Consider the following 60,948-nt stretch of genomic DNA (forward strand, 5'->3'; position numbering starts at 1 on the left):
ATGTCAAGATGAATTTCAAATTCATACACCCAAATGATTTTAAAATAACTCAAGACTTGAGTATTTGGGTTGTCTACATTACAATTAGTGCGTGATGAAAATACCCCCCGAAGAGGATTTCCCATCTACTAAATTCTTTTATCACCATTCAAATGCACTCATAGCTCTATGAAAATTATATGTATACTTTGTGAAAAATACATATATAGAGCCAATAATTGAGGATCAATTCATATATTGATACTTTGATTATCCAACTTGAAAATTTTTCGGCATTAGAGGGAGATATATGTGAATGATGAATTATACAATACCGTAAATTTCTTGTTGGATTAATTATGTTAGATTCACGCATTAATGAACCAAAAGTTCAATAAATTATTATTGACTGCCAAAGGAGAGAAATTTCATATACATGTTATATTGCACCACAAATAATTGAAATCCTAGATGGACGAATTTAATTCAATGCTCATGGACGCCATGAGCGTGAACAACTTATTGGTGCCCAAGATAAAATATCCGCGGATTACAAAATCAAATAAAGAAATCAAATCATTCCAAAAACCTCATGAAGAGGATCGTCCTGAAGACGATAATCCCAATACATTTTGCACGTGCACTAAATTATCGTAATATTGGGATTACGAAACAACTAGACCAAATATTATGGGAAATTGTGAAAATTTAGTTTTTATAAAGTTGCCATGAACTTTGGGAATACATGAGAATCGTATAAAAGAAAAATGATAGTTGTCGACAACACTTTTTGCCTCAACAAATTGTTAGTTCAATTTGAAGATTATTTGGATCCAAAACAAATTATATTAGAGTGCCAGAAGCACTGAAAAATATAGAAATAAACAATGAGGCAGAGCCGAACTCGCTAAATGAAAATAATAAGATGTTAAGCGAGATTAGTAGCTCAAGGGTTTGAGAAATCCAAAATCAATCAAATATATTCTCATGTTATACGTGGCATTATGTTTCGTTATTTATATAACATTTATGGCAGTAATCATTGACATAGATATCAAATTTATGGACGTTATGGTTATATTATTATATAGGCCATTAAACATGGATATATATGTGAAAGTCCATAACCGATTAAATGAATTCTTTCCGAAGAAAGAACATTTGTGAATACTCAAAACTTGAGGAAGTTAACTCATGTCTAAATATGAGTTTTGAAAAACTTAGTTAAACTAAATATCATCTCGACCCGAAGATCGAGAATCTCCCAGATAGAGTATTTCAAACCAATTGACTATATTTATATGTATTAGTCGACCTACCCAAAGAAGATTTTGAATAATAGCACATCCTTTTAGCTATCAAACGATTATTCTATCACTTGAAGTTGATAAAGACACACCTAAACCAAAAGAAAATAACGAAGTTATTTAGGACCCGAAGTTCCTTACTTGTGTGCTATTGAAGCACTGCTTTTATCATGCATGATATACAATTCGAAGTTGACTTGCTAGCAAGATTTAATGTTTCTTCAAGAAGGAGAATTTTAAATGATATTAACCATCTTATTGGTTATATTCAAAGCAAATTACAATTGGTCTATGTTATGAAAGAAATCGAAATTCAAAATTGATGGATGATGTTGATTATTTATTTAATTTCGAAAACTATAGTGAACACATTCAAGATTGTTATCTTGAGGGGGAGCATGATCTTTTAAATAATTTCGAAAATTAGACTTTGAAGGTCAATGGCCCTGAAGGCCAAATGGTTGTACTCTTTTTCCCTTACTAAGTTTTTTCCTACAAGGTTTTCTTAGTTAAGGTTTTTAACGAGGCAACTAGTGTAATATATGAGTAAATATACGTCTTGTACTTTTTTCCTCTACCGAATTTTTCCCATAGGGTTTTTACGGAGAGATTTTTAACAAGGCGTGAACATCTAGCTAGACTCTAACATCAAATGAGGAGTTTCTTTGAAGTCATATTGCACACAACTCAAAGGATACATGAAGTTCGATCAAGCGATAAATTGGTGGACTTATTCACAAAGGCATTACCAACATCAACTTTCAGAAAGCTAGTACACAAGATCGACATGCATCGACTCAAAGATATACAATGATCATTTTCAGGGGGAGCAGCTCTACTCTTTTTCCTTAGACTAGGTTTTTGTTCCATTGAATTTTTCCTAGCAAGGTTTTAATGAGATAACATATTTTTAGGGTTAGTCATTTAAGGGGGAGTGTTGTAAATATATATAAAATATATATTTCCCTATTAAATGACTTAACTCTAAACCCTAACCCTAGCTTTGTATCTCCTATAAATAGAGGCATTTAGTCCTCATAATAATAAGCTCCTGCAGATTTGTTCTCTTTACTCTCTCTACGTTATTCTCTCTTCTTCTCCTTTTCTCTCTAGTTTATAACACAAAAGATTTTTTTATATATAAAATATGTATATTTTTTCCGAAACACTATAAAATTGAAGTTCGCTAAAATATAAGACGGATTTATACACAAAGCAAAGCTTTAAATTATTCTGTTCAATCAAAAGCCCAAATTACTGAAAGCCCATTTGAAAAATCTTTCAACTATAGCGCCTCTGCTCCCGCCACAGCCCAAACCCTAATCTTCTTCTTCCTCCACCGTGGCTCGAACACTACCGCCGTCGATTTTCTATTTCCTTGCTTGCCGTAGGTGCTGAAGCGACTGACTTAGACTCTCTCAAGAACTAGGAAGGGAACTCACCGGCGCAATTGATCAATCACTTGGATTATACTCTGCATAAAAGAGCTCGAGAAATCTAGACTGCCGCCTTCCTATTTGCTCGCCACGGCGGAGGTAATCTAATTTTAAGCCTTTTTGTTAGTGACGATTCTGCTAGAGAGTTACTTTCGTGGTAATAAGTGCAAGTTTAATTTTTTGGGAGAATGTTTTTCTGATATCATGATTATGGCAGCGAATTACTTTGTTGGTTACTAGATGGTGTATTACTTTGTCGAAGAAATTATTTTGTTGTAGCGTCTCTAGAATATATAGATAATCAATTCAAAGTTACTTGTGTAAGCTTTGCGGAGTGGTTTTTATGCTTTTGTTTTTGTATGTTTATATCATTGATTAGTTTTACTATTTGATTTGGTTTGAGCAGTTTGTGGCCTGAGAAAATGAGCTTAATTTCTCAAAATGCCCTACCTAAGGAGGCAGGGAAGAAGAAAAAGAGGGTGATGGAGAAAGCTAAGATTGAACTTGCTGAAGAAAGGGAAGAAGAGGTTGAAGACGGAGACAAGATTATCGTAGATCCTACAAAGAATAAGAAGAGAAAGAAAGGGCGGAAGGGGGACGACGACGACAAGCAATTGGAAATTGAGGAGGGGAAGCAGAGAAAGAAGCTCGAGAACTTTTTGTTTAGCTCCTTGTACTCACCGGTTGGGTTTGGGAAGGATGATGAAGAAGAAGAAGAAGCTAGAGAGGAGGTGGACAACAGCTCTGCGTTGTTCTTCACTGATAGGTCAGCAGATAGTACATTGTCTGTGTACGAGGAGGACATCGAGTCTGGAGAAGAGAATGCTGATGAACAGGAGAACAATGAAAGAAAACCTGTGTGGGTCGATGATGAAGAGAAAAAGACTAGTATAAACATAGCTAACGTTAACAAACTGCGGAAGCTGAGGAAGGGAGAGGATGAAAGTATAATTTCTGGTGAAGCGTATGAGTCAAGATTGAGAGCTCAACATATGAAGATGAACCGTGGTACTGATTGGGCACGTCTTAATGCTCAGCCAGTGTATAGCTCTGAAGATGATGATTCTGACAAAGAAAATGGAGTGGTTATAGCAAGTGGTTACGAGCGTCCTGAATATGCTGATGATATCCTCAGGACAAATGAAGATCTTGTTCTAAAGAGGAGTGTGAAATTATTGCCAGGGCTTCTTGAATACTCGAGATTGTCTGATGCTAATATGAAGGACCCTTCCCAAGGTCCCATTAATTCTGTTCAGTTCCACAAGAATGCACAGTTGCTCCTTGTTGGTGGGTTGGATAGAACATTGAAGTTCTTTCAAGTAGATGGGAAGAAAAATGAGATGATACAGAGCATTTTTCTTGAGGACTGTCCTATTCGAAAGGCTGCTTTCTTACCTGATGGATCACAGGCCATTATATCAGGAAGGAGGAAGTTTGCTTATAGCTTTGATTTAGTCAAAGCTCACGTAGATAAGATAGGCCCTCTTGCAGGAAGGGATGAGAAGAGCTTGGAATCTTTTGAGGTTAGCCCTGATTCTAAGACCATCGCCTTTCTTGGAAACGAAGGGTATATTCTGTTAGTGTCATCAAAGACGAAAGAACTGATTGGAACACTGAAGATGAACGGAAGTGTTAGATCCATAGCGTTCACTAATGATGGACAGCAGTTGTTGAGTTCTGGTGGGGATGGGCAAATTTATCACTGGGATCTAAGAACAAGGTCGTGCTTCCACAAAGGCGTGGATGAAGGTTGTCTGACTGGCACAGCTTTGTCTGTTCCACCCGTTGGAAATTTATTTGCAGCTGGTTCAGACAGTGGGATTGTGAACATCTACAACAGAGATGAGTTCATAGGTGGGAAGAGAAAACCTATAAAAGTTATTGAGAACTTGACTACTAAGGTGGATTTTATGAAATTTAACCCGGATGCACAAATTCTGGCCATCAGTTCTCGCATGAAGAAGAATAGCATGAAGCTGATTCATGTCCCGTCTTTAACTGTTTTTTCAAACTGGCCGCCTCCTAATAAGGCTGTGCACTATCCGAGCTGTATGGATTTCAGCCCTCACGGAGGTTTCATGGCAGTGGGAAATGCTGCTGGAAAAGTCTTGTTATACAAGTTGCATCACTATAGTCGGGCTTAGTAAGTTTCTTAGCCAAATTAGATGCCAACTTTGTTGTTATGTTTGCTGATTGAGGCGCGTTCACGTGATCTTTTTTGTGGAATTCACAATGGTTATATTTCTTCTCACAGAGATGAAAGTTTGATTTTCATCACCCCTGGCATTGAAAGTTTTTTCTTTGAGCCATCTTGCACACAAATTTTTGAAGGGGGTGATATAGTAAGCCGATTGTACCTGTCTGAAGAATTTATAGTTTCAGGTTGTAGGGTTTTCTTTTTTGGGCCATATTCTTCTTTTGTATCGTTATATGCAATTAGCTTGTTACGCTTTTTGAACTGCATTTGTGCGATCTCATTTAGTTTCTTTAATCATGTAGTATTATTTTGTCAGAGGAAATTGGCTGTGGCAACATGATATATTGCATCTTTCATCAAATTTGAAGAGGGACAGAGATTTCTATTAGCATGGAGTATTACTTTTAGGCTATGTTTTGCTTTTTATTCCTCTAGATAGAAGAATAATATAATGAGGTATTAATTTATAACTTAAAGTGATGATCACATATTTTATACTATCTTTTTTGTTTTGAATGTAAATATATTTATTTCATTCCTTATAAGTTGGTGTAATATTATAACCCCTTCCTGTAGGTATAAAATTATATCTTGTCGTCCCCAAGGGGATACCAAGCGGTGCGACCTCCTGTGTGTGAACAGTGAGGTCTCGGGTTCAAATCCCACTGCTCTCCCTCCCCAATTCCCCCAAGTCAAAAAAAAAGAAATTATATCTTGTCCAAGGAAAAATGTATTGCGAAAATTTATACGTTATGCTTCAAAAAAAAGGGCGTAAGAGTTGTACTACTTGCGTTCTTACTTGTACATACGATATATTTAAAATCTTACTATTTCATTTTGGGGGCAATTTTAGGTATAAAAGATGATGAAAATACCAAAATGCCCTTAACATAGAAAACAATAATTCAATGATTGTTTATTCGTAATTATTCTAAAAAAATGATTGTTAGAAAAAGATATGGTTTGTTGAATCAAATTGTTAGCAACGATGTGGAACTTGTATAAGGAATTTTTATTTTTCATTTTAAATTATTGAATGTGAAATTATCGAATATACTCTTGATTTTTCTCAAAATCTCAATGTGTCCCAGTGACCCCATCTAGGGCTGGTAAACCGGTCGGTTCGGTTAAAACCGAACCGATTTACCGGTTAACTGGAACCGGTTAAGGGTCATTTCCCTAACCGGTAACCGAACCGATTATTGGACCGGTTAATCGGTTAACCGGTCCGGTTGACCAAACCGATTAATCCACGATTTCTCAATTTGTCCGAATTTAACTGGTTAATTCGGTTAATCGGTTAACCGAATTAACCGGTTTTATTTAAAAAAATTCAAATTTGTAGAATGTGTGCAATAAGATTTGAACTTGTGACATTTGAAAGAAAGAATAAGGTCTTATCCACTGCACCAATTCATAACTTATGATAATTTAGAACCAAAAAAAATTATAGATACTTGAAATATTAATGTATTATTTAAATTAAAATATTAAAATATAAATTAATTAATTTAATAAAATAAACCGGTTAATCGGTTTAACCGGTTAACCGACCGGTTAAACCGATTAACCGATTAGTGATGAGCACACTAACCGATAACCGAACCGAACCGGTAAAAACTGGTTATCGGTTAACCGAAAACCGGTTTTTCCGGTTCGGTTACGGTTAAAACCGATTAACCGGAACCGTTTTACCACCCCTAACCCATCTTCTCCTCAATCTTCTAGTCTTCTTTTTTGAATTTCTGAGTATGTGTATTAAGTCAGTATTTCTTTTTTGAGTTACTATAAAGGAGATAATAAATACTTGCCTTTTGAATTTAGGGGAAGGCGACAATATTAGAAAATTGAACTTTAGATTTATTTATTAATATAAAAGATTTTCATTATTTGGAAATCTCCGAGTGAACAAGGAATAAATTCTAAATTATAAGATTTGGATCCGTCATTATTGATAAAATAAGTTTAATATATGTACATATATTGGTTGAGTATTTGTAGTATTTGAACATATTCATTTTCCTATGTTCAATGTCGCAAGCTCTCCACCTTATCATTTCAAATTTGAAACCTAAACATGGCAAAACAAGGGACCACGCATGCATAATAACTTTAGTCGATTCCACACACAACTAGTATTTGTTTAGAAATTAAGTTTCTCCATTTTTTTAGTTTAAAATTGATATTAATTGTGCCAAATCAATTATAGATTTTCTACCTATAGTATAATCAAGAGAGTACTTGATGTAATTCGAATGAGATTCAATGTACCACAATTAATGTCTCACTTTGCGTCTCATTTTTAATTTTATTTATTTTCTTATATTTTTTCTTCAATTTCAACTTTATATGCTTTAGTTTAATTTTGTTTATTTTCTTATATCTTTTCTTATATATTCCATCACTGACACCCTTCAAAATATTCATTTTATAACGAATTGTGCTCATAAAGTACCAAAATAATTGTGGACAAAACTATTCTGAAATTATAATTACACCAATACGTATTTAAGAAAATGTTATGCTTCGGAGATCTCTAAAAATAAATTCTTACACATTACATTTTCTAGGACGAAGTCGAAAGGGGGTCCAACTACATTTTCGGAGCATGATATGTCACACTACCCAACTTGAATTTTTGTAATTAAATGTAACAAAACTTATTATAGTAATCAAGAACCAACAAGTCCCTTATGCCGAGCATAAGAGATCATCCATAGAAAAAGGAATCCACAAACAACCAGAGTAACCATCACCACCTGCATAACACATACATTTTACAAAAATTAACAAAAATATTCCAACTTTGGTCAGTAAGAAAAATATATAATTTTTTATGATTTAATTACATACCCATTTGAACAGGAAGCCATGGTTTTCCCTCCATGGATATCGAATATTCATTCCAAAAATAGCTGCAGCTAAAGAATACACAGCCAAACACACTGTGCCTGAACTCAGAAATAGCTCCAGCTGCACCAAGAATACGAGTTTATTACGAGTTCCCTTGTTTATCAGTGCACGTGTAATGGTGAAATAAAATACGAGATCAAACTAAACCTGAATCAGCTGATTCCGATGATTATCCAACTGCATCCAACAAGATAAATACTGTCAAGAACACAACATGAACTACTCTGCTACTATTTCATTACCAAAATCTGCTAAAACAGATTTGACTCAGAAAATTCAAACAAAACTGAATTTGAATTCTCCAGAATTCGCGGTACAGATTTAAGGCCTATGTCTCACATAGGTATGTGTATAATCATAGTTCAAGTTTCTAAAATTAGTTTTAAAACAATCATATTATTACCTGAATATTAATGTAATCTTCTGTATCATCAATGTACTCTCTCAACTGCCAAAGAAACAAAAAGTAATAAAATCAGAGTAAAAAGATGAGAGAATCTTGAAAAAGCTAGAAGAATTGACAAACCGTAGTCAGCTTGTTCATAGTGCTCTCAATTTGCATAAAATAAGCCTGCAAAAACACAACAGAATGAGAAGCTTAATCCATCTATGACGCAAAGACTAAGGAACAAAGCTGGATTATTTGCAGCAAAGAATGGCGTAGAAAACCTCAAGCAGCATCTCAAGTTCATCAACATTATCCTCTTCTTGAGTAGTGGTTGCTGCACTGCCCTTACTACCGCTGGTTCTGCTTGTGGAAAATCTCGATTCTGTTTTCAGAGAATCAGTGGAGACGGAAGCCGACATGGCCATCTTTCTTGAGAGATAGAGATCAGCCATGTCATCATCATCGTCCAGGAGTTGCTCTAGTTCGTCTCTCACCTAGAAAAACAAACAACTCCATGAAACAAACTCAAAACCAACCTTGAGAGCCTAAGAGTGGGCCTACTTTTTGAACCCGACTTGTCAATCTTGTCATAGAACTCTTCATCTTGCGCACACGGTCTAAGTTTGTGCTGTTTGTCTGCACACGCAAGATCGTTGAAAATCAAGAACATGAAGCATAGGCATAGGGATACTAATTTGATAGAGAGCAGAAACACAAAATGGAGTGAATATGTGTTACCTTAGCAGTGAGCTCATCCAATGCAGGATAAGCAGAAATCTCGAGTTCTCTAGTTTGCGCATCAAGGGAGCTGCACACGCCTTCTAATGCCACTTCTAGTGCTCGAAATTCAAACGGGAAATCTACCACAGTTTCACCAACAATCACACACAAAAGATGCAATGTGGGAATTATGAAAATCTATTACTCCTATATGAAACCTGTTACTTCACTACTCCGAGCTTCAAGAAGCTCCTCTTCTTCTCCTTCACCGCGACCACTTCCCAAAGGCAGTCGCCTCTGCAGCTCCTCCACAATCGGGGCCACATTATCATCAAGAGGATCCCTCAACAACACCTAAAGAGACACAAATTCACATTCTACTTGGAATATCCATATCAAGATTTGCACAAAACTCCAGTAACACATTCTACTAGGAAGATTCATATCAAGATTTGCTTAAAAACCACTAAAACCTAGAGAGAGAGAGAGAGAGGCAACCGCAATGACATCCTACTCGGATAATATACACCAAAATTTGCATAAAATGTGAAACTAGACTCTCACAACTCACCTCATCTGTAGTTATAATCGCCTTGATATGCTGCAAAACAATAAAAGAAATCACAAAATAGCAACACAAATCCCCAGAAAAGAAGAAAGAAAGAAAAAAAAGCAAAGCACCTCCAAATTGAGGACAATGGCTCTTTCTCTGACTAGAATTGCAGAAGGGTAAGAGAGCAGAGGATCAAGAATCCTAAGGTCTCTGCCATTAATGGGCAGCCGTCTCATGATATCAAACTTATCCCAATCCACAATCATCCCCTCGCCGCAGCAGTCCACCAGCATCCAATTCCTCGAAACCGCAGCTTTCTTCTTGAACGACATCTCAATCGCTGCACCCAATTCATCACTCTGCTCCATTACAACAATTAATCTTTCTCACCACAGGCGACCGACTTTACTGTTTGCAGCAGCCAACAAAGAGCGGTGGAAAAGCTCAATCAAATCTTGATATTTTTTTGGGTGGATTAGTTGTGTGAGAGTGGAGGGGCCATCGATTTTACTATCTCGTTTGCTACAGTGTGCATGCTTCATGGTTGTCTACTCATCTTTGCAGTTGCTTCTTGCTTAGGATTTAGTATTACGTCTCTTGATAATCATAATCATAATCATAATCATAATAGTTTTTGTTGGTTTCTTTATCCGATATACTACATCTTAATGTCATTTTACCCTTTACTGCAACTTTTCCTTTTGCATCTACCGTTGATAGAAAACTACAAATTTATTGAATATTCTCAATTATTTTTCTACATCCAAATTCTTATCATTTACATAAATAATAAAATTTTAAATTTCTTGATTCGTAGATATGATAAGAGTGTAATACTGAAATTGAAAATTCGGCTTACAAAAACATTTTTTGGACCACTCATGTGCAAATCTATCAAATACTAAAATCGGTCCAATGCAAAATACTACGCGAAAGCTAACAAAAAAGGTCCAAAAAGTTTGTTATTGTGCCTTTTAAAGGAAACCTGTATTTTTTTTTTTATTTCTACAATGTAGATGCAGAATTATTTTTTGACAGATAAATTATTCAAGTAAAAGATTTTCAAATTATTCATCTCGAAATAGGTGATGAGAAATAAAAGGTAGGCCACGAGGATAAGCGAAAGCAGGCGGTGCCATACAACCTTTGGTGTCTTTTTCTCAATGTAATGCAATTATTGTTTTCATTGTTAAGAGCATTTTGGTATTTTCACCATTTCTTATACCTAAACTTGCCCCAAAAGAAATAATGTTGGCATTTTGGTATTTTCACCATTTCTTATACCTAAACTTGCCCCCAAAAGAAATAATGTTGGCATTTTGGTATTTTCACCATTTCATATTGTTGGTGTGTAGTCACACATCTTTGTCGTCATTATGTAAATATTTTTTGTAGAACTTTTATAATATGAGTTTTTTTTTTATTAAATTAATAAGTAAATAAAAAATTAATAAGGACCGCATTATGATGGACTCAAATTCAAGATCTCTAATCATGAGCATTAAATACACTATCACTAGATCAACACACACACAATATGAGTACTTTGTAGTTTGCTTTTGCAGGGTATGAAATCTTTTCTGATGCATAGTCAATGTTTTCTTAGAATTTCGTGCTAAGATCGGCACAACAAGTTAACATATTTAGAATTTCTCAGATCCATCTTATATATATGTTGTTGAAAATTGAAGTGAAAATAAGTTCTCTCTTATGTTCAAAATAATTGAATTGTAATCTGATTAGTTACGGGATCTTTTAAAGTAATTTTTGTTTATTTGTGTTGAATGGTGAATGTCAATATTCACATTGTTGCTAGTTTTCGCTATTGATGGAATTTTGAGAAGTTTGATTTGAATTATGGCTCTTTTATATGGTAACTTAAGCTAATTTTATGTGGTAACTTAATTTTAGATAGTGAAAAATTTCTATATCTAAGACCCTCGAGTGTAAATATGTTTACATCGAATTGGGTAATTATTTTTGGGGTTAATTATGCCGAAAACCATGAATTTTGGGTCCATTTCTAAATTTTCTATGAACTTTTTTTTTTTTAATCAAATTTTCCATGAACTTAAGGGCGTGAATAATTTTGCCATGATTTTGAATTACCCCCAATTTGAGTGCTGACTTGGCACCATTTAAGTCATCTGAAAGCTGACATGGCACCGGCGACGATGTGAAGAAACGACGTCGTCCGATACTCGTAATACTACGTCGTTTCTAGCCCCCGTCTTCTCCTCTCTGAACTCCGGTGAAGAGCCGCACACCGGACCGCCCCTGCCCTCAATTTTGTAGAGCCCTAGTTTCCCAAATCTCTCATTCCTTAATCTCGCCAGAGCGATGAAAGGCGGCGTGAGGTCGGGTGGTGGCGCCGCGCGAAAGGGGGCGCAAACCCAGGGCCGGCCCTTATTAACATTTGGTGGGGCAATGGCATTGGGGGCCCCAAAATTTAGGCCCACTTATATTATATACCCTTCAATAAAAAATAAAAAAAAAATTACTTACCTACTTTCTAATGGTGTAGCCGACGGCAGCAGCAATCAATTCATAAAAAAAAAAAAATTAGGCCCACTTAAGCTCTCCCACGCTCTCTCTCAACGGCTCTCTCTCTCTCACGCTTTCTGATTCTCTCTCTCTCAGAACTCTCATCTCTCTGCTCTCTGACTCTCACGACTCTCCCTCTCTTTCCATCTCTCAACTCTCTCCTCCATCTCTCACTCTCAACTTGACAAATTGAACATCTCATCTGCTGTGTTCTTATACCTAGTTCTAGTTCTTCGGTGAAAGAAGTTGATGTGATTGAAAATGAAGAGGTTGATGCTACTATTGAGAATGATAATGATAGTGGGAATGGGAATGAGAATGAGAATGAGATTGAGATTGAGATTGAGAATGAGAATGAGAATTTTCATATAGAAATTGATGATGTTGCTTTGAATATATTTGATCCAAGAACTTGGGATAATATTGATAATAAAACTAGAGATATCTTGATAGAGAAAGGTCCCCTAAGAGAGTATAATCTCACATTCCCCATTCCCCGTAGATGAACTTGGTAGACATTTTGCATATTCTCATTACACTAGAAAATTACCAAATGGTGAGAATCAAGATAGAAAATGGTTAGTGTATTCAAAAGATGTGAACAAAGTATATTGCTTTTGTTGTAAATTATTTAAATCATGTCAAAGTAAAAGTTTGTTGGCAAATGAAGGATTGAACGATTGGAAACATATACATGAAAGACTCAAAACACATGAGAATGGTGTCGAGCATATTAATAATATGAGAACTTGGATTGATTTGCATATTAGATTGAAACGCAATCAAACAATTGATAGAGATTTACAAGTGCACATTAAGAAAGAGAAAGAACATTGGAAACAAGTTTTAGTTAGAATTATTGCTGTTGTGAAATATCTTGCTACACGTAATTTGGCTTTTCGTGGGGATAATGAGAAAATTTACCAAAATAATAATGGTAATTTTTTGGGTTTACTTGAACTAATTGCATAATTTGATTTGGTAATGCAAGAGCACTTAAGACGTGTCCAAAATAAAGAAATTCACTATCATTACCTTAGTCATAAGATTCAAAATGAGTTGATTTCAACATTAGCCTCTAAAGTTAAGAATGATATAGTCAAAAAAATCAAAGAGGCTAAATATTATTCAGTGATACTTGATCGCTTGGTGAGGTTCTTGAATTTGTTAAAGTTTCAGATTGCTTTCCTAATGTTTCTATTGCATATAGAATATTGTTGACTATACCAGTTACTGTAGCTTCAGCAGAAAGAAGTTTTTCAAAATTAAAATTGATAAAATCATATTTACGTTCTACTATGTCTCAAGAAAGGTTGAATGGATTAGCGGTTTTATGCATTGAACATGAGGTATTAGAAAAGCTTGATCTTGAAGAAATTATTGATGATTTTGCTTCTCAAAATGCTAGAAGATCTAAGTTATTTTTGTAATTATCTCATCATTGTTTTCTAGTTTATTGCCTAGGGGCCCCTTTTTTCCTTTTCGCCTAGGGCCCCCGGAATGTCAGGGCCGACCCTGCGCAAACCTTAGTGAGGTGTGAGGTTGGCGGCGCGAGATCTGGGGAAGAAGAAGATTTTTTGAGGGAGAAGAAGTCGACGGCGGCGATGGATGTTTGGGGAAGAAGAAGAACGGCGCGAGGTTTGTGGTGGACGGCGGCGGTGGAGGTATGGGGAGAAGAAGAATTTCTGGAATGATGCGAGGTCTGTGGTGGACGGCGGCGGTGGAGAATTCTGGATTAATGCGAGCCTAAAATTGAAGATGACGAAGAGTTCCAGAGCTGACTAAGCCTTTGCCAGAGTGCAAAGCTGCCTCTCTGGCAGCTCTGCCGACTCTGCCCGTCTCAGCTCTGCCCCGACTCTACGACTCAGCTCTGCCGACTCTGCTCCGACGACTCTGCTCTGCTCTGCTCTGTCGAGCTCTGCTCTGCCGACCCCCCACTACGTGCCACATCAGCTCGGTATTACCACGTAGGCGACAGGTCAGTTTGGTATTACCACGTAAGCGACACATCAGCTCGGAGCTTCACCGGAGCAAAAAAATATGGAAAAATTGTTCAACCCCTTAAGTTCATGGAAAATTTGATAAAAAAAAAAATTATGGAAAATTTGAAAATGGACCCAAAGTTCATGATTTTTGACGTAATTAACCCTTATTTTTGTGATATTGGTTTATTGCTTTATATGTTGCTTACAACGAATTGGACAATCATTTTTGTGTATTGATTTAATGCTTTATATGTTAATTATTGCATTAGTTGTTATTGTGCCGCGTGTGGCACTACGAATTTCTAATCATTGGTTAATCTGCATCAGTTTCAGTTAGGTTTGATCTTTTTCAGTTATGTACGTACATTATTTTAATACAGTGTATATATGTGTATATATATATATAGGGGGCCGCTCCAATGAGACCCCCTAATTTTAGTGAGATCTAGGGTACGATCTGGTGCGTTTATTTTATCAATCCTATGGCTGATATTGTATCTGGAGGGAGATTTTTTTTCGCAGGGTTCGAATCCTGGAGGGAGCAGAATATTTTAAATTTTGTTATTCATCAGTATATACTGCATTGTTCATCAGTATATACGGCCCTGTTCATCAGTATATATGTCTTATTCATTACGAATTTTTTAAATTTTATTTTTCATCAGTATATACATCTTGTTCATTAGATATACTTTTTGTTCATTAGTATTATATGTCTTATTCATTGTCCTAGTGTTTCACGAAAAATATGGGGACTCACTGGAGCGCGCCCCTATATATATATATATATATATGTAGGGAGAGGTTCAAATAAGAACCACTAATAAAATAAGAACATAGAACCATTTTAAGCCATTCGATCATCAAGATCTACGGTGGATGTATCATCTTGGTGTATGGATGCAGGTGCTGGGTTCGAATTCTGAAGGGAGCAAAAAAATTATTTTTTTCGGATGCATTAAATTTAATAGCGGATGCATTAATTTGTATAGCAGATGCAGTAATTTTATTGGTTCTTATGTTCTCACGATAATTGTGGTTCTCACTATAACCGCACCCATGTATGTATATGTATATATTGAATCATTGATTGACTGGTAATCAAGAATTTATATGAGCAGTTGCGCAGGCGAAGCCCAACTGAATTGAAATGACGCCCACGAATCGGCCTCTTCGAATGGAGCAGCCAAAGTTTGTATTACATCCCCTCATGAGTTTGTTGGAACACAAATTGTAGAACTCATCCCTTACAAAATAAATTCTTCAGCAGCGAAAAAACAGCCACGGTTGAAGAATCTCTCATCTCCATTTTCACGAAAAGACCCTTCTGCCCGGAGCTTCGAGAATTTAGCTCAAAACTCACTCCCCAACTAGTTCAAACAGTCTTTTAGGAATTGGGGATTGGCTCAGCTATTCTTCCAATGGGCTTCGAATCAACTGCTCGACAAAATGCCCGACTGAAGGAGCTTGCTGTAACTTTAACTAAATCGTCGTGTTATTGGACTCCGGGAGCTTTTGGATTTTTTCTGAGGTGTCTAGGTAGTCAGGGTCTAGTTGAAGAAGCTAATTGCCTAATTCTTTGTTTGACCACATGAAAATGTCTGCTCTTGTGTTTTGAATGGCTATGGCTATAACTATTTGCTGGAGGTTATTGCGAAAAGTGGTGATGTTGGTCTATTGGAGTATAGGTTGAACGAAATGAGAGAGTTGGATTGGCCCATGATGCCGGCTTTGCAATGCTGGCCAGTTTGATAAGGCGATTTTGGTTTTCAATGATCTAAGAAGGGATGGGTTGATCAGCATATAGTGGCTATTTTGGTTCTGTCTTACAGCAAGTGCAGGGAAGTGGATATGGCGTTTGAGTTGGTTTAGTCGGCTGAGAGAAATCTCAAAATTAGTTTGAACGAGAAAACGTTATGCATTTTAGTTCATGGCTTTGTGAGGGAAGATAGAGTGGATAAAGCTCTACAACTGTGTGATAAAATGAAAAAACATGGATATTTGCCTGATGTTTTCATTTATTATGTACTAATTAGAGGTTTATGTAAGAATTAGCAAAAGCCCTAGTGTTGTACATGTACATGCGGGAGTCTGGAATTCCTCCTGATATGTAAGAATTAGCAAAAGCCAGCTTTTGTCATGTATAGTGGATGAGAGAGACAAGATTCAATTGCTTGAATATGCTTTGATGGATTGGGATGTGGGGAGGAGGCTGTGGCTGTTTAGTTCTATTTTGAAAATAGTCAGGAATTCGGGATCTGGTATGAATGAAAATAGTCAGGAATGCATGATATCTTCAACAAAGGTAAAGACTGATACAACTTGTTTTGAAACTGTTGATGGTTTATGCAATGCTAATAAGTTAGATATGGCTCTAGACTTGTTCCATTCTATGGATCAATGTGAATGCAGTCGTAGTGTTCTGCTCTTCAATAATTTGATTCAGCGCTTGAGCAATGCTGATAAGTTGAATGAATGCTTTAATCTTCTCAATGAGATGAAGGAGACAGAATTCCACCCCACACACTTAAACCTAGAACTGCATACTTGGATCCTTATGCAGACAATTGGATGTTGCTGGAGCTCTTGATTTGTTGAGGGAGATGCGTGCTTGTGGGCATGAGCCGTGGATAAAAAACTATACGCTGCTTGTTAAGAAACTATGTGAACATAAAAAGGCAGATGAGGCATATAGTTTCCTTACTGATATGAGCAAAGAAGGATTCCTCCCGGATATGATTGCGTGCGTATTCTGCAACTATTGATGGTTTTCTCTTTTCTGAATGTCAATGAAATGGAGCGAGGTATGAAACTATTTAGAGAGATTTGTAGACGAGGTAGTTACATACAACTTGCTAATTGACTGCTGGTGCAAAGTGGGTAATACTGATCAGGCTGTCTTGTGTTTTTCAAGGATGATAGAACAACGAGGAGAAGCCAATATCATTACCTTTACAACTCTAGTAGATGGATTGTGCAATTCTGGAAAATGGGAAGACAGCTCTTAATCTTTGGATTGAAATGGAGCTCTCCCAAATAGAATTTCTTATTCACGGGCTTTGCAAGTGTGGGAGACCAGCAGGAGAAGGATATGTTTACAAAGCTTTAGCAGAAGCTTTTGCATCCGAGTCAAACATAGATTTGGCTCATAAAGTATTAGACAAGATGTCCGAGATGGATGGTGTAGGAGATTTTGGGAGTACTGCTGCCTGAACAGGTAAATTTTGGGATTAATTTTTCAAAGTGAGCAAACAGTAAGGGATCGATGGTGTAGGTAAACTGAGTTGTTACTTTACCATGTCAGCCACTGATTCTCTGAATACAGAATCAAGATCTTCCACAAGCAGAACCAGCAGCAGCAACCACTAGTCAAGAAGAGGATAACGTTGAGATGCCATTCTTTGCTGCAAATAATCCAGCTTTGTTCCTTAATCTTCGCGTCATAGATGGATTAAGTTTCTCATTTTGTTGTGTTTTTGCAGGCTTATTTTATGCAAATTGAGAGCACTATGATCAAGCTGACTACGGTTTGTCAATTCTTGTACCTTTCCAAGATTCTCTAAAGCATAACATTTTTTTTTCATACGTATTGATGTAGTTATAAATCCTGAATAGTTTTGTCCACAATTATTTTGGTAATCGTTATAAAATGAATATTTTGACGAGCGTCAGTAATTGCATCAACTACTCTTCTGATTATACTCTTGTTAGAAAATCCACATTTTTTTTGCCAACTAGAAAATCTACATTTTATTTGGCACAAATAGTATCAATTTTAGCCCTCCTTTTTTTTTTCTTTGAGTTGTGTGATATCAATTTTTAACTAAAAAATTAGATAAACTTAATTTCTAAACTAATAATTGTGTGAGGAATCGACTAAGAGGGTGTTTGGCTGAGCTTATAAGCTTTTTAAAATAGTTTATAAGCTCCTTCAAAGTGTTTGGCAAAATAAGTTTCTAAAGAACTTATAAGCTCTAAAAATAAGCTCTAATAGCTTATAAGCTACCCAAAAAATAAGTTCTTTACCCCAACTTATTTTCTCATTATCTTATAAGCAACACTCATTTTATAAAAATAATTCAACTATGATTTTTTATTTTCATTATATATCATTCTAATTTCATTTTTCTTCAATTTTCTCGCTCTAACTAAAATTTTCGAGTTCGAGGGTTTTTTAGGACAGTAACTTAGATTGATTTGGAAATTAGGACACTAATTTTTTATTAGAGTAAAATAGAACACTAATTAATAAGTGTTGCATCCGCAGGACATTTTTTAGCCAATTATCGGCTGAGAAATGTCCTATTTTTACGACGCTTATTAATTAGTGTCCTATTTTACTCTAAAAAAATAATTAGTGTCCTATTTTTACAAGTCCGAAAGTTATTGTCCTAATTTTCAAATCAATTTAAGTTAATGTCCTAAAAAATCCCCTGACTCAAAATTTTCTATCACTAATTAAAAATTCTCTCTTTAGCTTATAAGTTAAATTATCCAAACACTTTGACAATTTATAAGCTACTAAGAAATTATATTTTATAAGCTCTTCAAACATCTTATAAGCTCCAACAACTTATAAGCTCTTTAAAATAAGCTTAGCCAAACACCCTGTAAAGTTATGCATGCATGGCCCTTGTTCAGGTTTCAAATTGGTTGAAATTTTGAAATGATAGGGTGGAGAGCTTGCGACACTCAACATAAGAAAATGTCAGGACTTAAATCTTATATATTAAACTTATTTTTCAATAATGACGGACTCAAATCTTATAGTAGTTTAGTATTTATTCATTTTTCATTTTTTTTTGAAGCGAAAACGAGACACTTATATTAAATTACGGTGAACAATATCTGTGAGCCAGAAAGGGAAATCTTGCTTCCAGATCATTACATCATCCGAAAATATCCAAATGATAAAGACCGTTTATATTAACATAAAAATCTAAAGTTCAATTCTCTAATATTGTTCCCTTCCCCCAACTCAAAAGGCAACTATGTGTCCCCTTTATAACTCAAAAGAAAATACTGACTTAACACACTTATTCAGAAAAGCAAAAAAGAAAACTGGGGTCACCGGGAACCATTGAGATTTTGAGAAAATTCAAGAGTATATTTGATAATTACACATTTAACAATTTGAAATAAAAAATAAAAATTCCTTGTACAGGTTCCCCATCGTTGCTAACACTTTCATTCCACAACCATAGCTTTTTTATTAATTGTTAACTTATAACATCAAACTATTTGTTATTAATTAAAATATTTATTTTGGTTAATATATGTGATTTAATTTATTGTAGATGTATTAAATTATTAAAATTTATTTAATTCTTCACTAAAAAAAATGTGTATTTATTTTTTATATGTGAATATTAAAGCATATTAAAGAAATTAATTGAGTATTGAATAATTGATTAGCAGTAGGACTTATAGACATAATGTTGGTTAGTTTTAAAACATTTACAACTCTTCTCTTACGTAATTTTGCTAGCTTAAGTTATATTTACATGTTCAACATTTTATCTTGTTAGGAAATAGTACTTCACGATATCCACAATTTTGCAAAATCGTGCCTCATTTTTGAAATATTTATATGAAACATGGGTCCCATGATGAAATTGTGTTACCACAATCGTGATAAATTTGTTGATGTGGACGGAATGAGATGAGAAGTCCTTCACTTTTGTGGTTAATTTGGACCTTTGACTAAGGAAAGCATGGCCTTCAATTCAATTTTAAATTCTTTCATCTGAGTTGGTACAACTGCAACTTTAATATTTCACACCAACCTTAAATGCTATTGATGTTTAATTACTTCATCGTCACATAATAAATCGAATATAGTGTGTCTAGTACTCGTATGTTGGTTCAGTGGTAAATGATTAATGTCTAAGGTCAAAAGTCTTGAGTTCGAATTCATCATAGTGCATCTTTAAATTTCTTTATTTAATAGTTAGTACTGTTAATTTATATATAAAAAAAAGAATATAATGTGTGACTGGTGACTGAAAAAATCTTAAAAGCACAAACATCCTAATTAAGAATCTGAGTCTCATTAAAATTTTTATGGTGAAAAATCAGTGAAAAAAATAACAGTAAAAAAAAAAAGCTTACTTATCTATTACAATGAGAAAATAAAAAATCAAAGAAATGTGTGTGTTGATCTAGTGGTAGGAGGTTAATGCTCAAAACTTGAGATCCTGAGTTTGAGCCCTCCATCGCACGATCTTTAATTTTTTTTATTTACTTATATAATTTATAAAAAAATCAAATTTTTGTAAAACACAAAAACAACCGAGAAAATTGAGCTTATGACAAACCAGAGAATTCAAAATAAGAAAAAGATCACGTAACCGAACAAAAGGCAAATGGAGAAGAAGGGCCATATAAATATATAATGCTCGTAAAATGAAAGAATTATATTTTGAATTATTATTCAACGTTATAATAAAGAGAGAATTACAGTTTACAATCCAAATTTTCGACGTTTTCGCCGAGTTACTAATAATTGCTTTTTGAGAAGATTATCCCAAACACCCTAGATTATTCATGTTTATTTTAAAATATCATATAATATCAATAATATTCGAACAATATTTTTGGATTATTGCGTCTAAATACATGAACTTTGAGTCTATTTAGGTTTTCTCCATGAACTTTAAAATTGTCAAAAAATACACAAAATTTTACTCATTTTGTTTGTTCCCTATTTTTTTTATAGGGTTAATAGCCGAAAAATACACGAACTTTCATCGAATTTGCAATTGCACATGACCTTTAAAAATGGCCTCAGAATACATGACCTTTTAATTTAATCATGATTTTCACCCGACCAATTTTCCGATCAGGGCTAAGTTTGACCGGTGATTATGTGGACATTACATGGCATATTGAGTGGCATTTTATACACACTGTCAAGACACGTGTCCAAAACGACGTCGTTTTGAATGTCTTCTCCAATTTTAATTAAACTAATCCCCAATTATGCACGCTGCCCACACTAACCTCGGCCACACCCAGCAGCCCCCTCCTCCAGCGAACCCGCCGCTGCGACGGCCTTCAAATTTCTGATGAGGTCGTTGCTCAGTTTTCCAGCGCTGCCTGGATCTCACTCGCCGTTGTATTTCGCCCATTATATCAACCTCCTTCCCATTCACACACCACACCCAGCTTTCCATCCAAATTCACCATTGTTAACTGCACAAGAACTTTCCCGCAGAGCTTCCCATCCCAAATTCACCAAATTCGATAGCCCTTTCTCAACCCTTCTCAATTCCTTCCACACATCCTCCTCCACATCATACCCGCAGATCTTTCCCAAATAATCGTAACAGTACAACACATTGTCCACCACCGCGGTCCAACCCCTCCACCCCAAATCCAACCTCTTAGGCACATTCCTCTCCGACCTACGCGCCTTGTGCCACATGTCGTCGGCTTCAATGATGATTCGGTATTCACTCTGATCAAAAATCGATTTTGGGATGAACCCTAGTATTCTGTAATTTGGATGGAGAGGGTGAGCAATTGTTTTGCTTGACCTTGAAAATTGGTGTAGGGATGAGAGATTTGCAAATTGGGGGATTTCCCCTTATGCAAGAGGATCTAGGGTTTGGGGGCGGCGCTGATGTGTGGTGGCTGGCAGCGGCGAGTCGGAGATGGAGGATGGAGATTCAGGAAAATGGGTGGAGATGGAAGATGGCTGTGAGGCGACATTCATATGAGCGAAGAAAAGGCGAGCGATGGAGGATGGAGGACGGCGGTGAGGCAACGGAAAGAAAGTGAGCGATGGCTTGTGACGGAGAAGAAGACCGCGCTGTGCTCGGCGATGGCGGTGGTGCTCGGCGTCTGGAAAAGACGGAGGATCTGGAAAAGGCGGCGGTCATGCTCGACATCTGGAAAAGACGGAGAAAAAGACCGAGATTTTCCTCTTTTTTTTTTAATTATACTCACTCAAGAAACGATGTCGTATTACTTGCCCGACGGTTAGTTCACGTCTGCAATTTCCGGCAGCCACGTCAACTAGGCTTAAAGTTATGGTCAACGCATGTGCAAATCACGATTAAATTAAAAGGTCATGTATTCTGATGCCAATTTTGAAAGTCATGTGCAATTTGCAAATTCGGTGAAAATTCGTGTATTTTTCGGCTATTAACCCTTTTTTATATCATGATCTTGATTAGTTTTTGGCTAACTAAACTATTATTTTTCTGTTGATTAATTCGGGGTTTGGTTGATGCGGACTCCACATATATAAATTGAAAATTGTTCAAAATACATACCATAAACTATATCCGTTTATTATAAAATGTTTCATAGTATCTATAGTAATAACCTCCTTTAATATATATATTTTTTTAAGTTACAAGAGGTATCTGAATACATATAATGTTTCATAATATCTATAGTATCAATTATATACAATCCGTACGCAAGCGGAACCTCAACACCACTCAACAATGGAAAAACATCACCGCACGCAGGCGAAAACGCCCTGCCTGTGGAACTATAACATCAAACAATATAATACAACAATAATACATAATCACATAAAATGGAAAAACGTCGCCGCTAAACGAGATTGAACCCAAGACCTCTCACAAATGAAAGTCTTTGGATGCTTTAACTTTGCTATTAGAGCAAGGCCTCATCGGCTCCATTAATATTTTGTTGATCGTTAAAACTTTAATATATTGATATGATGATTCTAAATTTGTTTACATATTTTTTCAAAGCAATCTTTAGCGACTGGCAGAGGAGAGGGAGGCCGTGTCACAACTACAAGTCTACAAGTATGTGGGACTGTGGGAGTGGCTGAAAAAAAATTATTTTTATTTTTTATTTACAATAATCAAAAGGATGTTATTAAATTTTTATCCACATATATGCTATGACCGATTTTGTCAGATTTAATGAAAATTAGCTGATGTAAGGTTCTGATAACAAAGTTGAAAGTATAGGTATTATTCGGTTGTTAGTGATAAATTGTTGCATGAGAGATTTTAGAATGAATATTTATAATTTGAAATGTTTTGAATAATTTGTTATTTATTCACATGGAGGCTACACTGACACATTCAATGAGTCGACAGTAAATTGGGAAGGGTTAGATTATGATGAAAATTGAAAGTATAATATTTACGGCCACTCTGGGATATGAGTCATATGACTATGAAGAATTTCATATGTTCTTGCTTATTCGACAGAATCAAACAGTTTTTTCCCCTGAATTTGTGCAATATTTTTCTCTGCTATTTGATTTTGTTTTGTATTGGACGCACATATGATTGTGGTGGTGGTGGGAAATTTCCTAGTTTCAGAGTTTATATTTTTATTTTTATTTTTAATGACGGGGATCAATATATATATCAAATTCAATAAAACGAGTCAAAGTTTCGAAGGGTGCGACCGGTTTGAAAGTTTAATAATATTTACTTTTATTCATAAGTATTTTTACTTTTAGTTATTTTCATTTATTAATACTTATATTCTTAACTCTTTGGTCAAGTAATTATTGTCGTAACAAAAAATAATTATTGTTACATGAAATGTAATATTTATAAAGTATTACATTTATTCATGATAAGTGTTACTTTTATTTATGAGAAATTATACTACATAAGTACACATTTATGCGAAGAAATGCATATCTTATGCTTATTAAAAGTAACGCAACATCAACCCTAATTATCAATTAAGTTAAATTTTATTTTGTCCAGTGAAAGAAAAGCCGTATATTGCAGTAGTTGTTTGATTAATCATTACGCATACCAAGATAATTATTCCCTTCCCGCTATCATATATATCCAAACTATATATGTGCTCATCAAAGTGTTATTATCATTACGGTTCCAGCAAGTATATCTGTACATATATTTATTAATTGCTTCAACTATCAACAACGAATTTATTATCTTTTCTCTCTCGCTATTGAAATTTAGATGGCTCCCAAATTCCCAATTGATAGAGATGTCATAAATAACAACTTCCATTCAAATTATTGTAAACTAAAGTCATCTGAATTCAAATTATTATTTGTTAATTCTGGTTAGTTCTACCAAATCGTGTCTCATATTGTTACTAGCTAGGTTGACACAATAAGCTTACATATATATATATAAACACAATTTATTAAAAATCTACTCGATAAGATCACGGCACAATTTATATAGACATCATGGATACAATAGTAACACAAAGTTCACATGATATGAAAAAACACGATTCCATAAAAATCTGAATTGTGAGTGAAGAAGAAAAAGTTACAGCGCATTAGTCTCAACTCAAATAACCCCTAATTATTAAAAATTAATTAAAAAAATTAGTTAATAAAAAAATAATATTAATTATAACGAGTTATATGAATCCGACAAAAAATTATCGTATCAACACAATAAGGAAATAAACACTATAAGCCTTGACACTAACTTATCAATTTTGTTCATATTCGTATCTTATTTAAAATTATCAGTCCTAATTATGGTGCATACATAATAATCAATTAACGAATGAAACTAAAGATATCATGAGCATTGTAGCTTATGAGTAAAATTTGTACAGTCCATTTAACATATGTTCATGACGATTTAATTGGCTAGCTCAATTAAATTGTCAATTCATGTTAAATTAAGTAGACCCATATGTTCATCAGGGTTGAACAAATCAAATCCTAGAAAGGGTGATAATTTGGGAAAGAAGGAAGAATAAAGTGCGTAACAATCTCACGAATACCGAAACAACAATGACTTAAAGGTACATGGGAGCGAAACCCTAGTCGTCATGCTACCACAATATAAATAAGAATTGACTAGGTTAATAATAGATGATCCGATCATTCATACCCTAATTAGCTCCACCGACACACATTCTTTTCTCTCTTCACGTTCCTGCTCAATCAATCCGCCTCCACGCGCTCTGACGTTCTGGATTTCGGATTCAACCATTTCGATTAACGAGATTCATTGTCTCAACTTTATGTTATTATTCAATTATTTTTACGCTTTATATTCATTTTTTCTGTCAATTATTTATGACTTTGTGACTGACTTAAGCGTCAGAGGCCATTCCATCGACACCCCATTGCTTTTAGAAGGATTCTAACACATTTGTGGTAATGTCCACTGATCCAGACGTATCCGATATCTTATTCCATAATTGTTGGACTTATCTATCACCAACAACATTGTCTAAAAATACATATTTTTATGTTTATTAGATATACGGTTAAAACCAAAATTTTGAAGTTCATCCCAAAAAAGTTAAATACAATATCAAGTTTAACAGTAAAAAATACTTATTTTTTGTTATTACAAGAATGTCATATTATGTTTTTATGGTGGTAAATTGAGAGGCGCATATTTTTGTTATTTGTCATTGCCCCTGTTTTGTTTGGACCGAGACAGCGAGACTATATATATAACCCATTAATTTGCTGGATGAATACATATGCAAAAATTAACAGTTATTTATTGCAGTTGATGCAGTTTAACGCCCTAAATGCGGGCTTATTAACAAGATTTTACCGTAGATAATTAAATTTTTTGTCCAATATTATATGAGTCATTTTAGAAAGCCGATGGGGAAGACGAGATAAATAGTCAATGAATGAAAAGCTCGAGTCTCGTGAAATAGTAAACATATATGGTTATATTAACCTACCAAATTAATTACCACAGCCAATGATAACTCACACGTCAACGATATGTCTACTAATAATGAAGTTTTTTCTCTTGTAAAAAAAAATCATAATAAAAAATTAAATCTCTAACTGATGAACTCTCATGCATTCATTAGTAAATGTGAAAATAATAGTACATGTATAAACCAAGAACTAAAATCTCATGAACATAAACTAAGTATTGACTATATATAGACCTACGCCTTACACGCGAAAAGCAATACATGCGGAGATTCTTTAGAATTGGTTGGGACATCTCATGATAGAATTGTGCCAATAAGTGTATAAGTTATTGTTCTTTTTTTTTAAAATAATAATAATAATAATAATAATAATAATAATATTATTATTATTATTATTATTATTATTATTATTATTATTATTATTATTATTATTTGAAAAATTGAACATGAGATTATTGGTTTCTATAGTACTCATTTTAGAATTGCTAGTGTTGTAGTTATCACAAGAACTCTCACATATCCATTATTCGGTACAAAAATAGTATCACAAATACTCATGTGCAATCAGTTGCACCGTGCAACTGGTTTTCAAAATGACACTTGAACATTTCCGAATGACACTACTTCAACATACAAATGACACTTGAAGATCTTCAAATGTCATTTGTATGTTGAAATAGTGTCATTCAGAAACCAGTTGCACGGGAGAGTGCCTCAAATAGTGCCTCCGTCCCACTCTAATAGTCTTGTTTTCCTTTTAGGGATGTCCCACTCCAATAGTCATGTTTCTATTTTTGGTAATGATTTTACGCTACAAATAGTATGGTCACACACACCTTTACACATTTTTACACTTAAAAAATAAATTTCTTAATCTTCGTGCCTAAAATAAATGGGACTATTGGACCGGGACAGAGGGAACACTAAATTTTATTGAATAAAAAAAACTTAAATCTTATAATGATCATAAACACAAATAATAAATATGAACATCGAAATTTGGCGTATAAAAGTAATACATGCGGAGATTCCATAAAATTGGTGGGATACATCACACAAATAAAGATTACAAGATTTAAAAATATATCCAATTCCACATAGCATGACGGATACAAAAGCCCACAAGAATTGTCAAGTATTTTTCGAACTACTATTACTTATAAATTACAGTATAAAATCATTTTACATCAAAAGTCGACATAGTACAACTTATATAGCATATTCAAATCTATCGTCTTTGAGAAAACTGTTTATTTTGCTATGACTATAAATTAATCTTGTCAAACGTAGCCAAAACTTGTATTCACCACGGTTAATTGTATGTTACTATTAAGTAAAATAATTTTATGTTGAAAATCAACAAATTGCACACCAGTAATAAAATTGATTGTTTTCTCAAAATTCATGAAACTCTACTGCAGTCAACGTCATCAACTACATATTATTTCAGAAATATTGTAAGAATATTTTACAAAAGAAATTATAATAAATATATATTATAATCTAAAAAATGTAGAGAAATATATTTTTTTACATACATGATCAAAATGCTAAAAATTGCATTTTCCATTTAAATATTTATATATAAGTATGTATTGAGGGAGAAATATGAGAAATTTTGTTACGCACTTAATTGAATTTGAAAAGCTGCATTTCTTAACGACTTATTTTATAGCTTTAACTAACCTCTATTGCGAAAAGAAGATTTAAAATTTCGCTTAGAATAGTAATAGATACATACATCAGTTTAAAAAGTCTATATTTTGGTTCATGCTGATTGTAACAACAAAGCCCTCCTCTCTCTCTCTCTCTCTCCTCTTTCTCTCTCTCTGTCTCTCGATTTCGACTCCTCCCCCGCACCGCACACACAGAACACGCACTCACAGATCATCCACAAGGCTTCAGCCTTCAGCCCACGTCCCCGTTTCCCCCAAATCACCTCTTCCCGAATCAGTCCTCGATTTGCAGGTTTGTGTTGGCAACAATTCATCTCAAATCTGCGCGTTATTCCTTGCCTCACTCACACTCCATGTCTCTTGTTTAGCGAAGCTCATGGTTTTTTGTTGATAATTGTGTGGTTTTGGTCATGGGTTTAATGCAGGCGCAGTAGAGAGAGAAAGGAAACGGACGTAAATCCCACCTCCTACGCGCTTGGGGGCATAGCATGCACCTCATAAGGTAACGTGGGTTCGACTGCGGTGGTGTTGTCCCGTCGAATTGAGTGAATTGGATAATACGATGTCGCACCAGGTGGTTGAGGTGAGGAGGGAGGCGGTGGCGCCATGCATGACATGCCCTCTCTGCCACAAGCTCTTCCGCGACGCCACTACAATTATCGAATGCCTCCACACTTGTGAGCCGCCGCTGCTTCTCGTCTTTCTTTCTCCGATTGTCTTGGATTTCTGATTTACTCGTAAATCGTGGCCGGTTGTTGGGATTTTGATTTGGATTTCAGTGTGCCCTTTTTGACCTGGGTTTTTCGGTCGGCATCTGGGTTTTCGTCGTGTGGATTGCGTGTTATTGATCTGGGTATTTAGATGCGTTTGTGGTTTGCTTTTGATTTTTGGTTTTACGAGCTCCTGTTTGTGGGAATTTGTCTTTTGTATACTGAATTTGTTGCTCCACGCGTAAGAGATGTTGTGTGTTTAGTGGTGATATGTGCAATGTGAATGCTGGTGAATTGAATGAAAGGAGATGGGATTAGTGCCCTTTGTTCTCTTGTTTTATTCACGAAAGTAATGGTGGTTTGAGAATTTTTGATTTAAAGCTGTAAGATTTCTTTAACCACATGCTAATTAAGATTCAAAAGCTAATGACAAGTGTAAAAAATTTCTCACCAAAGTCCTTCAACATGAATGGGCCAATTGACAGTGCGTGCCTGGGCGGTTCATTGTTTTAAGTTTGTTAGTTGTCCCACAACATGTTTTATGCCAAGAGTACTTTTTTTTATACCATCTGTGCATATTTACTCTAATTGATGATGCATTGCTTTTCTTGTCTCTAAGATTTTCGGTAATTTGTTTTATGTGTTTATACATCTTTGTTTGAATATTTATCTATGCATTGTCTGATATTCTTGCTCTATGATGCTATGTAGTTTGCAGGAAATGCATATACAAGAAGCTCTCAGACGAGGAAATGGAATGTTGCCCAATATGCAATATCGACTTGGGATGTGTACCATTGGAGAAGTTGAGGTCAGTTCTACTATATTGTTTTGATTTACTTGATATTGTGACTTTTGTTTTCCAACTTAACTACAAACAAGGATATACAACCTTTGCATGAGCACACAACCTGTCAAACAAGCTTTTATGCAGTCTTTTTTTTCCCCCTTTGTTGGACATAGAAAAGCATGTCTACGAGTGAAGCTAATTGGAATACTATGGTTAAACTTCTAATTTAGATAGTCAGGGTGGCAATCTTTACTTGAGTATACTCTGAAGCTCCTTCTGAATGATGTATACTTGAGTATACTCTTATATTTTACTCTCTTCTATTGGTGTTATGTGTTCCTAGCTAGTAATTCATGAAGATTTGTGGATTTGAGGTAAATTAGAAGGGTCTTCTCATCGTTTCACTAATATCTTGGTACCTTTCTGATCAGGCCGGATCATAATTTGCAAGACGTGAGGGCAAAAATATTTCCACATAAGAGGATAAAAGTTAAGGCCCCTGAGGTAGTGACGCCTGTTGCATTGCCTGCTAAGCGGAAAGAAAGGTCTCTTTCATCATTGGTGGTCAGTACCCCAAGAGTATCAGCACAGGTCGGCATGACTGGGAGAAGATCAAAATCCGTTGCTAGAAAAGCATCAAGGGGTTCCAGCTTTACCATAGAAAAGCCTGTTGTGAATTCTGTTGAGGACCAACCTGAAAGCTCTAGCTCACAAGAGATGCTGAACAAATCTACTCACAATAATAGACAGGTATGTGCAGTTTAGAAGATTGTGAACATCAGAGATCAGCTACTTTCTACATTCCATGTACCAATATGCATGCTTACTGCTATTGTTGCAGAACTCTTCTGCTGGTGAGCCATCTAATCACAGTCCTAACAAAGAAAGAGAAAATTGTTCTGAGCATTGGGAAGGAAAAGTTGATCTCTGGAAGCCTTTAACTTGCTTGGTCGAAGCAGCAAATCGAAGCAAATCCTCTAAGTTCAACACACAAGATTCTCATGTCAAATCTGAAGAACAGAATCCTTATGAGAAGGAGGGTCTTCTCAGAAAAACTAAAAATAAGGAACAGAGGAAGAAATCCAAAGTTAAAGAAGAGAAGAATTGTAGTGACCATACCCCTCCGGAAATTGAGAGGCCTAAGAAGCTACGCAGAGTCCGGCAGAAAGTGCAAAATTTTGGGAACTTCAGAGTTCCGCCTCAGGTTGTGCTTGATGCTGCCGGTGCTAAATTCGACAGAAGAAATTGTCCCATTTGGTTTTCTTTAGTTGCCTCCAACGAACTGTAAGTAGCTTATGTCGAGCCTTATGGGGATTGGATCTTCTGAATGAGAACTTTTTGCTGATCTATCTGATTTCTAAAATAACTTTTCAGGGAGGGAGATGCATTGCCCTTGCCTCAGATTTCGGCAAGTTACTTGAGAATAAAGTAAGTTCTTACTATATTTTGCTGTTCTGGCTGTTGAATGTAATTTTTCTGCTTTGGCATATCCAATAAGAGGTTCTCATTTTGTGTCTTGTGACGTCATATAGTGAGGAAGGAGAAAATTAAGAAATATCTTTCATGGAAAATGAGATGAGCAGTGTCTTATGTTCCTGTGCCAGTTTGATAATATAATGCCTAGTTATTAGCTGTGTTTTAATTGTCCTAATCAATTAATTATGATATTTCTTTCTTTTACAAATTTGAAGCCATTGTAAATCTCTTGACATGTAGATCTGGTTAATGTTAAGTGTCTGTCAGTCTTGTTTTAATTATCTTGGTTTGACCATTATGGAAAGAAGTGAAATTGTACATGTATATTGCTTGTGTTTCTGCAAAATTTGACCTTTATCTCATGAATATGCTTTTGACACCACAGTAGTCCATCTGAAACAATCTTAGCAAATGTCAGCGGCAATGCAGTTTTTTTAACTGTTTTAATCTTCTTTTTTATCCTAGATTTGAAAGAATTCGCTCAACAGAACTATAGGTCTTCGTTGATGATTTCTTATGGAGCTTGCATTAAGTAGCTTGAGAATTTGCCTTCATTGTTTTTGCTTGGATCCACTTAGATAATTGCTTTGTCCAGCTATTTTACAGCATTGGTGCCTTTGGCAGATTACAAGTGGTCCTTATGTCTATGAATTTTGTTCTAATGAAGTTGATTTCCACAATTAACTTCTCTCTCTCTCTCTAAATGCATGAAAACCCCTTTCTAAATGGGGTTGCCGGTATGGTAATGGGCTAATTTCCTGTTGGACCTGATTTGATGCTATGAGTGATATTTCTATGAATGTGTGGATGCACATGATACATGTATTGACTTTAGTTTTGATTCAGAACTGTTGGTTTATTAGCTTATATCCAACTTTGCTAAATTAATACTCATATTTTGTAGTTACATCTAAACCATGGCATGTTTTAGTGCTAGAGGATACCAACAGTTTTGGACTGTGTTTGGTATACAGTAACATCATACAAAATAAATACTTCAACTTGCGATGAATTAGCAATGCGCAAAAAGTGAAGGTTGAACTCTGAGCTGAGATACATTCCTTGTTAATACTTTCTGTGGTTTATAGTTGGGCGGCGGCTCATCAAGTTGCCTTAATTCATGAAATATCTGCTGATTGCGTTATCTATTCAATATCCATGTTGAAACCAAATCATCTAATTTCCTCATGCTTTTCTATGCACCCTCTGTGCTTTGTCCATCCTCGTGCTTTTCTGTAAACCCTATTTCGCCATTCATCCTTATGTCAGTGGTCATTTTATGTCTGATTCAATGGACAACATGTTGATTGAGTTATTGGTGCACACACGTAATACTTATTGGTCCTTCTAGAATTGCTACCAAAGTCTGATGCGGAATTACAGTTGAAATAATTTTGGGGATTCGGGAATCTACTTATCTCCAGTGAATTTAACATATGTTTGATTGATGGCGCCTGCCGAATTTCTAGGGTTTTAATCACAAATTCAATTTTTCAGTCTTGATTTTTATATTATTATTGTTTCTTCTGAAAATTCACTTTCTGCGAGGAAGATTTTATTATTTATACAATTGCTAATATTTTTCTTGCAAAACTCAATAGTGTGATATAAACCTGTTCTTCCCCTGGTGAACTGGTCCAGTGTTTAATCATAACGTAGAAGAAGATACGAATTCTTGATTCCAGTAGTAATGGATCACTGGTGTTAGAGTTGCATAATACATGGTTCACAATATTGTTTCTATGATGGATTATGTCATATATAATAATATAACTGAACCTTATTTTCTCATTCACTGCCCTGTTTCACAGGGATGGAAGCATACCAGTTTCGTTCATTCAAAAGTACCTCAAGAGGAAGTTAGATCTTACAAATGATGTTGAGGTAACCGCATTTCTATAGTTAATGAACATTCACTTCTGTGGGAGTCTAGCTTCCCGTTTCTTTGATAGAAACATGTGAATCAAACTGTTTACCTCTCAGTCAGCACTCAAATTTAGATTGCACAAAATTGAGTTTACAGCTCCGGTCAGTTCATGTGATATTTTCTGCCGATCAAACTCCAGGTTGACATCAAGTGCATGGGTCAGACCGTCATCCCCACGCTAACGCTGAACAATCTGGTTGATCTGTGGCTTCAAACAACTAGTACAGACAGAGTGAAAGCCACAATCGGCTCAACAGCCAAGGATTTCGTGATGGTGTTGGGCTATGCTCGCAGAGCTCCTGATTCTTAGACTCTCGTGCCTCGATTTTTCCCCCCGATGGCAAGAGCTGCCTTTCACGATCGCCACACTTGGGCGTCGAGGAGCATGGTCCTAACAGTGCATGAGAGGCCACAATGAGGGCGCATTTGAAAGACGAGGCTATGAGTGAATGTGGCATGTTTTAGTGACTTGAATCACCTGTGGTTTATTGTAGCACATGGTTGTACTCGTGCATGCTATGTGGATTGTGAAACTTGCATTTTTTTTTTTTTTTATCTTTTTTTCATCTTTACTTATTACATTAAATTGGACTGACATAATTATGGTTATTTGTGACTGCTTAAAAAGCACATATTTTTCCTTCTTTTAGTTCAGATTGTGCATTTTGTTTGTTAGTTCTTGTATTCTTCTAGGGTGTAAATATTATAATTAAGTTGGTCTTTTTGTATTAGAATTGTTTTTCCACCAAATCACTCAAATTATGCACCAAAAAAGTGCAGGATAGCATCAATCAAATTAGGTGTTGCATTCTTCACTTGCATCGAGTTTGTTCCATATACTCCGTATTGAAAGAGTGTGTGCATACTTTTTTGGGGCATAGATTTTAAGAATGTTAATCGAGTGTGTTGTGAATGAAAAAAGAGGTTCACATTATTTATTGTGTGATATTGAGGTTAAAAGATAAGGGATTGTGTCGAAAAATAAAAATCACAATCCCAATACTTACATCTGCAACATGGGTTGTTCTTGTGCAAGTCGTTTTGTGTGGAAAGGGAATGGATGGAGAGGATGTGGGAAGTTTCATAGTTGTGATTCGTGTTATATCTTGGTTATTTGAGGATTAGGCAATAGTAAAAACATTTCAAAGTCGCATAGTTTTAGTCTGCTTATTCAATATGTATATTAGTGATGGTTGTTTTGTCCTCTTTGAGTTGCATGTGTTGTGAAAAGTGGACCAGAATTTCAGCCCTTCTAGACACGAATTCTTTGGTTGAAACTCAGGGCTAAGAAACAAGATTTACCAGAAATTATTTTAATCGATCTGTCTAAAAGGCATCTGATGCAATTATATATATGGTCCAAGTTCTTGAATCTCTAGAGATCATGAAACACGAGTAACATAATAATGATGCTGAACTTATTATTTACATAATATAAAAAGCTAGGGAAAAAACAGTTCAAGTCTAACAAATGGATGTACAACAAAGGAAGGGGAATTCAAACGAAAAAATTCTGGTTCGTGCCTTATCATAATGTGGTGTATTTTGTGTGCCCACTTATCACATTATTTACTGCTATATATACGTCATGCTCACTTCCTACAGATTTGATTCTTCAATTCTCACAAAATGTTGTAAAAACACAGTTGCATCTCCCAAAATGCATCATAAACACCTCTTTGCCCAGACACACTCACTACTAAACTCAATCAAGAAAAACTCTCTCTCTCTCTCTCACACAAAAACATAGTTATTCGGTTTGTTTTAGCTGTCTGATTAACTAAATCAAATAAACTAAAGTTGATATCTAACAGCCATTTTAGCCCTAATAGTCGAAACTGAATTAACTGAAGATTTTGGTATTAAATTAATCTTCATTTAGAGTATTTTTTATTTTGAAATGAAAATAGAGTAGCATTAATAATACAAATTAAAGACGCGAACAAGGAATGATGAGAAGGCCTACCACAAAGTGAGGCACCTTGACTCACATTAATGAGGGTTTCAAAAGTTGATGCCAAATGCAATTACCATCTCTTCAACATATCTCATTTCAAACAAATCTCTAAAACTTCGCGATTCTGAATTATTGTTATTTTGGGTAATGTTATGCTCTCCATTGTGTGATTTTTTGGACATGAATTTAGAGTAGATCAAAAATATATGTCAAGCTCAAGTTCAAAAACATATTTCAAGTTTAACAAAGATCAATCATAATTAATTAATCCACGTAATCATTAAAATTTCAAAATTAAAATGAAAGATACAAAAAACTAAAATGTCTTGCCCACTATACATGCTAAGTATAATAAATAAAAAGGTTGCAGTTCAAATCACCATTCCACCAATTCAAATTGAAAGATTGTCTTGTGTCATGTGTGAGGGTGGGAGTGGGAGTGATTAAGTGGATAGGGACATGATGGGGTAGGACCAAAACTAACCTAATTCACACTAACAATTATGCCTTTTTCCAGATAAAATCAAATTAAAAAATGGAGAATCTTAATTATATGAGACGAATTAAGATCCATAGCAAAATTCATATTCAATCACCTATGTGTAATGTCATTGAATTATGAGTCTGAATTCTGATCTTGACTTCTGTACAATATTGTCATACATGTTCTTTAATAGGAAGTGAATTTTTATAAATTATAAAAATTGATCCTGGACAATGTGTCGAACCAAAACAATTTAACTCGCTTCTATTTGATTTCATTTTCTATTTTTCACTTATCCTAATAATATCATCTTATTAGCAAATTACTCCATCCGCCCCACGAATCTTGACACGTATTCCTTTTTGGGCCAACCCACGAATCTTAACACATTTTCAAATAAGATAATAATTATTACATTCTCTCTCATACTTTATCACTTTTATTACATTTTATCTCATACTTTATCACTTTTATACTTTATTAACTACACACTTAAAACATTAATCTACAACTCCTTAATTCTCGTGCCGGACCCAAACGTGTCAAGATTCGTGGAACGAAGGGAGTACTTTTGTTTCATTAATAACGGTTCACTTAGCTTTTTTATCTTTTTCATTAATAATGACTCTTCTAAAACAACCTCTTTTATTTCACAAAAAGATGTGGATTTCATATTTTTTTATCATTTTTATTTTTTAATCACTTTTATTCTTAATAATCATGTTAAAAAATATAGAGTTATACTTAATGGATAGAGGGAGTAATAATTATTTTACTGGAGGTGGGTTATGGATTTGCTGGTGTGTATTATTGTAATGATAATGGGCTAATATGATAAAGCAATTATGTCTTGAACGGATCCCTAAGAGCAGATTTGCCTTTATATGCTTTTTGGCATGCAAAAAATAAAGTGTTGTGGCCTTCAAAGTACGTTATATCTTGCTCTCTTTTTTTCTCCTCACTCAATAACAAAAGTTCTCATTTTTTGTTTTAAATTGTTATAATAAAAGAAATCATGCCGTTGGAAAATGCATACGTTGAGGTTGGAAATTGTAGAATTGGGCTCAAGAACGAATTCTCTAACTTATTTTCAAGGTACAATTTTTTTTTTCAAGAATGATTTGCTATTCTTTCTATATGTTCTACTTTTATATTAGTGATTATATATATACAGGGATATTCACAGCAAAAGTCTATGGTTTTCAATATATACATTTTCCATATAGTCATATAAAAATATCTTACTAAATGCAATCATATATATATGGCACAATTCATTTGAATGGAATAAAAAGTTGGTAAAATGATTTGGGGTGAGTGGGAGTAAAAGTTAAGAGTCAAATCACACATGTAAACGAAGTGAATCATAATCTGAGTTTATTGAGTTGATAATGGTGTTAGTGGTATCATTAGATAATATTAAAAATAAGATTTCTCCACTTCTTGCTTGACTTGAGCAACCACATATTCCATATATATTACATCTCTCATCTTTAGTTTCTTTTTTTTCTAAGTTTGGTAGATTAGGTTAAATGCATTAACATAGTAATTAAAGTAACGATAAGTTTAAGCTATTAATTAGTAGATAATTCATAACATATTTATCTAAACAGAGGTCATTTTTTGTCATTAATTCATATAATCACATTCGCCAACCTTTATCTGTATAAGTGAATTGGTTTGTAACTTTGAAAATTTCCTAGCAATACATAACATACTTCCCGATATGTTTCATTCGAAAAATTCTTGTATATTAAAATAAATAATTTATGTTTGCACGGGTCTTATTACTCTTATATAGTGTGAGTAGGAGTTTAGGATATTGCATGTGGTCTTGAAATAGACAACATGGTCCAGCTGGGCCACTAATACTATGACTTTTCAGTTCAATTCATCTCATATATATAGTGACAATAACTATGTTTTTTTTTTTTGATCGGTAAAATTAAAATTTTATTAAGATAAAAAGCAAGGCACCAGGAATGCCAATCAAAACAAGAAGGAAAAATTGAAACCCTTTGAGCACCACATGGTGAAAGGGATTCTCAACTCCAAAACTTTATAGACCTCATTCCAACTCCAAAGTCTACCCTTGATCTGTAAAACAAGTCTCTCAATATCCCAAATCTTTCCTTGAAAACGACTCCAAAACTTTATTGTCACGACTCTCGTGACAATAACTATGTTACTATGTAGTAATTTAGTTTAGTGACATATATATATCTTCTATTTTCTTTCTTTCATTGGAAACTTGTTTTATATATATATAAAAGAATCTCCAAATAAATGTCACATGTCATGAAAAATTGTATTCTATCCGTTCCGATTCAGTATGACATATTTTCTTATTTGGACATCTCATTTTAATAAATCACTTATTGAAATGAAAATTTAATATAACAAATATTCTTACATAATTCATTATTTATATCAAATATCATTGAGATTCACACATAATTATTTGTGTATTCATTTAAAAAAATATCTCCATTTCTCTATAAATTTTATGCCCTCAAAATATAAAACTAAAAATAAAAAATTGATTTTGCACGACAGAGAGAACGAGTCGTAGGTGAAAAAGTCAACGATTTTCCTAATTGTATTTGTGGGCCCCTATCCCAGAGGTCACGATAATCACACTTGAAGCCGGAGGCGTGATAGGCACCACCCTACACTACGTGTCGGTATTCGACAATTTATAAGCACACGTGTCGAGTCCTTATTGGATAATCCGCAACGGCTAAGTGTCCAGATACGAGTCTCCTTTGGAAGCAAATGCCAACAAACATCTAACATTACAAAAAGAAAAAAGAAAAAGAGAAAGAAAAAACACAACAAATATTACTTCCTCCGTCCCACATCAATTGACACTTTTACTTTGAGCACGGAGATTAAGAATAAAGGGTTAAGTGTGTAAAGTAGATGGAGACCATTTATTTAATGTGTGTAGAGAAGATATGGGTCATATACTATTTTTGAAAAGTGTCAATTGAAGTGGGATAAAAAAAAAAAAAAAAAACAAGTGTACCAATTGAAGTGGGACGAAGGAAGTATTATAGAATAAATATTTAATTTTAGAATTTCATGATAAAATAATGCAAAACTTTCTATTTTATCATTTTCATCTCTAAAGGTTCTTTGTGTTCTTCTTCTTTTTTTGGAGTGGGAGGGTGTGTTTCATGCATTAATCTATACTAGTATTTGCATCCCATGCAATGCACGGGAAAATATTTTTTATTTTTTATATTTATATAAAAATTAATACTAATTCAATTATCATATTATTTAAAAATAAAAAAAATTTACAATTATAGAATATGATATTATGAAAAGTAAAAAAAAAAAGTTTTAAAAAAATATAAAAAAAATACTAATAAAAAAGAATTAAAAATACATTTTTTTCCAAAAAGCTGAGAGCGGAGAGAGAAATTTATAAAATTTTAATATTTAAAAAAATTTAATTTGTACGTTTTAAATCAAACTTTTACATAAAATATATCAAATTAAAGCTCTTATCGTGATCTTTAATTTGATATGCATATTAAATATTTTATAATTAATCAAATTTCACAAATTTGGAAAGAAATAAAACAACAAATAAGAAGTTAAAGAAATGGAAAATAAAAAGAAAAATATAATTTAAACATAAACCTTCAATTTTATTATAACTACAAAATTGCCACTCAATTTTAAAATTGATTTGAAATTGGAAACTGCCTTTTTAATATAGTACTAGCATTTGCAATCGTGCAATGCACGAAAAATATTTTTATATTTTATTATGTATAAAATTGACATTAATTTAATTATTATATAAAAATTCTAAATATAATAAAAAATACTAGTATAATTTAAGATAAATATATTTTAGTTTAATATAAAATAATAAATAATAATTCATATTAATAAAAATTGATTTTGTAAAAAAAGAAAATAATATATGTTAAAAGATAATTGAAAAAAAATAGATTTATTCAAAAAAAAGAGGAGAGAGGAGAGAGAATTTTCTTAAGTTTTAATCTTTAAATAAATATAATTTTTATATATTAAATCCAATATTTACATAACCTAGGAGTATCAAATTCAAGCTCTTGTCATGATCTTTAATTTGATATGCATATCAAATATTTTATAATTAGTCGAATTCCATAATTTTAAAAAAGAAATAAAATAGAGAAATAAGAAGTTAAAGGAAAAGGAAAAAAAAGATGTATAGCTTATAAATAAACCTTCAATTTTATTTTAACTACAAAATTGCCACTCGATTTTAAAATTGATTTGAAATCAATTTGAAATTGAAAACTCCATTTTTAGTATAGTATAGATAGATTGTACTCCCTCCGTCCATGAAAGAACTTCATAGGAGGGAGTGACACGAGTTTTAAGAAAAAAATATTATTGAGTGTATTGAGAGTGGGTAAAAGGTAGTTGAATGTATTGGGAGTGGTGAAAAGATGTTATAATTAATATTGGGAGTTGTGAAAAATGAAAAGTAAGAGGATTATAAGTGGTGGAATATTGTCCAAAAATGGGTAGGAAGTTCTTTTATGGACGTCCTAAAAAGGAAAAATAGGAAGTTCTTTCGTGGACGGAGGGACTATTAAAAAGGGAATGTTCAACTTGAAATTTTTATAAATTATAGAAAAATTAATATCATAATTTAAGTAAAATTTAAAATCAATACATGAAAATTAAATTAACCGTACTGTCCATTAATCCTTCAATTAACCGTCACTAATCTTTAATTTTAAAATTTATGCATTTTTTTTTCTAATTTTTTAGATAGGGCATGTACCTTTTTTATTTTCATTTATTTATGTCTTGAATAAAATATATAATATGCGTCTCACATGAAACATCACAGAAGGACTTTCATTATGATTAGTAAAAAATAATTTAAAACGATTAAGTTATGATAATTTAAAGTCTTAGACATATTAAATAATTTATATTTTTAAATAATAATATTTTTCTTGAAACTAGAAAACTTATTTTATTTTTTTCAATATTAATATTTTTATTTTTTAAATTATGTATTTCAATTAATTTTATATTAAAAATTATTAATATGACATTATGAAATTGTTATAGAATAATAGCATATTATATATTATAATTCATTTTAAGACACACTAAATCAATATATAATCTCATTTAACATATTTAATTTTTAGATGTAATTATGTATATTTTTATTTTAACTATCACTATTACCATGTCTAACTAAAGATTAAAAAAAAAAGTAAAATTACTAATTTTTTTGAAATGTGTGTATTAACAGATGAGACACTTTATGAAGATAGAGGAAACATCTCTAAAAAAACTAAAGATAGCGGAAATATATAGATACATTCAAAGTGAATTTTGTCTCAACCAATTTTCTTTCACGGAATTTGTGTGGAAACATGAGCTACTTATATATGATTCCAAATACAAACTATCTGCTAATATAATTATAAATACATTCCTAAATATAATTTTATATTCGAATAAAAAAATCAGAGGCACCTTAACAATTATTCTGAATTGAAAGTTTATGTGTATTTCAATTTCGTAAGTTTTTTCTTAAAAAAATAACCTAAATAGTATAAACACCTGGAGCATTAATAGAAGAATTAAATTTATATTCTCGTAGCTATAAATAGTCGTGAGCAAATGCTAATGAGATTTTCTTCATTTGGTAGGTAGGTATGAAAGGAGCTGGAGCTGATGATACATCTTGGAGTACTTAAATTAACACAAAGATATTTATAATTCATTAATTTGTCACTTGGATTATATTTCCGGACAAAATTCGCACAAGATAACAATTAGTATTTAGGACATACACCCTCCATTTTTTATAAGTGTCCCGTTTAGCTCATGTTTTTTTTGTTTCTCAATAAGTGTCTCATTTCAAAATTTGAGAGTATATTTATGATATTTTTTCTATTTTATTCTTATTTAATACTTGTACGAATGTAATAATTAGTTGTATATATGCATTTATTATGACAATTATTAAGGTTACAGATGTAAAATATCTTATTTTATTGGTATGTGTATTTTAACGACTAGGGACACTTAATAAAAAACGGAGGGAGTATTGTTTTTAACTAACATACACCATTCAAAATTCTTGTATTTAAATATTAAAACGTAACATTATCGTATGCACTATCAAAATCTTATTACAAAATATTAATTTATGTCCCAATATTTGAGTATATTTTTACTAGTTTTGCAGCGTTTAATAATTTACAAATCGATACCAAAAATCTCAACATGCATGTACAATTATGTTTTGATACAGTTTTGCAATAATTTTTTGATCCACGCAAAAATTATTAAATTATATTTAAAATATATATTGTATCAAGCTTTAATAAATGGGGTTATTGCCGTAAAATACATCAAGTTTGCTAATTTTCTGGTTTATATCATCACCTTTTTTCTTGGCCAAAAAATACATGAATTTATAATTTATTCGCAAAAATCCCACGATGAGTAACTCCGACGAAATCGAAACTTATGTGTCATTTATGTGGCTTATATGGCACCAACGTGGCATTTAAGAGTGATGATGTGTTGCCACACCCCCACCCCCACCCCCATCCCCACCCCCACCCGACAGTCCGCTCCCTCACTCCACCCCACCAACAGACCGTCTTCCTCCTCCTCCCACTTCCCCAACCCCCACCGCCACCCTTTCTCCAGCCCGGCGGAGCCTTCCCCTTCCCCCAACCCTGCTGCAACCACTTCCTCCTCATCCTCTACAATTGGTTGTTCTCTACAATCTTCAATTTCGATTTATCCAAAATCGGCGCAGGATTTGATTTCCTCAAATGATAGCTCTACAGCTTCATTTTTGGAAGCGAAGAAGAGTGATATGATAGCCGAGGCGGATTTCGAGGGTTTCGGGGGCGGCGAATTTCGAGGGTTTCGGGGATAAATGTGGCGAATTTCGGGGGCGGAGGCGGTGGCGCTGTTGGGTCTGCGACGAAGATGGGACTCTGTTCGCGGAGGAGGGGCGGTCGCAGTTAAACAAGGACCGAGGCGGCTGCTGTTGCGGTGGCGGAGGCGGTGGCGTTGTTAGGTCTGCAGTGGAGGGAGGGCTTTGTTGGTGGAGCGAGAGGTGCCCGCCGGTGCCTGCGCGGCGACGGGTTGAATTGAAGATAATGAAGCCATAGCGGCTGATTTGAGCTCGTTTTTACGGTTTCTGCGGTTGGTGAGAGAGAGAGAGGCTGTGAGAGTGAGAGAGAGAGACAGATGATGGTTAAGGGATGAGAGGACGGCAGCAGCGGCGATGCTACCGTCGCCGGAGAAGGAAGAAGAGGGAGGGGCTGTGCGTGTGTGTGCGCGTGTTTGTGTGTGTGTGTCTGTGAGAGAGAGAGAAATGTGTGTATGTGTGATTTGGCAATTCCGGCAACTACGTTGGCAATTCGACTGCCACCTCAGATTAATTTGGGCAAAATTATAAATGATGGGACAATTAAGAACAAATTATAAATTCATGTATTTTTTGACCAAAATAAAAAGTGATGATATAAACCAGAAAATTGATAAACTTGATGTATTTTACGGCAATAACCCCTTAATAAATCATGTAAAGTTATGATTATCTGAAATAAATTTTAAAATGGAGAATATGAAGCACCGGTGATATACTACTTCATTCGTCTCATAAAACATGAACTTTTTGTCTATTTTTTGCACACTACCTCACTGCAATTCTTTTGCTTTTTATTTTATATTTTTCATAAAATGAGATCTATTTTTCACTTACAATACACTTTTATTTAATATTTATTAAAATTCATGTCACTTATAAATATTCATATTTTTGTGATACGAAAGAAATATATACCAAAATTAAAATAATAAATGACGCAGTATACATATGCTAACAAAATACACATACATTAATATTTTTTCTATAAAAAAAATACTAAAACTATATAATTGGAAAGAGTTATAAAAGTGTTGAGTATGAAGCTGTAACTGCTGGTCCAAATAAAATAAAAATAAAAATAGGAATAGATGCTCTCAAAAGCAAAAGGACAAGACATAAGTCTTGCATTGGAAGTAGCGAAAGCGTCGCAGTAATACAAACCCCCAAAATTGTCTTAAAAATCCCTACAAAATAAACAAATACACTAATATAAATGCAATTATTAAATGCATATAAAAATAACTAAATGATTAAAAAATAGAAGTAAGTCCAGATATTGACCCCACTTTGAAATCTGCGACAGAGACGGCAGTTTCACTTCCCAGCTTTCTCTCTCATGCTGCCGCAGATTTATATATTAATGCCATCATCTCCCTCTCTCTCTAGAATTACGCATTTATTGCTCTCTCACTAGCAATAATTTGCAACTCTAGGACTATAAATATTTCAAAGATTGCATCTTTTTGTAATTTCATTTTCTGGGTCGTGTCAATTCTCTGCCAAAGCGAAGCAAAAAAGTCTTCTCTTTCACACCTTTCAATCCCATAAACGTAACACACAACGGAAAATTGAAAGAATCTAGGGCTTAAATCCACACCATTTTTTTCCCAGCTGAAGGTCCGTTTGTCCAGACTTCATTTTCTCTTTGCTTTCTTTCTCTGGGTTTTAATGTTCTCTGTTTGCAGCTTGATTTTTCTGCTGACGTTTGATTGATTTCATCTGGATTTTTTGGTCGATTTTCACTCTGCAAAAATGAACCTCTTTTTTCCATCTCCTCTTGAATCTCTTGGTTTCGGCATTTGGGTTTTCAGTTTCAGCTTCTTTTGAATCAGTGTATTTAGAATTATTGCAACATATCTGTTATTTTGCTGGACGCTGCCATTTCTGGTTTTGGGAATTAGGGTTTTACTTTTGTGGTTTGTTGTTGTGGGGGGTGAGGGTGATGATGGAGGAGGTTGAAAAGGCAAATATTGCAGCTGTGGAGAGCTGCCATAGAGTGATTAACATTTTAAACCAAGCTCAAGATCAAAATTTGAGTGGAAATTTAGTGGAACAAACAGGGGAAGCTGTGCAGAGATTCAAGAAAGTTGTCTCTCTCCTCAACTCGAGCTGTGGCCATGCTAGAGTGAGAAAAAGTAGGAAAATCCAACCTCCTTTTCCTCCAAACATATTCCTTGAAACCCCCATTTTCCGAAACGATGATCATCGCCATCATCAGCAGCCCAAACCCCTTCATCTGCTTCAGATCAATCCCGTTGACACCAATCGACGCCAAGAATCTGTCTCCATTGCCAAGAATTCGCTCACATTGGGAAACCCTTCTTTGGAATTGAGCTCCCATGGCAAGAATCTCCGCCTCTCGCAGCAGACGCCGCTGCCGAATTACCATTTCTTACAGCAGCAGCAGAGGTTTCAGCTGCAGCAGCAGCAGCAGCAGTTGAAACAGCAGCAGCAGGCTGAGCTTGTGTATAGGCGTAGCAATAGCGGCATTAGCCTTAACTTCGATAGCTCCTCGTGCACGCCTACAATGTCCTCGACTAGGTCATTCATCTCCTCGTTGAGTATGGATGGGAGCGTGGCGAATGTGGATGGGAGCGCCTTCCGTTTGATTGGTGCAGCGCGGTCTGCTGATCAGGCATCGTTTCATCACAAGAGGAGGTGTGCCGGCAGGGGAGAGGATGGGAGTGTGAAATGTGGAGGCAGTGGTAGATGCCATTGCTCTAAGAAGAGGTGCTTGTTTTAGGTTTTTGCCCGATGATCGCATAGATTTTGCTATGTTGTTTAATTTGTGTGATGTTTATGCAGGAAGCATAGAGTGAAAAGGTCTATCAAAGTGCCTGCTATAAGTAACAAGATAGCTGATATTCCCCCCGATGAGTACTCGTGGAGGAAGTATGGCCAAAAGCCGATCAAAGGCTCCCCTCACCCGCGGTATGGCTTCATAGACTCTGCATCTCATTGCTCGTCGTGATTGTTTGGCCTATTCTACTTTTGTATAGAATGTGGCCATCTAGTCTTTGATAGCATTTCAAACTGCTCATTATTGAGATGATGTTAATTAGTTTGTGGTAATAATGTGGTTTAGAATTTGCTTGATAGATTTATGTTTCGATTTCTTGATGTTTTTGCATACTAGTTGAGCCAAACGATTTATACACTTGCTGCTGGCCTCGTTGATGTAATGTGGCTCCGGCATCTTCTTCTTTTTTCAAAGATGTTCAAATGATAAAGTGAATATATCTCTTGTTCGTTATATGCAGTTATTGCATTTTGGCATTGAATTTTCATCATTCAACTCAGTTTGAGCAAATCTTGAATGATATTTTGTGGTTGTGATGAATGGTTTAATCTGCAGGGGATACTACAAATGCAGTAGCATGAGAGGGTGCCCGGCTAGGAAACATGTGGAGCGATGCTTGGAAGATCCTTCGATGCTTATAGTCACTTATGAAGGCGAACACAACCACCCGAGGCTGCCATCACAGTCAGCCAACGCGTGATTTGCATTGATATTATTGGTAAAAGATCATCTTCTTAATTAGACTTGATTGGTTCTGTACATAAGCTGCTTGAGCTGAGGCGGGGCGAGGTGGGCGTCGTCGTTTGGTTTGGATGGTCAGTTTTCTTCAAGGCTTCTAGTTCTAGACAATGAACTCAATCAAGATTTGGTTGTAAGAAAAAGGAATTCCAATCAATCTTAAGTGCCTCTTGTTTTTTGAGAATTTTGTGGATTTCTTTGGTAGTGATCTTTTTTGGCTTTTATGTTTTTTCTTAGCTATTTATTTTGTTGCTGCATTTAGTATTGAATTCTGTTGGAGAGAGTTCATTTTTTTGTTGAAGTAGTTTATAAGATGTTTGAATTTTCTTTTCAGAAGTTCAAAAGTGTTTGACAACGTTTTTAAGAACAAATAGGGGGAAATTTATTTCAAGATGTTAGGGAAGTTTGATTCAGTGTTTTCGAACAACGTCTTTAGGTTATTTTCATTTTGTGAAGTTGTATTAAATTTAATTATAAAATGAGGATACTATTATTATTTGAAGTAACCCACATTATTATGTCCCTTCTTTTGAGATTAAATTTGTATTTGAAGTTTAAAGCATGAAGCAGTTTCGACGATTTATGCTTATTTTGTTTAATGGGGCCGTTTCGAGACTTTGTTCGACTTTCTTGTTTATCTTCGTACTTAATTAAACTTTTCATCTTTTTTAAGAAAAACTATTACTATATTCCTTAATTAATTTTTGAAAAAATTAGTTTTAAAGCTAAATTTCTAAATATTATGGTGATATTAAATTTTGATCAGTCTTATTAAATACTCATGTTCTTAAAATAAATAGATCGTTTTGTAAGGATGTAAATATAGATTTTTGTAAACTGTAATAAACTAATCAAGTACTACCGTCCCAAACGAAATGTCATGTTTTCCTTTTTGGGCTTTCCCAAACGAAATGTCATGTTTCCTTTTTTGGCAATATACTATCTCTCTATATTTAATATTTAAATAATTTCCACCAACTCACTTTATCTACTTTATACACATTTCTTAATCTCCGTGCCGAAAAGAAATAGGACATTTCGTTTGGGACGGAGGGAGTACTTATATACCCACTTCAAAAAAATATATTAAAATATATCAAAACATATATGATACACAATAATTAGATAAAAAAATATATTCAATATTAAGGGAAGATAAAAATATTATAGTTATAGAGTAATTTGCATAATTTATAGTTAATTAATTTGCAATATTTTAAATTCACACCAGAATTATTATGTAAACTAGTAAAGATGCTCTTTATTTAACTCTATAAAGGCTTTTTTTTTATTTTTTTTATTTTACTTACATCTCTTTGTAATGTTTATTAAGAGTGGAAATTGAAATTCTGAAAAAGTTTTCTTCTCAAGTCTCAACCCAAAAGAGTAATATTGAAAATATAAAACGACATTGTATATAGTTGTAGGCAATTAAAATTAAAAATTATAATAGTCTATAGTGTGATGCACAATAATAACTATATATATATATATATATAAAATTAAATAAAAAATAATTATATATTGAATTAGGAATTCTCAAAATAAATTATACTCCATCCGTCCCCCAAGTAACTTTATAGTAGGGGACGACACAAGTTTTAAGAAATAATTGTTAAGTGTATTGATAATGGAGAAAAAATGTTATAATTAGTATTGAGAATGGTGAAAGTGTGAAAAATAAGAATAAATAAAGTATTATTAGTGGTGGGCAATGTCCCAAAATAGATATGAAGTTATTTTGGGGACGTACCAAAAAGGAAATATAAGAAGTTATTTGCGGACGGAGGGAGTAATACTTTTTTTGTCCTGTAAAAATAGTTATAAGAAATAGTGACATGAATTTTAATAATTATGATTGAGTTTATTGTGAGAGAATAAAGAGACTGGCTTTAGGAGTAATGTTAAAGTGGATAAAAATGATTCATCTCAGTGAATAATAAGGTTTAAATTCAATTACACTGGTGGGTCATACATATACTGATATACGGTATAACGGGTAAATAAATTGATATATTAATGGTAATATACATTGATTAAGTGTAGTTGTGTAGGTAGTGTCAACAAATAAAATAGGACTGTTTTATGTGAACGTACAAAGCAAAAAAAAAAATATGACTATTTCTCTAGGACGGAGGGAGTATATAATGGGCTATTATTCTATAATAATTACCTAATGCCCTATTAATAGTTTTTATATAAAATAAAAAATGCATAATTTAAAAAATTAAGAACAAAAGAACAATTAAAAATATTTAAAATAAGGTTTCTAGTTTCAAGAAAAATATTATTATTTATAAATATAAAATATTTAATATGTTAAAATTTTAATCATCATAATGTATTCATTTTAAATCCCTTTTTTACATAGTAGTATCAAATTAGAAGTCCTTTCATGGTCTTCAATTGAAGACATATATTACATATTTTTTTCAAAATATTATTAAATAAAAATGAAAAAAGTGTGCTCTATCAATAAAATGAGAAAAAAAAATGAAGAAATTTAAGATTTAAAATTAAAAAATTAGCGGTGATTAATTGAGGGATTAATGGACGGTTAATTTGATTTTTTATGTATTGATTTAAAATTTGCATAAATTCTAACATTGAGTTCTCTTCAATTTACAAAATACATTTAAAATCAATTTCAAATTGCAAATTCTCCTTTTAATATAGCATCATCTATCTTTACAATGGCTAAAAAAAATTCGAATTGCTAATGATTAGGGGAATATGTTCACTTTTTCTGTTTGGTTCACATTCGGATTCCATTCATCAGCAAATTGTGTGGGTGACTTCTTTTCCTTCTGCCACAAAATATATATACATTTCAATTAGTTCAATTATTTGTCTTTTTTTTCTTTTCTGGTGGAAATACAAGCGAAGCTGATCAATAACTCATTCCAGATTCTTTTTCTTTTTTTCTTTTTTGAAATTGGCTAAATATTGGCGGCTGCAAATTGCAGCATTTTTAATCGACAAGCATGAGTTTCCTAGTAATCTTCCACTTTCTAATTTACGTATTTGTCGCTCATCTAATTATTTTACTTTCCCCTTTCTTTTTAAAGTGGTTGTGGTATCATTAATTAATTGTTTATAAATTTTATGTATATGTTATATTTTGTTCATAAATCTTATGTATTTGTACATGTGTTTCCTAATTGTTACATGTGTATTTGTTCATATATAATTGTTTAGATAATTTTTATTTTCTAATTAGAAGAAGCATCGAGTGAAAATGATATTTTTGGTGAAAATTGTGAAAAATATTGCATAGATTCTTAAAATTCATAAGTAAGAAGTGATTAAAATGAACAAGTAAATATAATACATGCACAATCACACTAATTGATTTTCAATTCTATGTAGTATATTTTAGTATTTATTTGTATCTTTTGTTCATAAATTTTATGTATTTGTACATGTGTTCTCAATTTCCATAAAAGATTATAATTTTTATTGGATGATTTCTAACAAAACTTGATCATCTCAATATCAACATCTTAACCTAAAGAAAGAGATGGTCGTGTGATTTAGATTCTAAACATGAACTTTATGGGTTCACATCTAACTTTCTTATTTATTTGTTTGTTTATTTCAAATATCCTTTCTCTTTCCATTTTTGTCAATATTATATTTCTTAATAGAATCTCAATTGGGGTCCCCAAAGGGACACTAAGAGCATCCGCATTGGGGGTTCCTTGATAGCCTACTTGATAGTCTACTTGATAGTGTTTGTGTTATTGAGTAGGTAGTGCTGCATTGGGGTTCCTTGATAGCCTACTTGATAATATTAGTTTTGATTTTATGTTTTTCATTTAAATTTTATTGCATAATTTAAATAGCATATTTTTGTAATAGTTAAATACTGGATTAAACATAAATTTAAAATTACTTAAAACATTAAAAAAAATACATAAAAATTTAAAAACACCTAAAAAAAATACATAAAAATTTAAAAAACCTAAAACATCATTAAAATCACATTCCTTGATAGCCTAGGATAGACCACGACGCCTGAGCACGTCGGTGACCATGGACGCGTGCAATGCACGTTGTGCGTCCGTCATGTGCGTCGTATCCGTGTTCAGGAGCTGCATATCGAGCTCCCTCTCCCGGATATCGTTCCTCCGCTTTAATTGGGCGGTGAATGCCCTCATCTGCTCGTCGGTCCTCTCCAACCTCTCCACTATTTCTGGTGGAGGATCCGAGCTCGTATGCGACGCTGCTGCCTTCCATTTCCCTTTCGCCGCCGCCTTCGCCGCCTTGTTGCCAATGGGCCGGGCAGAAGAGATCTCCTCGCCCGACGCCGAGGTGGTGAAGCCGCCCTCTTCCGTAGTCTTTGTCCTCTTGGAGGCATGCACGTCTCCAAGGAGGTACATCGACTTGAACTTGGGATTGTTCCGGAGAACTCTCCACGCGTTCCAGAAATTGAAGGAGGCCCTGTGTGGGCTTCGAGCCTTGAAGAGGGTTTGGGCCTTTTCACGAATCATATCATCCGAATGACCGGACGGCCAATTGTTGCGCGTCTCCACCCAAACAGCTTCCCAGAGACGCACATCCGCGCTCACCCGGGACCAGTGGCCTTGAAGTTGCTTGATCTTAAGGTCGACGCCGAGGATGGGGTTCACACGTTCGCGGATCCGGCCCCAATATGCCTCTCCATTCTGATCCGTCCCACGGATCGAGTCGTTGGTCTCCTCCGTCCAAATTTGGACGATGAGATCCGTATGCTCGGGAGCATACGTATGACGGTACCTAGCGGCCTTGTCGTGCTTGATTTTGGTGGCCATTTCCTTCCTCCGGCCGCTTTTCTTTGGTGGGGAGACACTCTGCTGAGCACTGACCGGTTCCTCCTCGGGCGGGCTCTCCTCCAATTTGATTCCTCCCATATCAGGATGATAATCGGAGGAGAGATCGGGGCACCAATTTGGATCGTAGAAAGGGTTGTGTGGATCCATGACGGAGAAAATTGTAGGAGAAGAAGAGGTGTGAAGAGAAGAAAATTGGAGAAGAAGATGTGTGAAGAGAAGAAGGAAGAAGGTGAGGTGTTTTAAAGAAGAGAAGAAGGAAAAAAAAAATAATGAAAACGGTCGGTCAAAGGTGCGGAAACCGAGGAGCTGCAGTCAAAATTCGAATAAAATTCGAATTTTCGAATTTTTCCTTTTTAAAAAAAATAAAAAATTGGGCGCGTGCATTGCACGCGCCATCTCCTCCGCCCTTCGAGCATACTCGATAACTCGAGGAGTCCTCGAGGAGCTCCACGCCGCATCGCCCTCCCTCTCCTCGAGGAGCTCCTCGAGTACCCGCGATGCGAGTGCTCTAAGCGGTGCGACCTCCTATGTGTGAACAGTGAGGTCCCGGGTTCAAACTCCACCGCTCTCCCTCCCCAATTCCCTCAAATAAAAAAAAAAATAGAATCTCAATTGGGCGTTTAACGACTATAAAATTTAAAGGTAATATTTTTTTCTTTCAAAATTGTAGTTTCTTTTACTTTCCTGTATTCTACTTTCCATTCCAATTCGTATAACTTAATTATGTGGGATTTTTTTTTAAGTTAGGGGAAATGGCAACGATTAACTAACTACGATCAACCAATGTTATTATAAATATGATAAATACTAGAACTACATAACTTGTGCGACTAAAATGATAATTGCCTCCACGCCAGTTATTTATATCGACCAAAATATTTCTCTTTATTTCGGTAAATGAGTATTTAACTATCATTTTTGCTACAAATCAAACATTATCTAGTCAAGAATAGAAACTTTCTGAGATGATTTGACGGTAGATAAACCCAAATCGATGGGAATGTTTGCATATTAGTCCTAATTTATTACTTTATTTCACCTTTTATTTTAGTCATAATTAAATCCTAGTCCCTAATTAAATTATTGATGGTGTTATTTTGCAAGTTTAATGGCACCTGGTCAGGTCAGGTCAACCCACATGCGCAACAGTCATTTTCAACCAACAACTAAATTTTAATTTGCCCCAGAAATGGGAAACAATTACTTTTCAAATATTGATTATTATTAATATTATCGTGGAATTAAAAAATATCTAAATTAAATTAATAAAATTAAAAATTATTCATTACGATAAAAACATTATATTGTTGCTAGCAAATACACTATTTTTGGTTTTAAATCTTTCAGATCATTTTCGACGAACAAACACTCGAACGTGAGAGCAAGGGATCACTCAACGGATGGACGAGCTCAAAGGGGGAACCGCGAGGAATGGACAAACATCATTGCAGCCCAGATTGCGGTGGAGGAAAAAATCGAAGCCGCCAAACATGGGTTACCCGGTCTTGGGATACTTCTACCCTTTCTCTCAGTAATGGCAAATTCAAACACAAGGATCTAGGTCTGATACCCGGCACCCCACCTCTGTGTGGCATCTTCCCTATGTGGAACCTTAGTACATGGAGAGGTACGCCACCGGTCCAAATCCTTAACACTTATCATTTTATCTTTCACATAAAAAATTTAAAAACTAACCACAAATTTTTTAGTTGTGAATTCGAATTCTAAAGCTTAAATTCACAATCAACACTATTTGTAGTTGCAAATTAGAGCTTTAAAACTTGAATTCGCAACTAAAACTAGTGATTCAGTTATGAATTCATTGAATTGATTGTGAATTCAAGAATATTAACAACACACATCCGTCTCAATTTTTGTCCCAGTTTAAAAACTCCTCAAATTTGTAATTATCATCTGAATTTTTTTTCTAAATGATTTATAAAACTTGATCACCTTCATTCCACAAATTCTCTAAAACAATTTTCTAAATCAGAAATCATGAAATTTAATTCCCAATCAATCCTAAATCGTGACATTTTTTCCAATTTAGTTACAGAATCTTCCAGCGGAGAGAGAAGGGATTAACAGATTCGAGAGGAAGTAAATCCCCAGTCGATTCCAATTGATTCTTCAATTTATTTGGTGAAATCTGTTATTGTAGTTAAAGAAATGAAAGGAAAGAGCGCAGTTCCACGTAATCAAATTTTAGCGTTCCAAAGCTTATTCAACAAGAAATATTCATTGCCAACAAAATAAAGAATAGAGCCTTTTTCGTCATATGCGGGCTGCTGGTGGCGGCGACGGCGACGGCGACGGCGGATGCCGTAATGGCCTTGATCGTACAGAATCCCCTTCAAAAGTGCTTAATTTTTAAATTTCATCTTTTCTCATAAAAAGTGGTTAAATAGAGATGCTTGAATTCTAAATAGCACGGCTAAATTTGACTTTTCTCATAAAACTGGTTAATTTTTAAATTTGATCTTCATTGACATTTTTTATTTTTGCTACCGAAATTGATATTTTGATACATTAACTCTTATCAAATCATTGGAACTTGGAGGCATCACATATTTTATTTACCAGGTGTGCACGAAATTAGAATTAATCTACGTTTCGTGACTTGGTATGAATTAATTAAGTGTGCCTCTCAAACTATATATTTGGGATTTCAATCGGTCAATTCCATTGAATTGTCAGATTATTCGGGTGCAAGTTAAATGGATTGCAAAATTTTCAAGTTAAAATTTTTCGGTGTTAATTCTAAATAATTGAGTTTTAAGCTAGCTCATCGGACTAATCAAACTTAAAGTTTTATTAAAAATTTTAATTAATTATTTTAATTGACAATATTATATTTGTAACAAAGAAGTACACAATAAATAAGTAACATTTCAACATCCATTTATATATAACTAATATGCAACACTTAGAGATATAAAAATACTTAATACATACACTTTTATTAAATGATTATTATTTCCTAATTTTTACATCTAAACGTTTTATGTTTAGTATTGGATTAAAAACACGAAAAAAATGAAATGATTAGTATAACTTTATAATATTGAATTTCTAATATTAAATCAAAATACATTTCACAAAGTTTCGAATTTTTTTTTATTATACTCCCTCCCTCCATCCCCCAAATAACTTCATAGGGGGATGGGGGCACACGTTTTAAGACAAAGCTATTGAGTGTATTGAAAGTGGTGAAAATGTAATACTCCCTCCCTCCCATTACAAATGTCCTACTTTTCATAATGGGGTGTCTCATTACAAATGTCTCATTCCATTTTTGGTAATATATTCTCTCTCTATACCTAATATTTAAATAATTTCCACTAACTCACTTTATCTACTTTCTACATATTTCTTAATCTACGTGCTCAAAAGTTATGAGACATTTGTAATGAGACGGGTGGAGTAATTGGTATTGAAAATGGTGAAAAATGCTATGATGTAATATAAATTTTATTAATAAACTCAAAAGAAAAACAAGAAAACAAAACAAAAAGACAGACAACAAAAAAGCAAGGCTCCAGCCCGAGCTCGAAAAAAACAGCGAACCAAACGCAGGGGATAAGAAACGGGAAGGCAACTTCGAAAACTCCAGCCTTACTATTGTTCCCAAGTTGCCCGATTTTCCATCCCAAAAAACGAACAGAATAGCACCACTGGAAAATTCGAGTGGCAAGGAAGGACCAAAAACAGGGTCGGCTCGCAACCGGTTGTCAATCGACCACCCGAGTGAAAAACGGCAGGTGGATATCCTCGAGAACTAACGTGCGGATGATAGGGATCTCATATGGCCAGAAACCATCCTCTGCAACTGTAGAAGCCATGTAATCAGCTACCCTATTGCCTTCTCTAAAGATATGGGAGATTCGGAGCGAACTGTGGGAAAGATATGAAAGAGCTTGCAGCCAACGGGCCTTGAACCGCCACAGTGAAAAATGCTATAACTAGTATTGAAAGTGATGAAAATATAAAAAGTAAGAATAAATGGTGTATTATTAGTTGTGGGTAAGTGTTCCAAAATTGTTAAGAAGTTACTTGAGGGACGGTAAAAAAATGAATGATATAAAGTTATTTGAGAATGAAATGAGTATTAGTTTATAGAAGCAAAGTAATAAAGTTGAAAATTAAATAACGAGAAAATTTTCATATAATCAAACGAACACATTATTTTTGGGTCAACCCTACAGGGTTCGAGTTATTTTTGGGTCAAACCTATCAGGTGTCAGACTATTTAGTTGTAATTTTATTGGGTTAAAAAATTTTAGTCCTAATCCTCATAAATTGTTGCTCTAATCAGGTCGACTCATAGATTTCTAACTAAATTGACATCTCTAATATATAATTTTATGAAGAAGTAGACAATCGTTAGTTTTTGTAGAAAGGTACAATCTCAAGTGAGAATCGCATGGATTAGTTGTTTCGTCTTAAGCTCAAATAAATTTTAGATATCTTGTTAAGAATATCTAATTTTTATCCAATAAAGGAGGGAGAAATTTTAAAACAGAGGATTGAGATTTGTTGCAGTAGAGCAAGACTAATCAACCGACAAGACGAAGAGTTGAATTTTGTGGCATTAGAGTAAACCAACGAAGGAAAAGGAAAGGACAATGTTTGATTTTCTTTGACATTTTGTGGGAACTGAAATTCAAGCCAATTGAAATTATTATTTTATTTTGATTCTTTAATCTTTGGTTGGACATGATCATGTTTATTAACTGCGTATATGTTATAAATAATCAAATTAGTATAGACTAACACCATATCTAAATAAATACTTCACACTTTGATGGGACTCAAATCAAATACTACTTGAATTTTGTTTTGTCTTTCTTTCAAATTGAGAATTCAAGATAACTGAAAGTTTAATCTTTCTTTCATCTCACATTTTCTTTGTCCCATTATAAATGTCTCATTATTTTTTGACACAAAAATTAAAAAATGTATAATTAGTAGATAAAATGGATTGATGGAAATTATTTAAAGATTAAAAAAATATTTTCAATAGTTTATTTAGGATATAATTGATAGTGTACAAATAACTTGAGGTTTAAATTGATATTTTCCTGTAAATTAATAAATTATCAATAATTTGAATTTTAACCCCCTAAACTTTAAATATTATGACAATAACACCCCACATTACGATAGATCATACATAGAGAATATACAAACACATTTTCTTGACACAAGATTCCTTGGATAGATAGCATAATCCTGTCTATATATCATCTTCGACCCACTTTATCCTATAAGATTCTTTGTATAAAAGTGTTCACTTTTAAATTACTTCCATCACTTCTATTTTTTTTTATATCGAGATAAAACTTAAAATATTTAATATTTAATTGATAATAACATGAAATATCTACAACCTACATCCCTCGTATTGAATGCATACCTTTTATTTTATGCTATTTTTGAAAGTTATGTACACTTTATTTTTTTAACACTGTTAATACATAATTTTTATAATTTTATTCTTGTAATTTACATTATTTATTCACAATACATCAAAGCATCTATACGAATTTATGAGGATCGAAATTGAATAATATTTCCTTCGTCCCACGAATTTTAATCAGTAAGAGCATCCGCAATGGGATTACTTGATAGCTTACTTGATAGTGGTTGTGTTATTGAGTATGTAATATTGCATTGGTGTTACTTGATAGCCTACTTGATAACATTAGTTTTGATTTTTATGTTTTTCATTTAAATTTAATTGCATAATTTAAATAACATATTTTTCTAATAGTTAAATACGCCATTAAACACAAAATTTTAAAACACCTAAAACTTAAAAAAAATTGCATAAAAATTAAAAACACCTAAAACATCATAAAAAACCATCATTAAAATTACATAATTAAAATCCTAGTCTAGACCACGACGCCTGAGCACGTCGGCGACCATGGACGCGTGCAATGCCCTTTGTGAGTCCGTCATGTGCGTCGTATCCGCGTTCAGGAGCTGCATATCAAGCTCCCTCTCCTTGATATCGTTCATCCGCTGGTACTGGGCGGTGAATGCCCTCATCTGCTGGTCGGACCTGTCCAACCTCTCCACTATTTTCGGTGGAGGATCCGAGCTCGTATGCGACGCTGATGCCTTCTCTTTCCCCTTTGCCGCCTTCGTCGCCTTGTTGCCAATGGGCCGGGAAGAAGAGATCTCCTCGCCCGACGCCGAAGTGGTGAAGCCGCCCTCTTCCGTAGTCTTTGTCCTCTTGGAGGCATGCACGTCTCCAAGGAGGTACATCGACTTGAACTTGGGATTGTTCCGGAGAACTTTCCACGGGTTCCAAAAATTGAATGTGGCCTTTTGTGGGCTTCGAGCCTTGAAGAGGATTTGGGCCTTGTCACGAAGCATATCATCCGAATGACCGGAGGGCCAATTGTTGCGCGTCTCCACCCAAATAGCTTCCCAGAGACGCACATCCGCTGCTACTCGGGCCCAGTGGCCTTGAAGTTGCCGGATCTTAAGGTCGACGCCGAGGATGGGGTTCACACGTGCACGGATCCGACCCCAATACGCCTCCCCCTTCTGATCCGTCCCACGGATGGCGTCGTTGGTCTCCTCCGCCCAAATTTGGACGATGAGATCCGTATGCTCGGGAAGGTAAGTATGACGGATCCTTCCTTCCTTGTCGTGCTTGATTTTGGTGGCCATTTCCTTCCTCCGGCCGCGCCCTTCTTTGGTTGGGAGGCACTCTACTGTGCACTGACCGGTTCCTCCTCAGGCGGGGTCTCCTCCAAGTTGATTCATCCCATATCGGGATGGTAATCGAAGGAGAGATCGGGGCACCAATTTGGATCGTAGAAAGGGTTGTGTGGATCCATGAAGGAAGAAAATTCTTGAAGAGAAATGGAGGAGAAGAAAATTGGAGAAGAAGATGTGTGAAGAAAAATGGAGAAGATGGGGTTTTTTAAAGAGGAGAAGAAGAAAAAAAAATTAGAAACGGTCGGTCAAAGCACAAATATCGAGGCAAAGCAGTCAAAATTCGAATTTCTCTATTTTTTTTTTTTAATTAGGGCGCGTGCAATGCACGCGCCTTCCATCTCTCCCCCTTCGAGCATACTCGAAGACTTGAGTATTGCTCAAGTACCGCCCCCCGCAACGCACATACTCGAAGGCAACGCCTTACTCGAGTAGGCACTCGAGTAAGGCGTTGCCGATGCTCTAATCTTGATAATTTTTTTTTAATTTTTTTTTAGTTGAGTTGTCTTATGTAACTTGACAATTTTCTTTATATAGAAAATTTTATTTTATTTTATTCTATTTAATTTTTCACTTTTTCACCTATTATATTTAATATATTAAGGGGGGTGTATTAGTTGTGGAGTTTAATAGATTTCCACGGATTTTAAAAGTCTGGGTGTATTCGTTCCAGACTTTTAAAAGTCCATATAAATCTGGGTGTATTCGTTTCAGACTTTTTAAAATCCATACAAATCTAGGTGTATTCGTTATTCCATTGACTTCAAATCCGGAATGACTTTCATGGATTTCATCCAAAAAATACACACGACGAAATCCGGCCAAGAAACACGAGAATTGAAATCCATGGAGTTTTGAGCGTGCGCTGAGTTCCAGCACCCGCGGCCAAGAAGCCAGCGAGCGCCAGAACTCAGCACACGCTGAGAAAGGCCAGCGCTCGCTGGGTTCCCAGCGGCCGCTGGGTTGCAGCGGTCGCTGGGCCCAGGCAGCCCAGCCCAGCAACGCTTTTAAATACCCATCTTCGATGGTTTTCTCCTCACATTCGCCAGACGCCTACCACGCCTTCAAAAAAGAGTTCAGGGTTCTACTTTACCTTTTAGCAAGGTATTTTTTCATAAATTTTATATCTTCATAGTATTTTAATTATGCAATTTTTCTATAGCATGAATATTGTACCTTTATAAATTATTAGCAACTGTATGTTGTGTTTCTATTGCATGTGAGTTGATTTTTGTTTTTTGTTGATGTTTTTTATTTTTTATTTTTATTCATTCATATAGTACTGTTCGGTGTCTAGTAATATTATTATGGGAGACTCTCAACCACAAGAATCCAAAAAAAGGGCAGTGTATGAAGCATGGACACAGGAACAAAGTGATGCCTTGTTACGAATTCTGGTTGAATCTGCAATTAGGGGATGGCGCGATAATAGTGGTATATTTAGCAAAGCAACAGTAGAGGAAAGAATATTGCCTGTTCTGAATGACAAACTTAGGTGCAATAAAAATTATAATCACTACCAAAGTCGTATCAAATGGTTTAAGAGCCGTTGGACTGCGTATTCAAACCTCATGAAGTCTAACTCTGGTTTTGGTTATGACAACGACACCAAAAAATTCACGGCCCCAGATGAAGTATGGGATGCGTATATAGAGGTAAATTTGTTATCAATTATTTTTTAAACACAATTTAATTTAAATAATATAGTTAATTAATAATTTTGTTATTTATGTTTTTAGGCTCACCCAAAAGATGCATACTTACGCACTGGGAGTTTTTCGAATTATGATGACTTGAGACTTGCTGTTGGAAACGGTGTGGCTGTAGGAAGAAACGCAATTGGAGTTGGCAGTGCTACTGATGCTAGGACAATAGGAGTTGATGAAAGTAGAGGTCCAACCATGGAGGAGTTGAATTACGATACTGCTACTGAGGCGTTTGTAGTACTGGGTGAAGATGATCCACCGTTATCCGGCTCCAAATCACCTTTGGAGCCCACTGAAGTGCCTGTGGAGTCCACTCAGAGAAGAGCTCCCGCCAAGAGAAGCAGAGGCCAGTTTGAGACAAATTCAGGCCACACTGAAAATAGTTCGCATCAGGAGCTCCTGGTAGAAATTAAAAAAGTCACTAGCACAATGGATCGAGTTGAAAGCCTCTTCGTGAAACGAGATACTATGATGGAGAAAAGAGAAAAGGAAAAAAGTTTTACAACTTGGGATGCTATTGAAGAAATACCTGATTTGAGTGAAGAGGACCGCTACACAGCATTTGACTTGCTTGTTACAAAGTCACAAAAAGATGGATTTATGAAAATGACTGTTCCTCAACGTAAAAGATGGATAGAATTCAAGACTAGGAAATAGATGATATTTTAGTCATGTTTTTTGAACTATGTTTTATGAGTACATTGTTTTGTTGGTTTTATGTTTTAATACTTTATTTTGTTGATTAATGAATGGTTTTTTATGAGTATTTTTAAAAGGATATTTTTTGTGAGTCCCTTTTATTCTTATTTCAATTATTGTTTCATTGTTTTAAATGGCAGCATGAATTATGAAGATAAAATTAACATTGCAATTGAAGAAGACATAGATGAAGAACTTGATGATGAAATCGAAACAGAGATGGAGATTGAACTTTCTGTTCATGCTAGGCAACTGATGGAAGCAGCTAAGGTAGTTATCACTCTAGTGGGAAATATTATGACGCATCATCCGACTGCTGACAATGCTCTGATGCGACGACCAAAGACTAGGGAAGGATTCCGTTTTATTACGAGAATGATGGATGGAGATCCGAGCCAGTTTCGACAGTTGTATAGAATGTATCCTGACGTCTTCATCAAATTATGCCAGATAATTAGGGAGAAAGCCCATGTGGATGATACACGATACACAACTGTTGAAGAAATGTTGGTAACATTCCTCATCATTGTAGGGCACAACGATCGTTATTGTAACGTTCGTGAAAGGTTTGGTCGTTCGCATTTTGCTGCTAGTCGGAACTTCAACAAAATCTTGAGAGCATTGAACACCATAGCACCAGACATGATGTTTAAGCCGACTGGCGCAATACCCGCTAAAATTCGGGAAAGTACGAGATTTTATCCTTACTTCAAGGTATAATATTTCTGCTCTTGTATTATATTAAATATTTATGATTTTTGTATAACACATTCACCTATTATTTTAGGATTGTATCGGGGCTATAGATGGCACTCATATCCCGGCCATGATAAGAGGAAAAGACGTGAGTTGTTATCGTAACCGTCATGGGGTGAATTCGCAAAATATTTTGGCAGCTTGCAACTTTGATTTGCAGTTCATTTATGTGCTTAGTGGATGGGAAGGCTCAGCCCATGATTCCAAAATTTTAAGTGATGCATTGTCTAGACCAAATGGACTCCACGTGCCTCAAGGTAAATATTTTCTAGTAGATTGTGGATTTGCTAATCGTCGACAGTTTTTGGCTCCGTTACGTGGCGTTCGATATCATCTCAAAGATTTTGGTGGTGAGGGTCGTCATCCAAGAAATGCAGATGAGTTGTTCAATCTTCGACACGCATCATTGCGAAACGTGATTGAACGCATTTTTGGAATCTTCAAATCACGTTTCACAATTTTCAAAACAGCTCCTCCGTTTCCTTTTCAAACACAAGCAGAGTTAGTTTTGGCTTGTGCTGGATTGCATAACTTTATCCGAAATGAATGTCGTTCTGATGAATTTCCAGTCGAAGTTGAAGAAGGAAATGCTGCAGCAGATGTTGAAAACGATGCGGACATTTTGGATTATCTTTCTCAAAGCCAGCTGTCTCAGAGGAATGAAGCTAATGCATGGAGAACAAGTATTGCTAATGCTATGTGGGAAAATAGACAAATAACTGAAACCGATCAAGACACACAGGCGGAGACCGAAGATAATAGTTAGGGAGGTGTTTTTATGTTTTCGTTGAATTAACATTTTTTTTTCAATGTTGAAATTTTTATGAATGTTGACGTTTTTTTTTTTTTTTTTTTAAATGGATATTGGTTGATTTTATGGAGCATGAATTATATAATTATGGGTATATAGTTGGGGATTTGATGAATTCCACGGAATTGAGCATGAATTAGGGGGTATTTGTTTGGGATTTGAGTAAAATCCGAGAATTCGAGCATTCTGAATTAGGGGTCCAGCGGCCGCTGGAAGGCAGAGCTCGCTGGGTTTCCAGCGCTTGCTGGGTTCCCAGCGAGTTCTGCCTTCCAGCAGCCGCTG

General features: G+C 34.6%; 6 protein-coding genes and 1 pseudogene across 6 annotated transcripts; 6 read left to right on the forward strand and 1 right to left on the reverse strand.

Moving 5' to 3' along the window:
• The first annotated feature begins 2,467 nt into the window (after nucleotides 1-2,467).
• Nucleotides 2,468-5,241, forward strand: LOC130999549 (U3 small nucleolar RNA-associated protein 18 homolog). The gene is made up of 2 exons (XM_057925109.1): nucleotides 2,468-2,821; nucleotides 3,129-5,241. Exon 2 carries the CDS (start codon nucleotides 3,145-3,147, stop codon nucleotides 4,864-4,866), a length of 1,722 nt encoding a protein of 573 aa, XP_057781092.1. The 5' UTR covers nucleotides 2,468-2,821; nucleotides 3,129-3,144; the 3' UTR covers nucleotides 4,867-5,241.
• Nucleotides 5,242-7,426: 2,185 nt separating this feature from the next.
• Nucleotides 7,427-10,196, reverse strand: LOC130999556 (magnesium transporter MRS2-I-like). The gene is made up of 11 exons (XM_057925120.1): nucleotides 9,622-10,196; nucleotides 9,512-9,541; nucleotides 9,159-9,294; nucleotides 8,959-9,080; nucleotides 8,782-8,856; nucleotides 8,502-8,714; nucleotides 8,359-8,403; nucleotides 8,236-8,280; nucleotides 7,980-8,009; nucleotides 7,773-7,892; nucleotides 7,427-7,678 (listed from the first exon to the last, which is right to left on the reverse strand). Exons 1-11 carry the CDS (start codon nucleotides 9,859-9,861, stop codon nucleotides 7,592-7,594), a joined length of 1,143 nt encoding a protein of 380 aa, XP_057781103.1. The 5' UTR covers nucleotides 9,862-10,196; the 3' UTR covers nucleotides 7,427-7,591.
• Nucleotides 10,197-13,703: 3,507 nt separating this feature from the next.
• LOC131010878 (putative pentatricopeptide repeat-containing protein At5g08310, mitochondrial) lies at nucleotides 13,704-17,584 on the forward strand (annotated as a pseudogene).
• A 9,819-nt stretch (nucleotides 17,585-27,403) lies between these two features.
• LOC130999567 (E3 ubiquitin protein ligase DRIP2) lies at nucleotides 27,404-32,885 on the forward strand. Its single transcript, XM_057925128.1, has 8 exons — nucleotides 27,404-27,627; nucleotides 27,761-28,012; nucleotides 28,757-28,856; nucleotides 29,267-29,585; nucleotides 29,677-30,119; nucleotides 30,210-30,263; nucleotides 32,123-32,195; nucleotides 32,378-32,885. Exons 2-8 carry the CDS (start codon nucleotides 27,898-27,900, stop codon nucleotides 32,546-32,548), a joined length of 1,275 nt encoding a protein of 424 aa, XP_057781111.1. The 5' UTR covers nucleotides 27,404-27,627; nucleotides 27,761-27,897; the 3' UTR covers nucleotides 32,549-32,885.
• Nucleotides 32,886-42,911: 10,026 nt separating this feature from the next.
• On the forward strand, nucleotides 42,912-45,484 carry LOC130999577 (probable WRKY transcription factor 21). Its single transcript, XM_057925142.1, has 3 exons — nucleotides 42,912-44,340; nucleotides 44,416-44,541; nucleotides 44,966-45,484. Exons 1-3 carry the CDS (start codon nucleotides 43,553-43,555, stop codon nucleotides 45,108-45,110), a joined length of 1,059 nt encoding a protein of 352 aa, XP_057781125.1. The 5' UTR covers nucleotides 42,912-43,552; the 3' UTR covers nucleotides 45,111-45,484.
• Nucleotides 45,485-57,816: 12,332 nt separating this feature from the next.
• On the forward strand, nucleotides 57,817-59,057 carry LOC130999583 (uncharacterized protein At2g29880-like). The gene is made up of 2 exons (XM_057925153.1): nucleotides 57,817-58,349; nucleotides 58,434-59,057. The coding sequence occupies exons 1-2, from the start codon at nucleotides 58,002-58,004 to the stop codon at nucleotides 59,055-59,057; spliced, it is 972 nt and encodes a 323-aa protein (XP_057781136.1). The 5' UTR covers nucleotides 57,817-58,001.
• Nucleotides 59,058-59,240: 183 nt separating this feature from the next.
• On the forward strand, nucleotides 59,241-60,621 carry LOC131010883 (uncharacterized). Its single transcript, XM_057938584.1, has 2 exons — nucleotides 59,241-59,813; nucleotides 59,887-60,621. Exons 1-2 carry the CDS (start codon nucleotides 59,241-59,243, stop codon nucleotides 60,619-60,621), a joined length of 1,308 nt encoding a protein of 435 aa, XP_057794567.1.
• The last annotated feature ends 327 nt before the right edge of the window (nucleotides 60,622-60,948 follow it).

The sequence above is a fragment of the Salvia miltiorrhiza genome, chromosome 1 (assembly GCF_028751815.1).
Source record: "Salvia miltiorrhiza cultivar Shanhuang (shh) chromosome 1, IMPLAD_Smil_shh, whole genome shotgun sequence".
Taxonomy (NCBI): domain Eukaryota; kingdom Viridiplantae; phylum Streptophyta; class Magnoliopsida; order Lamiales; family Lamiaceae; genus Salvia; species Salvia miltiorrhiza.

Excerpts from the sequence above, each read along its gene's own strand:
- LOC130999549 (XM_057925109.1), top strand. The coding sequence starts at position 3,145 with ATGAGCTTAATTTCTCAAAATGCCCTACCTAAGGAGGCAGGGAAGAAG.
- LOC130999556 (XM_057925120.1), bottom strand. The coding sequence starts at position 9,861 with ATGGAGCAGAGTGATGAATTGGGTGCAGCGATTGAGATGTCGTTCAAG. Across the intron at positions 8,857-8,958 it reads TGGATGAGCTCACTGCTAAG|ACAAACAGCACAAACTTAGA; the intron begins GTAACACATATT and ends TTGCGTGTGCAG. Across the intron at positions 7,679-7,772 it reads ATGGCTTCCTGTTCAAATGG|GTGGTGATGGTTACTCTGGT; the intron begins GTATGTAATTAA and ends TGTGTTATGCAG.
- LOC130999567 (XM_057925128.1), top strand. The coding sequence starts at position 27,898 with ATGTCGCACCAGGTGGTTGAGGTGAGGAGGGAGGCGGTGGCGCCATGC. Across the intron at positions 29,586-29,676 it reads CTACTCACAATAATAGACAG|AACTCTTCTGCTGGTGAGCC; the intron begins GTATGTGCAGTT and ends CTATTGTTGCAG. Across the intron at positions 30,120-30,209 it reads TTAGTTGCCTCCAACGAACT|GGAGGGAGATGCATTGCCCT; the intron begins GTAAGTAGCTTA and ends ATAACTTTTCAG.
- LOC130999577 (XM_057925142.1), top strand. The coding sequence starts at position 43,553 with ATGATGGAGGAGGTTGAAAAGGCAAATATTGCAGCTGTGGAGAGCTGC. Across the intron at positions 44,341-44,415 it reads TGCCATTGCTCTAAGAAGAG|GAAGCATAGAGTGAAAAGGT; the intron begins GTGCTTGTTTTA and ends ATGTTTATGCAG. Across the intron at positions 44,542-44,965 it reads AAAGGCTCCCCTCACCCGCG|GGGATACTACAAATGCAGTA; the intron begins GTATGGCTTCAT and ends TTTAATCTGCAG.
- LOC130999583 (XM_057925153.1), top strand. The coding sequence starts at position 58,002 with ATGGGAGACTCTCAACCACAAGAATCCAAAAAAAGGGCAGTGTATGAA. Across the intron at positions 58,350-58,433 it reads TATGGGATGCGTATATAGAG|GCTCACCCAAAAGATGCATA; the intron begins GTAAATTTGTTA and ends TTATGTTTTTAG.
- LOC131010883 (XM_057938584.1), top strand. The coding sequence starts at position 59,241 with ATGAATTATGAAGATAAAATTAACATTGCAATTGAAGAAGACATAGAT. Across the intron at positions 59,814-59,886 it reads GATTTTATCCTTACTTCAAG|GATTGTATCGGGGCTATAGA; the intron begins GTATAATATTTC and ends CTATTATTTTAG.